Here is a 72,089-nt window from a genome sequence, read left to right as displayed (position 1 = left end):
ATTTTGAATTTGATAATGACATTGTTCTGATGTTACTTTAAAACTTCCTGTTTTAAATTCTGTTATTTCGACTGTTTGTGTGGGCTCTGTTTTAAAGAGCAAGGATTCTTGTGTGGTTGATTCGATTGAAACTTTGAACTCTAATAATGTGGTTTCTAATAAAACTAAAAATTCAAAAAATTTTAAAAAATACGTTACACCTAAATTTGTCAAAGAGGGATGCTCTAATGACAAACAAGGTGATAAGCTTAATGAAGCAAAAAGGGGTTCTCGCAGTTCTAAGCAAACTGGTCCACACAACCAGTCCAGACGAGTAGTTGCCCAAAATGATTTCTACCTAAAACGTCAAATATGTTTTAACTGTGGCACTCCTGGTCGTATTGCCATAAATTGTCCACATCGTCCATATGTCCCTTATTATGGATTTTATCAGAGGAACATGCCCTATATGCCTCATAACTCGTACAGGCAGAGATTCAGGTACAATCAGGCTAGTCCCTCTGACGATGACTGGAATCGAAACAAATGTGGCAGGTTTAGTCCTCATCAAACCAAACCTAACATGTTTCGTGAAAGGGTTAGAAAAGGTGTTTCAAGTTCAAATATAAACACTAAGTCTAAACCAAAACAGGAGGAAAGGACAAATTCGTCTTCTTCCAAACCCAAAACACCGGAGGTTACGACAATCGTTCGTACTTATAATGCCAAGTCATACAGACATAAATGGTTGCCTAAACCTCTGGCAAAAGCATCTACAAAATCTATGTTTGACGATCAAAAGGACATGTCATGGCAATCCATGACAACTGTAGATGAGTCAGGGTCACCCAGTGTAACTAAGGACTGGGTACCAAAATCTAACTAATCTCGCGCTTTGTGCAGTGACAGCTATGGAGAAATATCATCAGACCTTGGTATGTTGATAGTGGCTGTTCTAGGCACATGACAGGGGACATTACTCAACTACAAGACATTCAGACATTTAATGGTGGGTATGTGTCCTTTACGGGAGGAGAAAAGGGAAAGATCACTCAAAAGGGTACTGTAAGTAACGGTGTTCTAAAATTTGAAAATGTTAATTTTGTTCCAGAATTGAAGCATAGTTTATTGAGCCTGTCACAAATCTGTGACAAAGATTTTTCAACTCATTTCACTAAAAAGGAGTGTCTGATTTTGAAACCTGGTATAATTATACCAGAAGACTGGATTCTTGTTCGATCACAACGAAAAGATAATGTTTATGTGATCGACATGAACAAAATTATTCCTGATGAAATAACTTGTTTGTTTTCAAAAGTGTCAGAACATAACGCCATGCTATGTCATCGTCTTCTTGGTCATGAAAATTCTAAAAACCTTTATCGTCTTGCTAAAAATGGTTTGGTACGTGGTCTACCCATTAAGGATTTTCTAACTATTGAAAAATGTGTGGCTTGTGCTTTGGGTAAACATCATCGAAAATCTCACAAGCCGAAGTTGATTAATACTATTTCATCCGTTTTTCAACTGCTTCATATGGACCTTTTTAGACCAGTCCATGTTTTAAGCGTTTCTCGTAGCTCTTATTGTCTCGTTATTATTGATGATTACTCACGTTTCACTTGGGTGTTTTTCTTGTCAAATAAGAGTGAAACTGCTGATCTAATCAAGAAGTTTGTGGTGCTGATGGAGAATCAACTTAACTTGAAGCATAAAGAAATTCGTTGTGATAATGGAACAGAGTTCAAGAATGCATCATTGAATCATTTCTGTTCAGAAAATGGGGTGCTGCATCAGTACAATTCCGTAAGAACTCCACAACAAAATGGCGTAGCTGAAAGAAGAAACAGAACTCTTATCGAAGCGGCAAGGACCATGTTGTGCAATTCTAAACTGCCTCTGTTCTTCTTGCAGAAGCTATTAATACGGCCTGTTACATTCAGAATCGGGTGATATTTAACAAATCCAAGATGAAGACCCCATACGAGATTGTTTAAGGTCATAAACCCACTGTTTCACATTTCAGAGCTTTCGGGTGTTCGTGCACATTGCTGAATCTCGAGACTGATACAAAATTCGGGGCCGCAGCCGGTGAGTGTTATTTTGTTGGGTATGCGGGTAATACAGCCTACAGGGTCTACAACAAGTCAACCAAGCAGATTCTAGAGTCCTATGAAGTTCGTTGGCTGGAAGAAAATGAGATTGATGCTCGTGTCGGTCCGGACTGGTTATTTGATTATAATGAACTTTTCAAACCATTTAATGTGTTTCCAGTCCTCAACACATAACCTTCAGGTGGTCCTACTGTGAAAGCTACAAGAGATGACCCACAAGCAGTATCTCACATTTCTCCATTCCTAGATGATGATGTCACTGAATTAAGTAATGACTCACCCGCAACCAACGCTCAGCCAAAAGAAACTCCTGACACCGAAAGCTCGCCGAATTCGTCAGAAAGTGCTTCGACAATTGAGGGGGGAGAGTTACATCCGTCAGATCTTCGGGAGCAAACTTTTTCCCGATGATATTCCAAATGAATATGTCGTCAGTACCTCGTACTCTCATAGTACAGTGACATCTGGATGGAAGAATCCTCTTGTTGATGCTAATGAGAATATGTCTAACTTACAATCTACCGGTGATGTTTCTGATCAGTTAATTCTATCAAGAATTCAGAAAAATCATACAATTGAAAACATCATTGGATCTCTTGAAACGGGTGTGTCCACCAGAAGTCAGACTGGACACATAAATAGCTGTTTGTTCTCCTGTTTCATTTCTCAAATTGAGCCAAAGACGGTATAAATGGCGCTTCAAGAACCGAGTTGGGTTGATGCTATGCACGAAGAGTTGAATCATTTTGATAAGCTAAAATTTTGGAGATTGGTTAAGTTACCAAAAGGAAAGACGATACCGGGGTTATTGTTCGGAACAAGGCACGGTTGGTAGTTCGTGGTTTTCGTCAGGTTGAGGGACTAGATTACACTGAATTTTATGCCCCTGTGGCTAGACTTAAGGCCTCCTTCCGGCCTACGCATCATTCATGGGATTCACAGTGTATCAGATGGATGTCAAAACTGCTTTTCTGTATGGTGAAGTCAAAGAAGAGATCTATGTGGATCAGCCACCGGGTTTTGTCGACTCTAAGAAACTAAATCATGTTTACAGGCTAGACAAGGCACTTTATGGGTTACATCAGGCTCCTCGGGCGTGGTATGCTACTCTGACTGCACATCTTCTAGATCATGGCTACAAGCGAGGAACCATTGATCAAACCTTGTTCCGGAAAACTGTCGGAAAAGATTTGATTCTAGTCCAGATATATGTTGATGACATCATTTTTGGATCCACCAGTGCTGATTTGTGCTCAGAATTTGAAGGTGTAATAAAGAAAAGGTTTGAAATGAGCTCGTTGGGTGAAATGGCTACTTTTATGGGGCTACAGGTTCGCTAAAGCTCGGCAGGAATTTTACTACATCAAGGGAAGTATGTTGAGGATATGCTGACAAAGTTTGAACTTCAAGATTCCAAGAGTGCCAACACTCCCATGGTAGAACGGCCACTACTGTCATCTGATCCTAAAGGGAGTCCCCTAGATCAAACGTACTATCGATCGATGATCGGGTCTCTGATGTATCTCACAGCCAGTCGTCCTGACATCATGTTTGCAGTCTGCCAATGTGCTCGTTTCCAGGCTAATCCTAAACTCTCTCATTTAATTGTTGTTAAACGTATTTTTAGTTATCTAAAGGGATAACTGAAGTTAGGTATTTGGTACCCCAAACAATAAGAATTTGATCTTTATGCTTTTGCTGATAGCAATTATGGTGGAGATGACATTGACAGGAAATCCACGTCTGCTGGTTGCCAGTTCTTAGGCATTCGTGTCATTTCATGGCAGTATAAGAAACAACAGACGGTGTCTACCTCGACTGCCGAAGAAGAGTATGTTTCTGCATCTGCTTGCTGCTCTCAGGTTATCTGGATGAAAAATCAACTGCTGGATTACGGTTTGGAATTTCTTGATACTCCTGTTTTTTGTGATAATGATGCGGCCATTGCAATTGTGAAAAATCCAGTTCAACACTCTACAACCAAGCACATCGATATTAAAATTCATTTTATTCGTTACTGTTTCGATCGAAAATTGATTCACCTTGAACAAGTCCATACTGACAACAATGTGGCGGACTTATTTACAAAACCAGTTGGAACAGCGAAATTTAATGTGCTTGTGGGTTTTCTTAAAATGCTTCGTCTCGAGGAATGAGTCTTTTTGGGTATAAATTTGTGCATATTTGTTTAATTTTGCACAAATTTAGGGGGGAGAAAAATCAAAAAGTCAAAAATAGTGTGTGTGCGTTGTTTTTATTATTAAAAAATAAAAAAGTCAAAAATAGTGTGTAAATAGTGTGTATGCGTTGTTTTTATTTTTGAAAAATCAAAAAGTCAAAAATAGTGTGTGTGCGTTGTTTTTATTCTTAAATTTTGTTGGTCTCACGATTCATTTGTGTGCGTTGTTTTTATTCTTAAATTTTGTTAGTCTCACGATTCATTCTCGCTTAAAATTATGTCGATTGCTCAAGTTGGAAGGACATATACTCGTATATGGTTGGTCCGGTGCTCTACTCCTATAGTCACAGGATAGTCATTTACCTAACGGCTGAAAGCACCCTGGGCGATTATGATGTGTCTTGTGTTTCGTATTCTTTCAGTTAAAATTATGTTGGTAACTCTGAGCTAGAAGGACATGTGTTTTCATACATGTTTGGTCCGATTAACCACTTGTAGTCATACTGGATAGCCATTTACCTGAAAGCTTAAAGTGATCGGGGTGACTGAGTCCTTAACACGTGTGTTTTACGTAACTCCCTGGGAAGTGACATTACTATTCAGTTAACAGCTTTTTAGAAGCTGAAAAATATTTTCAAATGAAAATTGATCCAACCTTTGGAAAATGATAGATAAATTGTTTTTGTGTGTCTAACGGGTGAAGTTACTAAGCTTAAATGGCTCTAGAACAATCATTGATTAGTATGGTAGATTTCCTAAGGATGGGGTATTCAGGTCTCTTAGGGGATACACAGCGAAGGAAAGGATTCTTATTAGATCAGTGGCGCTTCCTAATGCATGTCATGATAGTCTGTATGTCGGGACGGAAGGCGGGCACTGATGGAATGGGTGCGACGATGCAGTCTGCTATGACTGCCCTGACTTACAATAAAAGATATTCTTTTAGTCAGATGATCTTTTACGAGATCGATCGTCAGAGGAGGGCTGTGGCGCGTGAGCGGTTTACAATGTATCCACGATTCCTACAGATGATTTTAAATCATGTGGCTCCGTCGCTACCTCAAAGACGCCCTATTCAATACGTGGAATGTGTGACGAAACGTATCTTTGCTCAGTGTCGCACTTCCAGTGCACGAAGCAAGCCTGAGCTGCGTCCCAGGCATACTCCGCTCTTTGGGTATCTTATAAACCCGGAGTATGTACCTGCGGCTGGGGATGAGTTCAGAGACCCAAGACAACAACAGGCGGCAGCACCCCAGGCTGTATCAGCTGCGCCTGCTGTATCTACTGCTGTATCTACTGCTGTATCTGCTGCTGTGCCAGCTTCTGAGATTGATCTTGATGCCATGTTCGACGGGCAAGGGTTGTTTGATATGGACCGATTTGATCCACATGGGAATACTCAAGTCTCGGGTCCACAAGCTGATTTTGATGATGTGATGGAAGAGGCCAGACAGATGATGGTGAGACATGAGAGAACGGTGGGTAAGCAGAAGAGAATTGTTGATGACGAAGATGAGGAAGTTGATGAAGAGGAGGCTGTGCAGCTGGTGCGAAAGCGCTCAAGAAGGGAAACGACAGGTATGGGTGTAGGAGCCGGAGAGACATCAAGGTTTGCACGTTTTGCTCCACCTGCCTTGTCTGGTATGTCCCTTGTTTCTACCTCTGTGCAGGTATCGAGTACAAGCGCTACGGTTGTTCCCGTAGTGGCTACATTGTCGGCTAACATTCCACAGATCACAGCCGTCCAGACGTCGGCTCCAGCAATTATGTCTCTACCACCTCCAACGCTTACTCCATCGGTGGTAGTAGCACGATTTGTTGAGTCTACGGTCACCACTACTGCAGGAGTATCGGGTACGGTACCACCTGCGGACACGCCCAGTTCTGACTCGGAACGGATAGCTTCACTAGAGCGGATTGTAGCTGAGCAGTCAAAGACTATTCAAAGCCTAGTGGAAGCAAATCAACTGCAGGCATCCCTCCTGACTGAGCACGGGAAAATAATAGATGCCTTGAAGGTGTTCTTGGCATCTCAGGGGGAGATGAGCTGTAGAGGAGATGAGTTGAGGACCAAGCGTAGAGAAGACCGAGACGATGATCCCAATGCACCGGAAGGTGCAGGTGGTGAGCTGCCAAGAACCTCACAAGCTCTTGGGGCTTCCACAGCTGAGGGGGAGTCTACCGCAGCGGCTGGTGGTGATGATGTAGTGATGGTGGAGGATGACGTGATCGATGCGCTGAAGGAACTTGATGATGACATGTTCAGCGACGAAGTATTATTTGATGAAGATGTTCTGCCAATCAGTGAGATTGAAAAGATTGGTGCAGAAATTATGGTTGAAAATGTGATAGAGGAAGGAGAGATTGTTGATGAAAATGTCGAGCACGAGATCCCTGAGGTTGAGAAAGCCGATGTGAGGGCTGAGATGGATGAGACTACTGAGTGGGAGGAGCAGCCTAGGTGGAAGGAAGGCTGTGCTCATTGGTTTATCAAGACCAAGAAGCCTGCTGTTCCAGCCATGTTCAAGAATAGCTATAACATTAAAGGCTATGCTGAGGCGAAGAAGGGAATCATCTGTTGGATTTATGATGAACAGATCAAGTTATTTGTGGTAAAACGTTATGATGGCATTCAATACTTCAAGAGAATGTTGAGATCTTTCAACACGTTGCCGGAATGCGAGGTAAAAGATTTGGGCAGATTGGGCCTGATAAACAGAAGTGACAACAATATGGCAAGAATGATTGAGAAGATTGTGTGGAAAGAAGGCGTAAAAGAAAAGAAGTTTGAACTATTAACGCCACAGAAGGGAAAGCTCGTGGAGGATACAGAGAGGGGATTGAGAGCAGATGGCAAGCCATGGATGGTGATGAAGTACAAGCCGATCCGATGCATCAAGGAGGTTCCAATGAAGAATATGCCTCAAGATGTGTTGAAGAATCTAAAATGGTGGTACGTTGATTGCCAGACTGCTGAAGCCGTGATGGAAGACGAAGATGAACAAGAAGTGTGCTGAGGGTGTATGACCCGATGCATCTTGTTAACTTATCGAAAGCTGATTTGCAAGCGTTGAACGAAAAGAAGATATTCTATATTCCTGCTTGGAAGGATGAAGCAAGGAAATATCAGCGAGTAGTCACGGTGTGTGTTAGAGAAGGAGTGCATGCATGAAGATACAGGATTACAAGACAAGAGCTGAAAGATCAAGATATGAAGCTACTGCCAAGGGGGAGTCTGTTGGTGCATAGATGTCAGTAGTTCATATGTATAAAGTCTGTAATCGAGTCTGTAATATTGTTTATGTAATTGTTTGTGTAACAGCGAAGTTGTTGACAAGTTCGCTTAGGCGAACTTGTTAACCAAGCGAAGTTGTTGACAAGTTCGCCTAGGCGAACTTGTTCAACGAGCGAAGTTATTGACAACTTCGCCTGAGTCGAAGTTGTCGTGTATTTAAGTAACCTACGGGTTACTGTTTCTGAGTTGGTTTTTCGAGAGTTTGTTTGAGAGTTAGCGATAGTGTGTGATCATTTCACGTGTCAAGTGTCTGTACTAGACGTGGTTCGAGTTATAATATAACGTGGTTTCGTTTGTATCGTGTGTTCGTGTTTTACGTATTCTACGCTCGTAACTACCTACGCAGGGATTCCGCACCTGCGCAGATAGCGATATCCCTTGTAAGATCCGTCCGGGAACCTTCACTTGCATATATTATTTGATCTAATTGACTTGTTGATACTCATCAACTATTTCACGGGTATATGAGCAAACAGGCTCAAGCTAATTGGTTTTTCGGTGGGCTCTCGAAAGCATTGATGGTTGATTGACCTGATTTTGAGGATTGTGAAGGGTCATGGATCATTAGGATAAATGATTAAAAACCTAAATTGTTTGTTTAGAGTGTTATATCGAAGTTTAATGTTTTTGTTGCAGGTTTTATGGAGGTTTCGATAATTTGGAGAAGACGACACATCTTCCAAGGAGGAACCCAAAGGGTTTTCTGACCACAGCTGTCAAAGAGTTCTCGATTGACTTTCGTTGACCGAGAACCCTTTTCACACGTTTTTGACATAGGTGTCGGGTAGAAAAGGGGGTTCTTACGAGATAAGCCACATCCAGATGTCTGCTGTCACTGCTCTGATCATGGATTGAAAATACAATTATTCAAAGTTTGTTTTCAATGAAATGATGAGCAATCAGAAAGGGAAGAAGAAAGAGATGTTCCTTATATATCCAAGATTCTTGCAGATGATCTTTGATTCTCACTACACCGATCTCGTCAAGTCTGTTGATACTTTGGATATGAAGTCAATGGGACCCAACACCTTTGGGTTAATGAAACAGTCCAGAAAAGGATCTAAGATTGTGTATCAGGGTCTCAATGCTCTGGTAAAATTCGGACGATTTGCTGAAACAGAGGTTGAGCCAATTGTAGCTTAGGTTGCTGATGAGCATGTGGCACCAACTCAACCACGTGTTGCGACCTTTGAGATCTCTGATGGTGAAAATGAAGAGACAAAACATCGTAACTTGGAGACTGCTCCGAGTGCCCAAGAGTTAGAAGATTTTGAAAGGTTTAAAGAACAACTTCAGTCAACTGCTCTGAAGCCTCCTCAGACAGCTGCTGAAAACATTGAAGAAGATATTACTGAAGATCCAGCCACCGACCTCGCTCCACGCAAACGAAGAAAGAAAGATCCGAGGCCTGGCGTGCTGGTTAGTGAAGATGAAACAATTGCAACACCAACATCTATTGCAACCACTTGCCCACAACAACAAATTCACCAACAAGAATCTCATGCTCTAGAAACCCATGTTGAGCCAAGTGCACCCACTGTTGAGACACTGATTCAAGATCGGGCGTTTGATGACTTTGTTCGTAATTTTGATTTTAAGTCAGATATTCCACACACCGGTGAGGCTAATGCACTATCATCAGGCCCAGAAAAACAAGGTCAGTCAAGTTAAAGTGTTTCTAATAAATTTGCTCAAATTCTTGCCATGCAAGAAAAATTTATGCAGAATAAAGGCAAAGGCATTGTATTAGAAGATGCTCCGGTTGACGTACAAGCTCTCCAACAGCGAGTCTTTGAGCTCGAACAAGATTCTGTTGTCAAAGATGTACATATTCAAGAATTGGAAGCAGGCAACTCTGATAAAGACACCAAGATTAAAGAACTGCAGTCTAACATGGTAGAATTAACGGCTTTGTATCTTGACCTCCAACAAAAACTGTTTCAAAAGTTTGGAGATGAGTTTAAAGGCAGTGATGATGTGGTCTCTAAAACGCCCAATGTTGATCAAGGTGGCAGCTCTACTACTCGCCCTGTAGAGAACATTGATGAGTCTGAGACGTTGAAACAATATATGGACACACCACCAATCTCCAAAGAAAAGTCCGATAGAATTCAGAAAAGGTTGCTGGTAATGAAGAACTCAAAACAAAATGTCCAATCATCAGATCATCCAAACAGATTTATCGTCACCTTTCTTAAGGGTTTCTCAGATAAATATGGTGATCGCTCGGGAGTGGTATCATGGGGCTTCGATGCTGATAAGAACATGTGGTGGGTTAAGAGGAAGTCCGGGACCACTGAGTATTATAAGAAGATGAAAGATTTTGGATCTTGGACGAAGGTGGATCTAAGTGACCTGATAAACTCTCCTTTCACCAACCCAACTATTGATAAACGTGGTACAGATTTTTGGAACTTTCTGAGAAGTCAGGTCGATAGAGGCTTCCCAAATATGACAACTGCATAATCCTTTCTAAAGAAAGAAAAGGGAGTCAGGATCCGAATTCTGGAAAAACAATGGTTAACGTTATGTGGCCGACTACGAACAATGCCACTCACATTCCCGCCCCTGAAGCGATTCCAGATAGCACTTTGGACAACTTGAGATTTTGGATGTATGATAGTGTAGCTGCCACAGTTGTTGTCAAGTTGGAGAAAGGAAAAGGGCAGAATGGATTTGTTGATCCAAGAGACTTACTAAAGTTTGGAGAAAAGGACATCAAGACCCTCAGTACATTCCAGATAATTGCTGATCCGATATTTGAAACGGCTGCTAAAGAATACACTGTTATGGTCGCTTCTATTATCAGATGCAGGTTTTGGGCCGGTGCGTTGAAAGATGCCGACATCGATTACATGGAGCATGATTAAAGACCAAGCTACAAACCAAGGTGGAGATTGTTAGGCCTAGTTTTGTATGGTTTGTACTTAGTCTATTTATGTTTGGGTTACTTTGTATGTTGGGCTTGGGCTATGAGCAATTATGTAAACCGAGATCCTGGGCTTTTAGTTAGCTATAGGGCTTGGTGTTTGGTTCCTTATATATAGAACATGCATTGTATAGGGTTTGGTTGTTCATTCACTCGTTTTGTTTGGCCGTCTACGTGTTTACTAGACGAGGTTGTAATAATGCTTAAGCACCCGACGTATATCAATAATAAGTGTGTTTTGAAGCAATTGTGTGTTACTCGTTTGTGTTTGTTTGTGTTCTTGAATCACCAAGTGTTGGTATTTCGCACCAATACTTGTTTGTTGATATCATAATTGTAGTGATCCATATTCGGGACTTACAGTTGCGAAGCAATATCTGTTTATATAAATGATTGCCACTCTAGTGCGGGTTTGAACCCCTACCGCGCCGTGAGTTGTGGAAGGGTGAGCATTAAAATCGCCAATTGCTTCGCGCCCCAAAGTAATATTATGTTTTGACTTAGCCGGCAACACCAGGAATTCAACGTCCTCAGTACGTGAATGTATTCCATCACTGAGTGTGACACGAAAAGAAATCACTCCTCGTGGATGCATCACTTCACCCCCAAAGACAGATACAGGCGCGTGAATTGGCTTAAGCCTCACCTCGTCTTCCTCGTCTAGTTGTTCAAAACACTGTTCATACGTTATGTCTGACGTACTCCCGGTATCAAAGAAAACATAATGTGAACGGTAATGACCTATTAGGGCGGTGATTATCAGCGGATTTTTGTTATATGGACCTCTCTTGACCTGCGGAAAAATTACGGGCTCACTTTTCTATTCTTCCTCATCAATTTCTTGCCTCTTGTGACCACATATTTGCCCGCCTTAAATCATGTAAACATTCAAATCTCTGACCTGCTTTTTAGGCGGGCCTTGATTGTCTTGTGCGGAAGCTTTGTTAGATCCTTGTCTTGCATTTTTGATCAAGTGTTCTAATTTTCTAGACTTGACTGCTGCTTTAATTTCGCTCCTCAAGGCCAAACACTCATCTGTGTTATGACCAATATCATCATGGAACATACAATGCTTCTTGGGGTTGAGAAATGTTCTTTTCATGATTGGCTGAGGCTTTTTGAATTTCACGTTCTCAGTGGTCAAAATTTCCGAGGGAGTCTTTGTCAATGGAGTCCAATTGTTGGTCGTCTGTGTTGAAGAACTCGCTTTGTTTTAGTTACCTATCAATGACCTTGCATCGAATTGCTTTGATGTTTTCGCAGAGGGTTGAAGCCTTGACCAAATTGATTCTTTGGCTTGTCTATTCGGTCACGGATTCTGAAATTCCAGCTTTGGCAACTGCTTTGGGCTTTCCGACCCTAATGTTTTTCAGTCCTCGCGAACAACTTTGCCGCAGTCATTATTTCATCTCATGCCTTCGGCATCCCATCTTTGCCAGTCAAGCAGCGGATCAGAGCGTTACTCCGTAGATTTTTGCGGAAGGCTCCCCTCAACATGTCTTCACTTATTCCTTCGATATTAAGACTTTCATCATTAAACCAGTAAATGAAGTCTTCAATAAACTCATTGTCGCGTCTAACAACATCCAAAATTTCGGAAGGGTCACGGGTGTGCTTCTTTTGTTGACTAAAATGTTGCGAGAATTTTGCCACCAGGTCGTCCCAACTCTTGATTTGCCCATATGACAATTTCTCAAACCTTTCGCGTGCCGCTCCAGTCAACATCAATGCAAACATGTGGCACCAGTAAAGAAGAGTCCAACCACTGACTCCTCTTACAACCACAAAGTTCAACAAGTGATCACTTGTATCCGACATTCCGTTATACTTCCATAAGGTAGTAGGGATCTTCACGTTAACAGGGAGTAGCGATGCGCGGCATGAACTTTGATTTTTCAGCAAAGGCTGCGGGATGATATGGTTTTGTGAAATCTTCTTTCGCGTCACTGTGGTACTCAGTATGGCGAACTACCGCACACGGGCGACTAGTGCCCTCTCGTCCATGAATTCTGCTATCTCCGATGAAATAAGTGACTTCACTTGGACGATACGTTGGATCATAACTTTCATATTCGACTCTATAAGAAGGCTCGCGCATGACTGTGTGAGGCGATCACGCCACCTTCTTTCAAAATCATCTTCAGAGAATCCTTCCATTCGAAGACTACCGCACATTTGACTCCTCCGAAATGTTCGAGGAGGAGATGGAGATCTCCTGGGAGTCTCATCATAAGCCAAAGTACGGATTCGCTCTTCACGAATCATGCGCTCGTATTCATCTAAAACGCTCTCTTGCTGAATGCGTAACGAGTCCTCGGGAGATTGGATTCCCCCAGATCTGGAGTTACGACGGTTAGACCTCACCGGTTCGGAATTATCGGATCCGTCTTCCAGACCCAATTCCTTACGAGCCCGGCGAGTGTCCGCCGTAAGACGTCCTAAGTCACCTTGAGTTGGGCCTCCAGGTGCTTCGACATCATTAGTATGTCTAACTATCGCCGGAGTTCCTATCGGCCCTTGGAGAGACTGACTCATTTCGTACGGAGAAACAAAAACTCTTACAATTCTAGCACAAGCATGGATGGCGCCAGTGAAGAAACACGGACTCAATCCCCTAAGGGTTTAGATCCAATGCATCCACAGGTTACGGGTCAAGTAGTTACTAACTAACGATACGAGTACGATCTCCCAAGTCCGATGATAGAAACCTGCAAAACAACCACCGTGAGCTCGTTACGAGAAGTACAAGAGCGGGAGGGGGGGGGGGTCTTCCCGTAACCACCCTCCGGTGTGAGAATACGTACAGTTTCAATGGATAGAAAGTACTCAAGTATTTAGAGTGGATAGTTGGGAGTGAATGCCTACCTCATGGAGATGGTGAAGGTATTTATATGTGAAGGATATGGAAGTATGATTGGCCTAGCTGTCCCTTTCTAGAAAATGCTCTAGTAACTGCCTTGAAACGTGTCCGCATATGACAGGGCGAGCTATATAACCCATGTGCATGGTTGTAACAACGTGGACACGTGTCTGTACATGATAGGACGAGTTAAACTTGGCCATGTACATAGTTGTAACAACCTGACCAACTGTCCTTCTTCTATTGGCTATTGCGTCTCGTGCTTTCCAAGAAAGAATCTTCGTAAATCTTATAGAAGGAAGTTAGTTAATTACAACTGTCATCTAACGTAACATTATGGTCATCTTTGCGGGTGAGAATGGTACCCTACGGATGACTTCTGAGGATGCCTGGATCCTCCCGCACATAGTTTTTAAAACTTGATATTGTTGTTCCTCTATCTTGAGTTATGTGGGTGATTTATATGTCCCGCGGGTGATATATGAGGGAATCCCCTCTTACTCGCGGGTGGTATTCGAGGGTATTTGGGTCTTTTTGATACCGTACCTCTATAATCACCTTAATTTATTGTGTTTGGAATGAAATGATATTCATTTCAATATTCACTCAAAACAAAGAAAACGTTTTTAAAAAGAAGCTAAAATTTTATTTTCCTATTCGTATCAAACAATTACATTATCATTTTATAAAAAACTGTTCCAGCCCAATAAAAGTCTAAAAAACAAATAGCCCAAAGTTCAACTGGGCTTGAATCAAACCCTTGCTGATAAAAACACATTCTATAAATAAATAATAATCACTTTACACATCCAAGAAACCCTAATTTCTTCATCGTCTTATAAATCACCCGCCGTTTTTCTAAGCCATCGAATGCTTGCTTTTCTTCTTCATCTTCTTTTGTTTTACTTATATATATGAATTTAATTCTCAAATATGGCAAATGATGAGTTTATTATTGAGTTGAATACTTGCATTTTTGTGGGTATTGTGATTTTGACTCTGAATAGGAAGATCTGATGCCTTTTTTTTCCTACTGTTCAAAACTTTTAATTAGTAGGGTTTATGTTATGGTTGTATTTATTTGGTTGCCAGTGATGACAGTTTATTGAAATGGTTGACTGATAAGCAAGATTATATGCTTGTTGGCTGTTGAAAATCATGAACTAGGACGGTCTGAGGCTAATTCGCATTATTTTTAATGATTTTTGTTATGTGGGCTGTGGATGAAGATATCATATATTTAACAGTTATCCCTGTCTGATAAATCATGAATGTATAAATTTGATCTGACTCATACCCGCATCTTTTTTTTTAGTTTTTTAATTATAGCATTTTTTTTTGAAATGTTGTTTTTGTTGTTATATTCAACTGGTTTAAATTTCCTGTATTTTCTGTATAGGTTATAAATTGATTTAAAATACATTGTGCAATAGGCAGTTTGTATTCTTTGTTTTTCTTTCTAGATGCTGTTTTGTTAGTTTCAACTCTAAATGCGATCCTTGATTTATTTGGTTTATGCAACTTTTAAATAAATGCATTGTTTATTCTTAATTTATTTGAACTGTTGAATTTAAATGTCATTTTTATATCTTGTTTCAGAGTCTTTTGTTAGATTCAAAAGAAGAATCAACTTATTACAAAATTGAGGTTTTGTTTTTGATTTGAAAGCATGTTGGTTTGTGGTTTGTTGAAAACAAGACGACTGTTGGCGATTTTCATTTATGTATATAATTTTATTTTTGGAAAATTGGTTTTAAATATTTCAAACTATCTCCTATTGTTAAATATCAATTCCAACTTTACAAAGACTAACAGATGTTAACTCCGTTAGTCTTTGTCTGACGTGGCCATCTCAGTTGGCAAAAACTTAGATTACGTGGAACGTTACGTGGCGGCAAACTAAACCCATCATCTTCAACCTATTTCCCTTTACAACTCCCAGCCACCACAACACCACCAGTCCACCACTTCTGCAACCACCGCCAGAACCCCGACCACCGCCATGCTCATCCATAGCAGCCACCACTGGAACCCACCACCTGCAACTGGCCATCTTCCGGGCATCTTCTTCAACCCCCAATTAGCCGGATTTCTGCCCTAATCTTGCCGGAGTTCACAAACCCTGATCCACCACTGGAACCCGCCACCTGCAACGACTATCTTAATTCACCCCCACCAATTCTAACGACGCCACCTCCGAATATGACCTTTCTCCGGCGATTGCGAACAAGTTCTTGTAGTCTCACCTTTCACTGCCGTCACACCCAGTTCACATATCCATCTGTCGTGGATATTTCCCCTCACCGTCGTGATGTACGCCACCGTACACTCTTTCGTCACCACTATCTCCGTTGAAAAATAATCAAGCGTGGAGCCATATAAACCCTAACCCTAAGAAAAGCAGATTATGAAGATTAATATGATTAGAGCTTGATGAGTTGATGGTAGGTGCTGGCAAGTGAAAGTGGTGTTGGAGGGCCAGTGGTGGTGGTGGAGTTACTTGAGAAGAGAAGAGAAGAGAAGAGAGAGAGATAGAGAGAGTGGTGATGGTGGTGGTAATGGTAATGGTGATTGTGTAATCTGCCACGTAAGCTCGATCTTGCCACTTATTTTCCATATAAGCACGTTTTTGACATGTATGCAAGCCACATCATCATCGGACTAACATGGTTAGTCCTACGTTAGTCGTAGACCGTTAGAAACAAATAGATATTTAGTTTGGACTGCCACCAAACAATTGTGAAGTTGGGACTGTTATTTACCAATAGGGTATAGTTGGGATTATTTAAAACCAATTTTTTTTTTTTAAATTGGATGGAATTATTGTGCTTGATTAGATATGAAAGTAATAAAACAAATAAGAAAAAAATATTAGAATCGAACAGTTGCACGTAATCGAGCAAAAGAAGAAATAGGTTTTTTGCAACTCTAACTATGTGTAAGCAATACTGATTTGCGGTTGATGAATAGAGATGATGGTTGATGATCGAGATGATGGTAGGCTGTAGACCGCCAAAACTCGATCTCTTTTGTTTTATAATCTACAAAGTTAGGATAAAATGTTTTTTAGGGGGGGTTTTGGATGTGTTTTAAAATTGTTTTTTTGCTTATTTAATTTTAAAAAAGTAAAAACAACTCTTGAAAAATTCCATTTTGAAGCTTTCTGAGAAGCTTCACCAAATATCTTTTGTTTTTCAACAAACAAATTGCAAATAAACATGTTTTAAAAGATCACTTAAACACCCTTTAGGGTGTGTTTGGGATTTTTTATTTTCCCCTTTTTATGAATTATGAATGTTTAATAAGTCATTTTTATGTTTAAAAAGTATTTGAGAATACATAAAAACTTTTACTTTTCTCTTTATCTACAAAGCTAAAAAAGGCGGTTTCAATAATTTGAGATTTGGTAATTTATCAACTTATAGGTTTGGAATTTTCATTCCACCCTTTCATTCCATCTATCTTTCTTTAACCATTACACATTTACATTAATAAGTTAAACAAAACACTTTCTAAAAAAACTTATTTTAAAAAACAACTTAATAACTTATTGGCTTTTAAGTTAATTCAAACACTTTTTTGAAAACTTCTTCTTAGAAAGTCATAAGTCATTTTCAACTTATTAAAAAAATGTCTTTTCAACTTAAATAAGAGAACACAAACACACCATTAGTATGTAGTAGGGTTGTGCAAATTAATTGTCATAATTGATAACCGATAATGTTTTAAAACCTGGACCGGACCGACCAGTTTGACTTGTTCGGCTGGTACGTCCGGCGAGTATAAAAATGAGGACTATGAATGAGAAAGAGGTGTAGAGATCAGAAGGAGTTGAAGATGGTGAAGTGATTCAGCCATATAACTTCCATAAAACTTCCATGATGAAAATAGCGAGGTGATCGGAGGCGGCCGTTATGATGCTAACTTTTATTTAGGGTTTGATACATCTTGTAGAATATATGAGTGGTGACTTTTATTATCTTTTTACTAAGTTACATTTTATACCTTCAAGGTTATATTTATATTAAACTTAACCTAAACTTGTTCTAATGTATAGTTTTGTTTTCTTGTTTCTTAACTTTTATATTTTTGACAGAACTATTATTATTATTATTATTATTATTATTATTATTATTATTATGACGTCGCTAGGTTGATGTCTGCTCCGACCTCCCGGGTCGGTCTAACCTGTGACCCGGTAAGGTGTCCGGGTCGATGGTTGGTCCGGGTCTGAAAACATTGATAATCGATGTAATCGGTGGGTTGGTTTATTGAATTTTTAAAAACTGCCAAATTACAAGATAATTTTAAATCTGTCATAATCGAACCGCCTTATTTACAAGATTCTCAACTTTATACAGTAAGATTAGAAGTTTTTGATAATTTCTAGAAAATTAAGGTAAAACACAAATGCTATCTTTTTTATTAATGTAAATTTATTTATCGTTTGTTTGAATATATATTATTACTATTATGGATTATATAACTTTCAAAACTGATTAAGTGAAACCGTTATAATGGATCGGTTATGGTTATGGTTATCTATTAACTGACGTATTGATTATGGTTATGGATTTGACCTAAAACCGACCCATGCACACTCCTAGTATGTATAATGTAAGAGTTAATGAAAAGCGTATAAACATTACCTTAACTTTGTTTCATTAATTCTCATTAATACCCAAAGACTTTTTTGTTTTTTTAGTTCAAATAAAATAAATGCAAAAAATAACCAATTTTATGTGGCATGTTTAATGAAGCTACATATCCCACCCATAATGGGTGTTGGTGTTACCATGCCATTTGAAAGCAATGCATTCTATCATTACTGACAATGTTTTGAAACCTGAATCGCATTTACTATGTCATTTGAAAGCAATGCACTCTACCATCATAGCTTAACTAATACTCCTTTGCGGGTTTGTACCATATGATGAATGATGTATGGGTAGAAGAATGTGTTTTAAGTGTTTAATTTCGTGTATGTTCTTACATATCGAACATGAGTACTTTAAGTGGTTTTATGTTTACAAGTGCTCGGAGCTTAAATGAACTAATTTGGAGCACTTAAGATGGCAAAGAATTGAGTTATGGGCAAAAAGGAAGCAATCGGGGGAAGTTTGGAAGTGATTCGTGCGCATCTAAAGTAAAACAGGCGTATCCGGGGCTAGAAAATGAGTTACGGAACCCATAATATATGAATTTTGGGTTTCTAGACAAGACATGTATGAAAATGGAATAAAAAGAACTGAAAGGCAGAGGGCTTAGACCGTGAGCTACGGGTTAGCCGTAGGCTACGAGTCCCAGGCCGTAGCTTATGGTGTGGTCTGACTGGAATTTGATTTTTGAAGGTTTTTTTTCCTATATTTAAGCCTGGTTAAACACTAATTCGATTATTCTTCATATCCTAACATCCTTGGGTGATTTTGGAGCTGTCATACACTATCCTAACACCTACCACTCAACACAATCATCCATGTTCTCATCATCTCAACTAAGAATCAAGATTTTCAATATGCTTATGCTAGGCTAAGGCTTTTGTGACCATCTCCTGGTGTAAGGTTGTGTTTGTGGTTAGACTTTTTGGTATTTTGAACCATAAAATTGGATTTGGATTTGGTTAATCATCCGGTTAGTTGAATATTTACATTTGTGTGCTTAAACAGGTTTTGGTAATTGAATGCTTAATATTGTATAAGTTAATTGGTATGAGGTCACCAACATTTAGGATTAAGTTCTTATCGTTATTGACTAGTTTATCATTAACCATAGCATTGATTATTATTCAGTTGTGCCAATTATTTCCTCATAATTGTTTACAAATCAAAGCAATAGTGCTTTAACTTAGCAAATCTTTCAAACCGCTTGACATCGTCTGTCAGTTAGTTTAATAATTAATAAGTAATGAGTCAAACTTGCACTTTCTAATAATTCCCTGAGGATTTGACACCTTAATTGTCTTTGCTAGTAAAGATATTTTATAAATGTTTTTGATTGTCCTTTCGACTTTGATCAAAATGGCACCGTTGTCGGGGAATCAACGTGTGAAGTGCTAGTTTAGTTTAAATTTTTAGTTTTGTTTTTATTATTTCTTCGTTGATTTGGTGTTAGTGTTTTTGTCTGTGCAGGTGATCTTACAGGTTAACGCAGACAAGATATTCCTGCGAGAAAGAGCCACTACAGTTTGATCTAGAAATTGAAAAAACTGCAAATCGAAACCGAACAGCTCAGAAACCCAAGTTAAATCGAAAACCAGAAGCCACAACTTTAATACCAAAAACAGAAGACATGAGTAACTGAATTAACCAAAACCCGAATGACTACCCACCCGATAACCATGAACAACCTGTTCCTCAAAACAACCTACCACCTAACCGAAACCAGAATGCTAACCGTAATAGAAACCGTGGAGGGGGTAACCGTAACCAAAAAGGACAACTGAACTTTGATGACAACCTGTCAGTCAGATCCGCTCCACTAAATCGTCAGAGGCTAGTAGAGTTCGGGGAAGAAAGACAAGGGGTTAAGCAGGCTAATATACGGGTCAAAGAATGGAACATAGGGGATGATGCGGGGTTATATTATGACGATGAGGAGGAGTTTTTGGATGTATATGTATATATATATATATATATATATATATATATATATATATAGGGGTTGGTATCAGCAACGAAATCTTCAGAATAACCAGGAACCTCGACAAAACCATTCAGAAAATCAGCAATATCAAGCACTGAGACGTCAGAATAACCGTGGACCACATCTTCCTTCTTATGAGTTTGATGATGGAGCCCCGAGGCATATATTCCACCACCCGTTAGGGGAGTTCAAAGTCACTTCATCCCACAAGTGGCTATGAACCCTCTACCAATCATTATTCCGGTTAGAGATGGAAGAACTTTTTCAGCGAGACAAGGCAGTTTAACCAAATTACCCACATTTCATGGAAAAGCCACAGAGGAACCTTATCTCCATTTGAATGACTTTAATTCAATCTGTGCAACCATATCCAGTCAAGGATTTACCACAGATGAGGTGAAACTGGTTGTTTTTTAGTTTAGTTTGAAAGATGCAGCTAAACAGTGGTTCTTGTTATTATCATCAACCAACATTTACAAATAGCGTGATCTGGTACAATGTACCAGTTTCTAGACTAATATTATACGCCACTGACAGTGGCGGATTCAGCCTTATGTTAGGATGGGCCTTGGCCCACCGTAGGTTTGTTGGTGGGTGAGCAATTTTCCACTAAAAATATGTATTTTTGTAAATATTTGAGCTAGAGACCCACCGTAATCTTGTAAGTGGGTGTATCAGTGTATGTAAAATTGGTTAATTATATGATGGCTAGGGCCGTCCAGACCGCTCGACGCTCGAACTCGCTCGCCGCTCGCTCGAAAATTGCTCAGAAAATGCTCGCTCGTTTTTCGCTCGATTGAAAACGAGCCGCTCTGCTCGGTTCGGTTTGTAAGCGATCCAAGCAACGAGCAAGGGTATGCTCGGTTCGGCTCGGCTCGAATATTTTTAATTTATTTTATATATAATTATATATAAACAAATATATAAATATATAGACAAAACACATAAATATAAGCTTACAATTATTTTTACCCCTTAAAATTTTTCATATTCCGTTAATTTTATAGTTTTTTATTTGTTCAATTCAAGTTTTTAGAAAACTAAAAGTTTGTTTACATGATTATTATATCTCACTCTAAACTTATTTATAATAAAAAATTACAATATATTACATGTTTATTTAAAAACTACTAATTTATTTATAAAACATATTATTTACAACATTTAAATTTATTTCTTAATTTTTTGAAGTGAAAAATAAATAAATAATGCTTGAAATCGCTCGATGTTCGATCGAAAAATGCTCGATTCGATTTTTGCTTGTTTCGGTTTTCGCTCGGTTCGAATTTTAACCGCTCGGTTCGGTTCGGTTGTAAACGAGCCAAGCAACGAGCAACCCTTCGCTCGGCTCAGCTCGGCTCGTGAACAGCCCTAATGATGGCCCACAATGGATTAAAGTTAGTAATGTTTTTTAACTCTCTTTGTTATATCAAATAGTATTTGAATCTTACCAAGAATAGAACATTACCTTTTCTAAACATTCATGCACCTCCTATTACACTTTACTTTATTATATGATAACTGTTTTTTTAATATGTTACTTATTTACTTGTTTCTTTAAAGTTTAAATTTATTATAGTTGCATTCATTTTTATTTATTAGGAAGTATGAAAAAATATCAAAAAGATTATTTTCACGCGAAAATCTGTCAACTTTTTTACCCGACCCATTTTAACAACCTCATATTGTGCCCCTCGTACGAAAAGTTCTGTATCCGCCACTGGCCACAGAGAACCACAGACACTCAAAATGCCATTTGGAATTTTCAGCAACATACATGTGAGACCTTTTATGCGTTGTTCCATAGATTTAAGTTGTTGAGGACATGCCCTCATCATGGAATTGGCTTATGGGAGTTGATTAAGGAATTTCATGACAGTATCTCTACCGAAGATGCCCGTGATCTCCCGGCTACTACTAATTGTTGATACACGAAACGTCTTTAGCTTTTCGTCTTGTTAGTGGTCAGTTTGATAGTAGTGGTAACAAACTGGTTTTGCGAAGAACATATACGTTATTGGTTACTTTTCACCGTAGAAGTTGATGGTTGCATGTATGGATGTATAAGTTTTCATGGGATATACGCTGCATGCATGTACATATACGTTGGTGAGATGTGATAGACATATAAGGCTATTGGTGTGTGTGTGTGGTGGACATATAAGTTTATCTCCACATATACGCTGCATGATAAAGCATATTAACTGACATGCACAACTACTATTCTTCACGTATTGATTGAAACTTTAATGTTCACGTATAAGTGTTGGTAATGCATGGTGTTGACTTATGCGGCTACTATTAGCCGCGTACAGATCGGCAATCAGGGAGCGCCGGGTTATACGGCTATGGACTTATACGGCTGAATGCATATGTTGATCTTATACGCTAACTGTTGTTATTGTTACTTTATAAATAGGTTGTTAGGTTTGTTAGGCTTTTGGATATTATTCTGTTATTGTTGTATTGCTGATCCATTAAGTCCCGTGTACATTAACCTTCATATCTTGTATCGTGTGACTACTATCAATAAAATTTGGGCTTAAACGAGTATATCTATCGTGTTTTTCATCTTGTGTTGAGTTCCCCTCAATACATTAAAGAGTTGAATCAGTTTTGTCGCAACATGGCGTCAATCCGTATCATGAACTTTTAATTGGTATCAGAGCCGCGTGGTTCCGATTCTACTCGAGAAACTCGATATTTGTGATTCATTCCGATTCGTTGTTAACCCAAGCTTGATAGTGTCATGTCAATGGAGGTTGACGAGTATAAGTCTTACATGTATCTTCACATGAGATATTTCAATAGTCTATTATCCATATATAAGTAAGTACAAGTCGTATTCGTTATTTCGTTCCACATACTTATATGAATAGGACATATACGTATACGCTGTCCTTACCTACATATTGATGATTTAACGATACGTGTTGAAGATAAAAACTTGAAATTCGAAGATCGGAATGCGGTAGTAGTGCGACTGAATATTTTTGTTTTGAATGACCAAGTTAAAACCGTTGTTATTGAAGGTTCAAAAATGTAAAGTGTTTAAACAAACAAGACGAAGCAAAATCCGAGGGGGAGTCTGTTGATACACGAAACCTCTTTAGCATTTCGTCTTGTTAGTGGTCGGTTTGATAGTAGTGGTAACAAACGGGTTTTGCGAAGAACATATACGTTATTGGTTACTGTTCACCGTATAAGTTGATCGTGCATCCATGAACGTATAAGTTTGCATGGGATATACGCTGCATGCATGTACATATACGTTGGTGACATGTGATGGACATATAAGGCTATTGGTGTGTGTGTGGTGGACGTATAAGTTTACTATTCTCCACATATACGCTGCATGATAAAGCATATTAATTAACATGCACAGCTACAATTCTTTACGTATTGATTGAAACTTTAATGTTCACGTATATGTGTTTGTAATGCATGGTGTTGACTTATGCGGCTACTATTAGTCGCATATAGATTGGCAATCAAATCAGGGAGCGCATATGTTGGGTTATACGGCTATGGACTTATACGGCTGAATGCATATGTTGATCTTATACGCTAACTGTTGTTATTGTTACTCTATAAGTAGGTTGTTAGGTTTGTTAGTTTGTTAGGCTTTTGGATCTTATTCTGTTATTGTTGTATTTGTTGATCCATTAAGTCTCGCGTACGTTAACTTTCATATCTTGTATCGTGTGACTACTATCTATAAACTTTGGGCTTAAACGAGTATATCTATCCTGTTTTTCATCTTGTGTTAATTTCCGCTCAATACATTAAATAATTGAATCTGTTTTGTTGTAACATGATGTCGATCCGTATCATGAACTTTTACTAATGGATCTTTCCTAACAAATGAAGAGAATGTGGATTGAAGACATTTGGAAAGACATGCAACGAATTCTAAGAGACAAGCTCAGTCAAACATAGTGGTAAATAGGGCAGTTGTGAAAGCGGTAGGCACTAAAGGGTCGGATGATATAATGGAGAGATTGGAAAGAAAGATGGACAAGTTGTTGGTTGAGGGTATGAAAGAAAAGGGTAACTCTGGAAGAATATACCCGGTTTGTGAACAGTGTGGGAGTTAGGGCATGATGTGTCAAGTTGTGGGGCAGCATATGATGAAGAATTGGTGAATTATGTACAGGGTGAACTGAGATACAACAACATGAACTCAAACACTTACCACTCTGGTCTCAGAAATCACCCAAACTTCAGTTATGGAAATCCAAACACCCAATAGAACCCAAAATTTAATGGCAGTTCTCGTAAAACATGATACTAGTCGAATCAAAGGCAGTATGGGAATGGCTCAGGTAAAAATCAGAACGGGTATAACCAAGGAGATTCTAGGGGTAACAAAGGGGAATCAATCAAGGATGTCAAGGATTTCTTGAAACAAATGAAGGGAAATCAAGAGGCTCAAAATAAAAGTGTGAATAAGAGATTAGAGCTCCAAGAAAAAGCTGACGCCACAAGGGATAAACAGGTGAGTCAGCTCGATGAAGAGGTGGCGAGTTTGAAAAGAAATTCATTTAAGCTACCGAGTGATACTTTGAAGAACCCTAGCCATCAGGGTAGTAGTTCATCAAATGGCAAAAATGCAAATGTCAGTGCCATCACCATTGAAGATGATGTGGTGAATGACACAAATGAAGAATTTGAAATGGGGGCACCATGAAATCAAACTGAAGCCAAACTGTTGGTAACAGACCGATTTGGTTTGATTCGGTTTTAATTTCAACAGTTTGATTTTGGTTTGCAATGGTGAAAAACCGTTACAAACGGTTTGGCTCACGATTTGACATAAAAACCGTTAAAACTAGACTGTAAGCATCCCTGCTTTTTGCATTCAATTACCTTTAAAACAAGTCAATACATTTTGTATTAATGCAGATGAGGAACTTAAAACAATATTTGTATAACGTTAATACTAGCTCACTTTAAAAACTCTGGCAACTTCATGCACGGTACAAAGTTGGCGGAAGTATGGATTGTTGGGTTTCTATGGAAATTTTAAACTTAGTTAACCATTTAACTAGTCATTAATTAAGGCGGAAGCGTGATCATCACAAACTTAAACATATGTATCCATATGTATATATAATTATATTACAAGTTTATATGATATGTGTTCATGAACAACCTAGTTTATTCATGTTATAAGATTACCAATAATCTATATATTAGAAACCCGAGGCAAGGATCAAGTAATACGGAAAAACTAAACTATCAAAGCTAGTAAAACTTACATTCTTAAACCTTTAAGAGATGTAGTTGATGGTTGAAGAAGATGATGATGTTGATGCTAGACTTTCAAAGGGAAAATCCTCAAACGAAAAATACCCCGAGCCTCCAACACACACCGAGCTATGTTAGGGAGCTTGAACACGAAAAACCGAGACCCGAGTCTCCTTTTTGATCTTGGCCGTAAGCAAGAACCAAGAAAAGAAAGAAAGAAGAGTGGTTGTTATGTTACTTGAAAGTCTTTTGTTCCTTGAAAGAATATCTCATATCTTTCAAACTTAATCAAATCTTGGTCATATCATGTGTTAGCCTTTTTGGTCAAGTGAAGTTTACTCAACCTCCACCATACCCATGACAAGATTTTGACCAAAACTTTGGGGTGTGGGGCCCACCCAAAACCGGCCCCAAATAAAATTATTATTATTTTTTTTTTTTTATTATTTATTTATTTTATACTTTATAAAATATATAAACACCCCATCTTTTATAAACCATTTTACAAAAGAACATATAGTTAAATAATCATTCCAATAATAATTATTTGAATAAATAAATTAACCAATTAATTTATTTAACACTTTCAAGTAAGTATTCAGAAACCCGATTTTCTGAATGTATCGTGTTCTGTATTTGTCTCATAGATCTTATCTTAACAAATACATAATTGGTGTGTGTCTAACTCGTTATTGGGTATGACCCGACTTGGATCAAACACAATTAGTCACATTAACCTAATTATGTGTCTCGGGCATATGGTATTCCAACAATCTCCCACTTGCACGTGACTCATAAGAAGTTAATGCTAATGGTGAATACCGCCTAACAACAGGTCACCACCCCTAGTGTGTTTGACTAAGTGCCATTCAATAACATCATCCCCTTCAAGTCCATACTTGATATGATATAGGTAAGTCTTATCATTATATCCCTTTGTTACTAGATGTCCTGTCAAATCGAAGAGACACAGAGTGATCATTCTCTTAATGATTTAACTTAACAGGCCTTAGACATCTAAACTCTCAACACATAAGAGGAACAAATTCCATCTTGACTGCATACATCCTCGTTGACATCTCATATGATATCTGAGCTCTTTCTTACACGTCATCGTGTTACTGAAATAACAAAGAAGAGAGTCAAGATATCAGACTTGATGAAAAACCAGATCCAATATGCATCTCAGGTCAAAGGACACAATGATACTCGCCTTTACTCAAGGATTACTTATGATCAGTTGCACTAACTCCATGCAGTGATCCTTGAGAGCGGATCATGTCCAATATTTGTATCCCACAAATATCTATGAACCTTGGTAGCAAACCTATGCCCTATATTCATCACATGAATATCAACCAATCCGGGTTCATAATAGTCTTAACTTCATACTTGTTCCCACAAGTATGATCGACTACGGACGTTTAGAACAACATAAGTCATTCATGGATTAAACATGCAAATATAGAACATAACTCATTGAATAATTAAAACATAATTAATTTTCATGAGATACCCATTACATTCGTTCTTATACAAACACTAAATACAGATTAAATCCACTCACTAGAATACCGAAGTCCTAATGCACAAACATGACCCTCATGCTTTGGCCTATCTAGGAGCTTCGTGAGTGGGTCCGCAATATTTTGATCGGTATGAACTTTATGAATACATATCTTTCTCTTTTCAACTTCATCCCTTATGTAGTTGAATCTGCGCTCAATGTGCCTCGTTTTCTGATGAGCACGAGGCTCCTTGATCTGTGCAATAGCACCCTCATTGTCACAGAATATCTCTAGGGGCTCCTGAATGGTAGAGATAATCCCTAGATCCATGATGAACTTTTTCATCCATGCAGCCTCTTGGGCTGCCATTGAAGCGGCGATGTACTCAGATTCTGTAGTGGATAACGCGACAACATCCTGCTTCGAACTCTTCCAAGAGACAGCGCCTCCATTCAAAATGAAGACATATCCCGATTGTGACCGAGAATCATCTCGGTCAGTTTGGAAACTCGCATCCACGTAACCCTTTACGACGAGTTCCTCCTCACCAGACCCATATATTAAAAACATATCCTTAGTCCTTCTAAGATATTTTAATATATTCTTGACAGCCATCCAATGACTGTCACCTGGGTTGTGCTGGTATCTACTCGTTATGCTTAAAGCATACGAGACGTCCGGTCTGGTGCACATCATTGCATACATAATAGATCCTATTGCCGAAGCATAAGGAACATGCTTCATCCTATCCTGCTCTTCCTTAGAGCTAGGACTTTGGGATGAGCTTAACACGGTTCCTCTAGGAATAGGTACCAAACCTTTCTTAGAGTTTTCCATCCTGAACCTTTTCAGGATTTTATCAATGTACGCACTTTGATTGAGTCCGATCAATTTCCTTTGTCTATCCCTATAGACCTTTATTCCCAAGATATATGTCGCTTCTCCAAGATCCTTAATTGAGAAACGACTACTTAACCACGCTTTAACGTTTTCCATACTTGGTATATCATTTCCAAATAAAAGTATATCATCGACATACAAAATAAGGAACATGATTATACTCCCACTAGCCCATTTATACACACACGCCTCATCACCGTTTTGGACGAAACCAAACGCTTTGATTTCTTCATTAAAACGATGATTCCACATCCGTGATGTTTGTTTCAACCCGTAGATTGATTTCCTTAACTTACATACTTTATCAGGATTAGATGGATCGACAAAACCTTCAGGCTGAACCATATGGACATCTTCCTCAAGATATCCATTAAGAAAAGCGGTCTTGACATCCATTTGCCATATCTCATAATCAAAATGAGCTGCAATGGCAAATAATATCCTGATCGACTTAAGCATCGCGACCGGCGAGAAGGTTTCATCATAATCAATCCCTTGAGTTTGCGTGAAACCTTTTGCTACAAGTCGTGCTTTGTAAGTATCTAAATTTCCATGCATATCGGTCTTCTTCTTGAAGACCCACTTACATCCAACCAGTTTGGAGTTAAGTGGTCGATCAACCAATTCCCAAACTTGGTTATCGTGCATGGATTGCATCTCGGCGCTCATGGCTTCAAGCCACTTGTCACAATCAGGTTGTGACATAGCATCTTTGTAGGAGATCGGTTCATCCGAATCGACCAAGTAGCAATCATCCACGAGAAATCCATATTTCTTGGGAGGTCGACTAATCCTACTAGATCTGCGAGCAACGTGTGTATGATCAACCATTTGATCACCTTCAACATCCTCGTGTTGAAAACTAGTATCGACCAACTGTGTATCATCCAGTGATTCTTGAACCTCTTCAAGTTCCACTCTCTTTTCACTAGGTCCTTCCATAAGGAACTTAGTTTCTAAGAAGTATCCTTTGCGTGAAACAAACACCTTTTGTTCACTAGGATCATAGAATATATATCCTATATTATCCTTTGGGTATCCTATGAAGATACACCTGATGGATCGAGCCTCAAGCTTATTTGGGGTGTCACGTTTAACATAAACTATGCATCCCCATACCCTTAAATATGAAAATGATGGAACCTTTCCATGCCACACTTCATAGGGTATTCGATCCACCTTTTTGGTCGGGGCCATATTCAAAATACGAGCCGCTGTAAGTAGCGCATATCCCCAAAATGATGGTGGTAGTGAGCTTCTTGCCATCATTGATCGAACCATGTCCAACAGTGTTCGATTCCTCCTCTCGGATACTCCGTTATGTTGAGGAGTACCAGGAGGAGTGAGCTGTGAAATAATTCCACAATCTCTAAGATGACTTTGAAAAGCATCACTTAGGTATTCGCCTCCTCTATCGGAGCGGAGTACCTTGATTGTTCGGTCGAGCTGATTTTGTACTTCATTTTGAAATTCCTTGAACATTTCAAAGGCTTCATGTTTGTGTTTCATTAGATACACATACCCATATCGACTAAAATCGTCGGTAAAGGTAATGAAGTACCTTTCACTATTCCTACTAGTGGGCTTGAGAGGTCCGCATACATCCGTATGTATGATACCTAACAAGTCCTTAGCCCTTTCATTTGTACCTTTAAAAGGTTCTTTGGTCATCTTGCCTTGAATACAAGATTCACACTCATCAAACGAACCTAACTCATTTGTTTTCAAAAGACCATTCTTTTGGAGAGTATTTACACGATTCTTGTTTATGTGTCCAAGACGACAATGCCAAATGTAGGAATCACTCAAATCCTTTTTGAGTCTTTTAGTGGAAGTTTGATATAATGAGCTATTTAAGGTATTGTCATGAACCAATTCATAAATACCGTTGTTTGGTACAGCTTTAAAATAAAAGATACCATTAGATGATACATGCATTTCTGATTTTACAAATTTAAAGTCAAAGTTACATTGTGTAAGAAGGTGCACAGAAATAATGTTCCTAGTCAAACTAGGAGCATACAAAACATTTCTCAAAACAACTTCCAAACCACTTGGAAGCGATAAAGTGAAGTCTCCTCTAGCGACCACGTGCACCCTTGCACCGTTGCCCATGAAAAGACTCACTTCGCCCTTCTTTAAGTCTTCATTCCTTTTGAACCCCTGCAACCAATTGCAAATGTGAGTTCCACATCCGGTATCCAATACCCATGTGTTAGAAGAAATAAGATTTAGCTCAATATTAATCATAAAGACATTACCCGAGGCATGCCCCGCATTCCTCTTGTCTCTTAGCTCCTTTAGGTAGACCGGGCAATTGCGTTTCCAATGTCCGGTCTCCCCACAACCAAAACAAGGATCATCCTTATGACCCCTCGGTTCCACAACCTTTTGTTTCTTTGCCACAACCGGTGATTTGCCCTTACCTTTAAGATGCATAGGAGGACCCTTTCTTTTTGCTACCTTAGCCTTAGGATTGGGTTGAGATCGATTCTTGGATCTTCCTTCATTGATCGCAAACACGGGTAAAACCCTTTTACCCATGCTCGCCTCGGCTGTTTTAAGCATTGAGTGAAGTTCTCCAATGTTTTTGTCCCACCCGTTCATGTTATAATTTAACACGAAAGTGTCGAACCTTTTCGACAAAGAGTTAAGGATCAAATCTGTTGCTAACTCTTTTGAGATGGGACAATTGAGCTTGGCGAGGCGATCAATGTAACTTTTCATCTTAAGTACATAAGTTGAAACTGGTTGATTATCATCCATTCTACATGCATGCAAGGCTCGAACCGTTTCGAACCTTTCAACCCTCGACTGCTTAAGGAACATTTCCTTAAGTTGAGTAATCATGTCGTACGCATTATGGTTTTCGAAATCCTTTTGGATTTCGGGAACCATAGTCGCCAACATGAGGCATGACACTTGAATGGAATCTTCCGTGTGTTGGACCCAATTCATATATTCGACCTCACTTCCCTCTTCCGGTTCATTAGGGATAGGTGTTTCCAAAACATGATATAATTTTTCTTGTTTTAGAACAATCCTTAAATTTCGGAACCAATCCGAAAAGTTATTGTGGTTAAGACGGTCTTTAGCGAGAATAGATCGGAGAGATACGTTTTGGACGTTAGGGATTATGTTGTCGTCGACGTGTGCGGCCATCTGCAGAATTTTAATTAAGTTCATTTTAGTGTTTTACCCTTTTTAATTATTAATACCCTTTTAGATATACCAAATATAATTAATAATTAAAATCTAGAATCCAACGATAAACCCGACTCCGGTTAGGTGACCTTTTTCCCATTGTCGGTTTATCAAGGTAGTTATTCATAACAATTGCAAACCCTTTTGCAACTTCTAGAGTTTATGGGACCGGTTCGAAATCATATTTCGTGTCGGCATGTTTATCCCATCAACACCTATTAGACCCCATGCTTGGGTGACCCTCTTCACATGGTTCTAATTTAAGTCGTCCTACTTGTATCAACTTGTAATATTAACATATAAACGGTTAGGTGACCTTTTTCCCATTTATATGCCAATATTACCTCAACATATTAATTTACTCTACGCGGTTAGGTAACCTTTTTCCCACTAAGAGCTTACTAATATGTTAAGCGTTAATACAAAAGGATGGTGTTTAACCTTTTATCCTTAATTTTAAAAGGGATTTTTAGTTTTAATAATTCTAGTTATAAAACTTTAAATCATGTTCTAACATGCATTTAGTAACATGATTATTTTGGAACCATTTTCAAAATTCTAATTTATAATAAAACCATTTTATTATGGGCGTGAGACGGCTAGTTAATAAATCCATTTTATTAAACTACGTGTCACGTAATTACCGATAATTATTAGAACCCGTTTTATGCTTTGTTAATTAATTCTATGTGACGAAGTTGATATCCTAATATCTAACAACCACACAATCAAACAATCAATTAACAAGCATACACAATTATACTAGACACGAGCCACTAAGTTAGACCACACTTGTTAGCCGAAACAAGTGTGTGTCTTAGGTCCAATCCTAAGGGACACATGACACATGGATGTTGTAGCTCCCACTCGATCCCGCATCCAAATGCTTCGAGCATCTTCTTCAACCCCGTTGTGATCCATTGGGCTTGAACTTGGGCCTTAGCTTCCATAAGCTTCCATTTGGGCTCATTGGGTGGGCTTAGGTCCATTTGGGCTTGAATCCCTTTAATGGGCTTGTGAGACCCATTATCACCATACCCGGCCCAATAAGGCCCAAACTTCCAATTTTGCAATCTTCTTTAAATTTACATAACAAATGTCCTAATACATTTTTCTATAAAATAAAGATATTACAAATAAACTATTTATTACACACCCATATGAATAAATAATTACAAAATTGACCCTAATTAATTATTACAAACCGAAACTTTGAATAATTAATAACAATCACAACAAACATCCATTTGGTCTACGGCTCGGTCTAGTTTTAACAAACATAACCCGTTATGTCTTAGGAACCCGTTCCAAAACCCCTTGACCTTATCGGGCCTAGCCCAACCCATTTGGGCTTGACCCAATAACTTGATTATGGGCTTCGGCCCACATGTGCAAAACACATGGGCTTCGGCCCAATAAAAGTCTAATGGGCTTCGGCCCATTTAACCAAAATGGGCTTCGGCCCATTTAACTTTCTTCCCTCCTTTATTTTTCTTCTCGGTTAACCCATTAACCTAATGAAGTGGGCTTCGGCCCAATCACATCCGAATTGGGCTTCGGCCCATGAACTCGGTTTTATATTTTTTTTTTTTTTTTTTTGAACAAAGCCAAAAATAATAACAAGATTAAATACAAAAAAATCATGCATGTTTATTTTTGTATAAAATCTTTCAAAGGGAAAAATATAAAACCGAAAACCCGAAGCTTAGTTTCCCGTATCCCGGCTCTTGATGCCATTTGTTGGGTTTCTATGGAAATTTTAAACTTAGTTAACCATTTAACTAGTCATTAATTAAGGCGGAAGCGTGATCATCACAAACTTAAACATATGTATCCATATGTATATATAATTATATTACAAGTTTATATGATATGTGTTCATGAACAACCTAGTTTATTCATGTTATAAGATTACCAATAATCTATATATTAGAAACCCGAGGCAAGGATCAAGTAATACGGAAAAACTAAACTATCAAAGCTAGTAAAACTTACATTCTTAAACCTTTAAGAGATGTAGTTGATGGTTGAAGAAGATGATGATGTTGATGCTAGACTTTCAAAGGGAAAATCCTCAAACGAAAAATACCCCGAGCCTCCAACACACACCGAGCTATGTTAGGGAGCTTGAACACGAAAAACCGAGACCCGAGTCTCCTTTTTGATCTTGGCCGTAAGCAAGAACCAAGAAAAGAAAGAAAGAAGAGTGGTTGTTATGTTACTTGAAAGTCTTTTGTTCCTTGAAAGAATATCTCATATCTTTCAAACTTAATCAAATCTTGGTCATATCATGTGTTAGCCTTTTTGGTCAAGTGAAGTTTACTCAACCTCCACCATACCCATGACAAGATTTTGACCAAAACTTTGGGGTGTGGGGCCCACCCAAAACCGGCCCCAAATAAAATTATTATTATTTTTTTTTTTTTATTATTTATTTATTTTATACTTTATAAAATATATAAACACCCCATCTTTTATAAACCATTTTACAAAAGAACATATAGTTAAATAATCATTCCAATAATAATTATTTGAATAAATAAATTAACCAATTAATTTATTTAACACTTTCAAGTAAGTATTCAGAAACCCGATTTTCTGAATGTATCGTGTTCTGTATTTGTCTCATAGATCTTATCTTAACAAATACATAATTGGTGTGTGTCTAACTCGTTATTGGGTATGACCCGACTTGGATCAAACACAATTAGTCACATTAACCTAATTATGTGTCTCGGGCATATGGTATTCCAACATGGATGACCCTAAACATAAGGCACCAATAACCATTTATATTGCTTGAATCATTTAAGTTAGTTAATTAAGCAACCATGTATAATGATAGATTGCTAGTAACTGCAACAGATCAAGTGGTTAACCAATCATTTTCAAAGAAAACATAACCTACCAAAAATCATTACAAGAAATAATCTTTCTCCCCTCAACATTGGAGATCAATTTGATTTTAGAATGGCAACAAACACAAACCCTAATATTTTTCTTAACAATAATCAGTTTCCCAATAGGCAAACATATAAGCGCATATGCTATAGCCATCCTCTCACTATGCCTATGAAGAATCTTCACCTTCATATCATCATCTAAATCAATTGGGACCGTCTCGATATAAGAACATATCCATTTTCAATTATCTTTCCCAACAATTCATCAAGTTTCAAGTCGATTTCTTTCTTATGTGGATGACACGAATATTCAGCTCCAAAAACATGAACTTTATTATCAACATCAACCCAACTATAACTAGGTAATTTCTTCAGATTTTCATTTTTCATCATACTTTTAACACTCCTTACATCTTCCCATAATTGTTCTTTTGCTTAAATATTGGAAAGTAACACGTGGGCCCCACTATTTTCCGGGTCAATTTTGGCTAGACTTTCGGCTGCAAGTTTTCCCATTTCTTTCTCACCATGTTTTGTACGTGTTGCAAGAAACGAACACCAAGCACACACGTTTGGCTCAAAGGGCATTTTGGTAATAAAGATTTCGGCTTCTTCATGCCTACCTGCTCGGCCAAATAAGCCAATAACACAAGATTAATGTTCTGATCTCGTTTTTATAACAAAAACGTTTTCCATCGAATTAAAGTAACTTAAACCTTCTGTTACTAACCCCTGAATGGCTGCACATAATTAAAATATTGATAAACTTTACCGCGTTTGGTTTCAAGTTTTGAATCACCATCTGATTGAACAAGCCTATTGCTTTGTGACCTAGACCATGATGATACAAAAGGATCTTGATCAAGATTGTATTTTAACACTAGTGCATGAAATTGAGATCCTTGTTCAAGTAAAGCTTGATTATCACACGCCTTAATTAAGCTAGAAAACGTGAACTCATTAGGTTCAATTCTTTGGCTTTTCAACTTGACAAAAAACAGTCAACCCCTTCTCGATTGATCAGATTCAACGTACCCGTTGATGCGGTGCGTGCGGTGTGGTAAAATATAATGGACGGGAGATTTCGCTTTTGCACAAGATCGTGTTTTGAATTTATAAAAGTGATTTCTACTAAGACTAAACACACAAAAAATAGGCAAGTGTACCTATCGTATATGTAGAATAGTATTGGTAAGAACCAAGTATCGATCCATGGACACAAATGTTTCTAATAGTGAATCTTCGTTTTAGTTCAATCGGAGGGTTTTAATTATTTTGGGGTTGATTTTTAACTTTTTATAAAATAGAAATACTTAAATATATAATATATAGGTGACGAGTAGAGAAATTCTAAATGAGTAATTCAATTATATTAAGGTTACCATATAAGATCAAGAATCCACTCCATTCTTCCTTGATGATTATTAAGTACACATGTGACAAACTTGCACTGATAATATATGATAGAATAGCCTCTCATTTCTAAGTGAACATATCCTATGACATAAAAGAAAGTAGCATGCGTATTTTCAATTTCATCCTTGGTAATCTCAAACTATCCCACGAGAATGTCAATTTAAATAGGCAAGTAGTTTGGTAAATTAGAAATATTAGGATTGACTTCGATTTCTCAAATACCAATTCTAACAACTTTGGGTGATTGTAGTTAACTCACACAACCTCCCATTGGTTGATTTAATTAGGTTATAATTACACATTCCATTAACATATGATTTCTTTACCTAGCATGATAACCTAAGCAATCGTGTTAACAATGTTATTTCAGAATTATCATAACTAGAGAAATAAATCATAACTTATATCTAATCATTTCTAAGTACAATATATGGATCCATGTTTTTATCTTGAAAAAGTTATCAAGGTATTCTTTTTACCATTTCTAGTCTCCAAGAACATGAGTGAATCATGATTGATTATTAGTCATCAACTTTGATGTATTTGTTAGTACACGGTTTTGTGTCTCGAGTCTTTGTATTTATCGTATATGTATTTATCTTTTATTTAATGTAATAATTAATAAGTTATTAAAGTAGTTCGTTAAGAAAGTCATCTAGTTCGTTAAGGATGTTTAACGAACTAGACTTAAGTTATGTTCCCTCCTGATTCGTTAAGGATGTTTAACGAATCAGAGGGTGATTCGTTAAGTTATTTCGTTAAATGTAGTGTAACGAAGTCGGTGTCTAGTTCGTTATGGAATGTTAACGAACTAGACACGTCTTATATATATAGTGTTTCATACACTGTTTAATTTAAGTTTTGAGATTTAATTTTAACGAAACTCTGTCCAGATTTACTCTCAATCTTCCTTAACATATTCAACCTTAATATATTACATAAACACACACACACACACACACACACACACACACACACACATATACAATTAATACTAATAGTAATACATAACATATAGATCGATTATGAGCATCATGAACTAGATCCGTATAATTGGTTAAGTTTATCCTAGATCTGAGATCTGTTCGAGAGGTATTCACAAGTGGTATCAAAGCTTTCTGTTGCTCGATTGCTCTTAATTTGATAGATAATTTGGTATTTAAGGACTGTTAATTGTTATTTCGGTATTATTGAATGTTCAGTTTGAATTTGGATCAAATTAAGAGTGGATTTGATTGAGGAATGGATTGATTGAGTTTGGATTTGTGTATGTTAAGGTATTGGGAAGGTAGTGTGGATTAGGATTGATAATTGGTTGTGTTTGTGTGGATTATGGTTTGGATATGGTTTTGGCCGAAACAGAGGATAGTTTGGTTCAAATTGGATTCGAGATAAGGTTAATTGGATTACGTGAGGTGTTGATTTGGATTTGCGATAATGTTCCGAGTGTTTTGATAGGTTATACGGATGATTTGGTGTAGTATTGATTAAGTATTACGAATTTGGGTTTTAGTTTGGTGTTCTTCGTTTTTTCAGATATCTGGAAAATTCAGATGAAGATTTGAAGATCTTCATGTGCATTTGAAGATTCATTAATTTCTGGCTAATTCGTTAACACTGTTCACTAATTCGTTATTCTGGTTCGCTATACTTTCTCATTTGTGTCTTTCAGTTCGTGAGACACGTGTCTTAATTCGTTAACTTTAATTCCAACAACTTTTGCCACGTGGCAATAGTTGTCAGAGTTTGTTACAACCGTTGTAACAACCTGATTCGCTATAGTTGATTTGTTATCGACTGTAGCTAGTTCGTTACTCTAATTCGTCACCTAATTCGTTAATAGTCTCTTAGTGATTCGTTACAGAAACTCAACAGTTCGTGATTTTAATTCTCTAAGTTTATACTTAGTGATTCGCTATAGAGAACTACCTGATTCGTTAACATATTTGGTCAATCTAATTCGTTTATTTTGACTTAATTCGTTGACCAGATTCGTTAAACTTCCAGATTCGTTAACATATCAGATTCATTAAGTCTTTTCCCGATTCGTTACCTGGACAATTTTCAATTCGTCAATTGTGATTCGTTAACCACTCTTTACAGTTCATTAATTCCACTGTTCACAGTTCGTTTAAATATTTTTAACCTTTAATCCTTGAAGTTTGAAAATATTGTCTTTAACAACATGGCTGGTATGTATGCTTTGGCGTCTCAAAATATGTTAATGCAACAAATGCTGCAACTAGATACCGAGATAGGTTCACATTCAAAATGTCCACGATTAATGAAATTTAGCGATTATGCTAAATGGGAACCCCGTTTTCGTGCTTATTTGGGTTCTGTTCACCCTGACTGCTCATATTTCTTGGATGAGGTTTACACTATTCCTATGATTGGAGATGAGACTATCGGTTACACACTTTAAGCTATCTCTCAATACTCACAAGAAGAAAAGAAAGCCTTGGAGATTGAGACAAAAGCCTACTCAACTCTTTCAATGGCTTTACCCGAAAACATCTTTCACCAAGTGGGTAGCATGAAAATTTGTCCTTCACTATTCCAACATATTCGTATGAGGAGTATGGGTGACACTGCTGAAAGCAAGAAAGTCTTGCTAAAGTTTCAATTTAGAAACTTTAATTTATTGAAGGGTGAGACTGTTGAGGAGATGACGACAAGGTTCAATCATTTGATAGCTGAGATGGATAAAATGAAGCTGGAAACTTCTGAGATTGATAAGATTGATACTATTAAGAGTGCACTACCGAGTTCTTATTCTACATTTTTGATGGTTCTGAAAGAGAACAATTACTTCAACAATGAAGACTTGACTGCATCCGAATTCATGCAAAAGATTGAAGCAAGAAAGTACGATCTCAAATGTCAAAAGTCTTCCAATGAGAGTCAAGATCCTGCTTTTTACGGTGGTAGCATGCCTTTAAGTTCAACCATTTCAACAATCACTGCATTTCTTACACAAAATGCAAGTGAGAATGCAACAACCATCTATAGTGATCCAAGAGCATGTTTCTACACTGCTGGTAATTCTGGATCACCTGGTGCTTCTGTTGGATCTGGAATTTCATCTACTACAAATCACTTCTCTCCACCACCAACTGTAAACATGAAAGAAGCTGAACAAAACTTTGCTTTTCTGACAGCCTTCATGTCTTCCTATGAGAATTTTGTGAGTAGTAAGATAGCCATAAGTGATTTGACTGATGAAGACTATGATCAGATTGATCCGGATGACTTAGAGATTATGAACTTGAAGTGGAATATGGCAATGATTGTCCGTAAAGTTAAAAGGTTTATGCAAAGGACTGGCAAAGATCTTCCCGCTTTAAACAAGAAGTTGGGATTTGATAAACTGAAAGTCAAATGTTATAATTGCCAGGAATTTGTGCATTTTGCAAAAGAATGTGATAAGCCGAAAAAGGAGTATACTGTCCTCGTGGTCAAAACCAAAGTTCTTCTACACCATGAGGTAATGATGCTGAAAAGAAACAGTCTACTTCTGGGTCACAAGCAATGTGATGGGACTGATTGGTCACAACGATTACTGTATAATGACAATAAAGCCAATTTGGTCATGTTCAAGACAAATGATGTATTTCAAGATGCAAGCGGAAGTGAGTTATCGTCTGATAATGACACTGAATCAGACTCTGATGATTCATGTGTTAATATTCCAACCACGTTTGCTTGCATGGCTAAGATCAATGAGGTTAGTCATTCTATCTCTGCTACTTCATCTGTTAAAGTAACTTGTGTTGAATGTGAGACTAACAAACCTAAGTTAGAGTCTTTAAAGACTCATAATGATAATTTAGTGAGAGAAATTGCTTCATTAAAGGATACTTATCGACAATCTCTTGAATCTCAAATGAGATCTCGAGAGAAGATTGAAGCTTTGTCGACAAGTAACCATGATCTCAAGGCTGAGTTACCTGTGAAAATGACAATTAATGATCAAAAGTTTCAAGAAATTCTGAAACATCGTTCAAAGATAACCAAGCTTGAGAATGAGGTTCTTGAGTTAAAGAACAAGTTGGGAAAATTCAGAAATTCTTCCTTTTTGCTAAACGAAATAACTGAAGTATCTGGTAAGCAAAAAGATTCAAAGAAAGGTATAGGTTTTGTTGAAATTCCACCATCTTTTCACAATAATTATAAAGTAAATCCTTTTTCTAAAAGAGAAGAAGATGTGGTTGTGAAAGAACCTATGATTTCTGAAAATCTAAACCAGTTAAACCTGAAATTGTTAAAGCCCAACCTGCAACTCAAAAACCTCATGTAGAAAGAAACAAAGTCTTTGTTGAAAATGTTGACAAAGTGATTATTGAGGATGTGTTTGAACATGAGGTTGTACACAAAAACAAGAGCATTCCAAGTTCTAATCACATTCTTTGTGAACCTCATGAATTTGAGGAAGTTGTGTACGGTTCACACACAACTCATGTGAGAAAAGAAAACCAAGTTAAGGTTAAACCGGTGAAGGCTAAGAAACCAGAAAAGCCTAAAATTTCTGATGAGGAATTGATGCGTTTCATCAATCTCACTGCTTCTAAGCCATCATCTGCTCGTGTTTTTAAGTTAAAGGGAATGAACACGATGTTCACTGAAAAAGACATTCCGATTAGTATTATCAAACCGGAGCTGATCGAAAGTGTCTTTTACAATGAAACTGACAAGCTACAAGATCTTGAACGTTAATATGCTTGTGCCAAAACATCAAACTCATCAGACCCATTGGTTAGAGCTAAACATGTATTAAAAAATGCTAAGAAAGTTCAGTTTATGAAATCCACTGGAACGGACACAATGCAAAGTTTTTCAAAATGCTCTAATCTTGACTTTTATCTGAAAAAGAAGTCTGTATCGTCTGATGATTTGGCCAAGAGTTTCACTAAAAACGTGAGTCATCAACCTTCTATTGCATATGTTTTTGCCAAACCTCAACATGACCGTGTGGACATGCGAATTTGCTTTTTGTGTGGACAACAAGGTCATGTGGTGTGACATTCATGGCAAAACGAGGTATACTATATTCTTTACGTAACAAGTAAACGATAAATCGGTTAGTTCGTAGTGCTTAAACGAGTAACCGACCGATACTAATTATGACCCGTATACATACTGAGGGGTCATATACGAGTTATACATATGTTATGGAGGCTAACATATTGATATTTAGGCCCCGGTACGTTTAAAACTCTTTAAACGAAAAAGGTTTCGTTTATCGATACGCTATAAGCTTAAACGCAATCGTTAATATCAAAACAAGCATTGTAGCATCCGTTAAGCCGAAAAAGATTTATAAAACACTTATATGACATGTTCTAAGCAATCCGTGAAAATATTTTGGAATTTTACAACGAGTCTGTACGTTTTTCTTATTTTACAAAAATAAGCTGAAAAACACTCGTTTTTACGCTATTTCTCACACCCGAATTAATTTTCTTGCGAAAAACCGAACCCGAACTAAATTTGAAGTGGGCTTTTCATGTTTGGGCTTGTATAATAAGTGTAATGGGCCAAAACAGCCCATTAAGGGGCTTCCAAGAGTTCCGATCGGAATCTGCCCACCAAACATCACCTTATTGTTTATAAACATAACTTCATTCTTAAGTAATTGTTATTCATTTTAACATACAAACTTTTGAGGTCCAGCTCTGCTCTATCAACCTTCCTTCAAAAACTCTAGGTATTTTAATTACTTCATCATTTTTAACTTGATTTCATTAACTATAATTAACATATAAACATGTTTTAGTTAGTTTTAAACATGTTTAACCATCCAAAAACCCTAAAAATCAAGTAAAACAATTTTTTGATGTTAAACATGATTACAAACCAGGAACATATACTTTTTTTGGTCAAAAACGCGGATTAGAACATGAATACAACGTTTTTACGGTTAGAAAGTTCGGTTTGAACCCAAAACCGAAACCCTAATTATCAAGGCTGTTTCATGGATGATTTATGCTTGGTTTGATGTTATATGATATGTAGATATACTGAGTTTGCAACCCGAGACCCGGAAAGTCGTTTAAGCTAGCAAAATTCATCAAAAACCGACAAGGTAAACCCGTAACACTCGTTTAGGGGCTGTTTAGTATTAGGTTGTGACGTGCTTATTGTTAGCTTGTGAAAACTTGCAGGGACATTGGGGATCATATAAATGAGTCCATGTTCAAATTTGGTAATAGTTCGATAAACGGAGAATATTTGGTGAATTTATTCCCGTTTATGAGCGTTTATTTGGGAAAAATAGCTAAACATATTGAAAAATTATGAAACTTGGTTTTGGAGTTTAATATGTGATGTTAAGATCACTGGTAAAGTTTGGGAATCATTGGAAATGTCTAAGTGTGGTTTGTGCGATCATGGCTTAACCGAATTTTAACAGCCGAAAAACGCACAAAAAGGCATTTTGTCAAAAGATTTAGGTTCTGGAAATTTGTAGGGGCTATGTAATGACATTGAGGCCATTGGTAAAAATTATCAGATTTTTCGGAGGTCGTTTGATATAAACGGGCCATTTATTACACGATTATAACCTATTAAATGAATTTTTATAAATAAATAAATAATCATAAAATTTCTGAAAATATTTTTATAAAATTCTCCATGTCTTAATGTATTTTTACAAAAATTTACATAATTTATATATAAGTACATATTTAGTTATGATTAATCAAAGAATTAAATTATAATTGTTTTAACGAAACCGGCAGTTTTGTGTTTAACGGACTGACTGGTATGTCAAAATGTCAAAAGTGGTCAAAGATCATATTTTTGAATGATATTGATAAAAACGAACTTTTTACGAGAATTCCGGTCAATTCGGGTGGATTGTGCGCGTTTTGTATAATCAAACCCGTGTGAAAACGGAAACGAGCCCTGCAATCAAACCAGACACCGAAACTTTAAAATTCTTTCATAAATCAAATTATTTTATCAATCAATATATTTACTTAAGTTTTATGTGATCTTACCTAATCCCGAAACGTATAAACGATCAACTGAGCTAGGCTCGGAAAACGGTGAAACTGAACCAAATCCAGTTTTAAACATTTCATAGTATACAACGTCACAATCTAAGACTATGGTCATGTTCTGGGCTTAACGGCTATACCCAGATTATCTATACAGCCCGACTTAGCTTGAACACTGTACTAGTATTAACGATACGATACCGTTTATAGGAATCAGGCTATAAACGAGACATCTGACTATTTGATACGTGATTTCTGTGCGAACTACGATAAGGTGAGTTTCACGACCCCCACTTTCTAAACTGTTTTACGAACTTTTGGGGTGAAAAGCATGTTTACATAAACTGATATACTTGAAAACGTGTGATGATGTGGATTATCTAAGTACTAACACTTGACAAGTCCCCACAAACACAAGTGATTAACTTCGTGCCGGTGACGTGTGGATAGTACTATCGGTTTGACAAACCCAACTGACAGAGCCGGAGGGGTATGCCGGAACATATGTAAACCCAGTTGCACATTGTCATTATACTTTTACATACTGCTATGTGGTGTTAGACATAGTACATACTTGGGGCTAAGTGGCTGTTAAATGCCAACGGGAGTGCATGGGCAGTGGAGGCCATGTGTTTTAGCTCGTTTCGGTTTCACTTGTGGCTTAGTATAATGCATCATACACAGACATATATACATACACACTGTAAACTTTACGAAATCGTGAACTGATTTCATTGATACTCGTGAAACTTGAAACTCACCAACTAGACGTAGTTGACCCGTTTTAACATGCTTTTCAGGTAAAGCAAAAGTGGAATGATTTGCTTACATGCTTGGTGTTAGGAAGAAAGTTGAATAGGTGTGAATAGACGCTGATATAATACTGTATAAGAAGCTCGTAAACCGGTTATGTGTTTTTCTCATCTAGTTTGTAAACTTAGTACCAACCCATGTATTATGATGTAAATTAGTTTATGAATTTCTTTATAAACAATGTTGTTGATACCAGTGTTATCTGTTACATTCCCGTATTACGCTTCCGCAACTACCTAGTCGGGGTGTGACAGAAGTTGGTATCAGAGCCATTGGTTATAAAGAATTAGGATGTCCCTTAGGATACCCTAAGATAACCGTAGGCTCGATTAACTCTGGGAATAAAATAATATTAAATAATATACACGAATGATTCTCGTGATGAACGCGAATGGACAAGTGGGTTATTATGGTCCGGAACGTAATAACAGACTTGTTTGTACGAGGAAATTCGAGAAGAAGTCGATAAACAATCGAATAGGTAAAAACAGCAACATATGTGTATAAAATATAATAATAGATAAATATTTGTGTATATAAACGATTATTTGTGCTTATGTGTATAAATACCTGCACGTATCTTACTATGATTAATATAGAAGGATATTATTCTTATCACTAACAATTGTACAGGAATATGTCAAGATCTACTGATCGTTTACCTAATACCCTACCAACAGAGCCTGAGGAGGAGGAAGAGGATCCGGAAGAAGAAACTGAGGAGGAGCCAGAGAAAATAGAATAAGGTGCAGATGCGGTAATTCCACGTGAGGTACCCGCAGATCAACCCGACTTATCGGGTTACCGTTGTGACACCTATCCCCCTAGGGAATCCCCTAGGAATGTTACAGGACAGGGAGCTACTAGTGCTTATCGTTCACCTGTTAGAGCACCCAGATCCCCTACTCCACCTGTACAGCATACACTAGTACCCCCACCCACTATTAGAAACCGTCAAACCGCTCGCATTTCAGTGCGTCCACCTGAGCACACTTCTCTCCCACCTCGATCTACGTACCATAGGGGAGAAACATCACGTGTCCAGGTCACTGAGATACCTATTCCTACTTGGGGTTTACCCGCCCCGATACCCGAGCCACCTCGTCATTCTGATTCAGCATGGTTTGGTTTAGCAACTGATCAGCTTTTAGACCACTCACATTCTATAAATAACTTAAACCTGCATAGACATGATATGCAAGATCACATGCGATACATGCAGCAAGAAATCAGAATTGTGCAAAGATCCAGTGCTCACAGCCACGGGCGTCAGGATCGAGCGATGATACTACTGGGGGTATGCTTAACGGTTAATGCGGCCCTAGTGGCTGCTGTTGTTTGGTTGTGGCTCCATGTTGCAAAGAATGGATAGGACATAGTAATCTAGCCTTATGTATATAGTCTTTTGATATCCCAAGCAGCATTTTGTTATAGCGTGTTGGACTGACTTGGGAGTTGTTTGTGGTTTAGTACTATTTCAAGCACTGGCCCTTATCGGGTTAAGTCTACATGTCACTTAGTGACAAATTTTGATACGCATATACAAGCGCTGGCCTATACCAGGTTAAGCCTATGCGCTAATTTTGGATGCATATGTACAGTAATGATTATAATTAATACAAACGTGTTTTCTTTGGCATAGTTATGTGTTGTGAAAGTGTAATATCGTAAAGTTGTGTTGATCATAGTGAAACGATATTGATTATTATATAATTGATTATTCTATAGAATGGCCCCGAGGAAAGCAAACCCTTTGTCTGAGGCGGAAGTGGCCGCAATGATTGCTCGTCAACTACAAGCAGTGATACCAACAATTGTAACACAAGTCACTGCAAGCATACGTGCTAACAATACTGTTAATCAACCTACGAGCACCACCCCGGCCACTGTTAATACACCTCCGCTGGACACTAATGTAGCCCGGGGTGTTACTACCCCGGTGAATACTGATAATGTTATAAATAATAATAACACTCTCCCAACTATGAATGTCACTGGGAACCCAGAACCTGTTGTGCACCCTGATAATATCCCGAACCCTGTACCGGTTGTTAACACAACTAACAATAATAATAACCGAGAGCCCCCGCGTCAGGAGTACTCATACAAACAATTTACATCATGTAAACCGATTGAGTTTAAGGGTATTGAAGGACCTAGCGGACTGGTCAAATGGATAGAAAAGACCGAATCAGTAATTAATATCAGTGAGTGTCCACCGAATCGCGTGGTCAAATATGCTACCAGTATGTTTCTAGACCAAGCGCTGATGTGGTGGAACACGGTAGTCCAAATAAGGGGACAGGATGTTATTAATCGTATGTTATGGACTGAATTAAAAACCCTCATGCTAGAGCATTTTTGTCCTAAAAGTGAGATTCAGAGATTGGAACACGAGTTATGGAATCTGGAAATGAAAGGAGCGGACCATGTAGGATACACGAATCATTTTAACGAACTGTCCCGCTTAGTTCCATGGTTAGTTACACCGGAAGCGAAACGAATTGAACGTTATATCTGGGGACTGACCCCTGCTGTGAAAAGTATAGTGAATTCAGTTGCCCACCCGACATTAGAAAGTGCTGTATCTCAAACGGGTGTCGTTACTTTTGATCTGATGAGAAGTGGAGTGATAAGGATGCCAGGTGAAACAACAAGTTTAAAACGAACTGATTATGGGACAAGAATGCAAGGAAACCCTCAAAATAAGCGGACTCGTCTGAATACTCGAAGTTATGCCATGACTAGTTCTAATGTAAAACAAGAGACCTATAAAGGGACGTTACCGAAGTGCAGAAGATGTAACTTTCATCATGTGGGTGATTGCAAACCGATCGTTTGTCAAAAGTGTGGAAGAACGGGACACTATACCCCCAACTGTAGAACCCCCACCAACACTGTTAACCGTCCACCGCAATCAACTCAACTCCCTCGACCTCAACCAACCCGCCCACAACTCAACCAACAAACCCCACCTACCACGAACCTCCGTGCCTGCTATGAATGTGGCAGTACGGAACACTTTCGGAGATACTGCCCCAATTTGAACCCGGTGCAGTGAGAAGGCAGAACCAAGCACAAGCATCAACCTCCAACGCAGCTAAGGGACGCGCGTTTGTATTAGGACCGGGTGAAGCGCGTCATGATCCGAATGTGGTGACAGGTACATTCTTAGTTTCGGGTCAGTATGCTTCAGTTTTGTTTGATACGGGTGCCGATAGAAGTTTCATATCTGTTAACTTCTTACCTTTAGAAAATATGCCGGTTAGTGAACTAACAAAACCATATACTATAGAACTCGCTAACGGTAAGTCTATACTTGTTAACCGAATAGTCCGAGACTGTTCCCTTATCCTAAACGACCACCCATTCCTTATTGATTTACTTCCAGTAGAATTGGGAAGTTTCGATGTTATAGTCGGTATGGACTGGCTATCTAAGTATAAAGCTGAAATTGTCTGTAAGGATAAGACCGTTAGGATACCTCTTTCGAATGATGAAGCTATGATTGTTCAAGGTGAGAAATCTGGTACGGTACTGCCTCTCATATCTCACTTATGGCATTGAGATATTTACGCCAAGGTTGTACTTTATACTTGGCGAGCGTAACAGTTAAGGAACCCGAGGAAAAACGAATGGAAGACATCCCAGTGGTACACGAGTATTCAGATGTATTCCCCGATGAGTTGCCTGGTTTACCACCGACCCGACAAGTAGAATTCCGTATTGACTTGATACCAGGAGCAGCACCCATTGCTAAGGCACCTTATAGACTTGCGCCTTCTGAAATGCAAGAACTGTCCAACCAGTTACAAGAATTACTAGACAGGGGTTCTATTCGCCCTAGTTACTCACCGTGGGGAGCACCAGTGTTGTTTGTAAAGAAGAAAGATGGGAGTTTTCGAATGTGTATTGATTACCGGGAATTGAATAAAGTGACTATAAAGAATAGATACCCCTTACCTCGAATTGATGACTTGTTTGATCAACTCCAAGGTGCGAAATATTTTTCAAAAATTGATCTTAGATCTGGTTATCATCAAGTAAGAATTCAGGAAGAAGACATACCAAAAACAGCTTTCCGAACTCGGTATGGTCACTATGAATTTTTGGTTATGCCGTTTGGGTTGACAAATGCACCCGCAGTGTTTATGGACCTCATGAACCGAGTTTGCAAACCTTACCTTGACAAGTTTGTGATAGTGTTTATCGATGACATTTTGATATATTCGAGAAGTAAGGAGGAACATGAACAACATTTGCGGGAAATCTTAAAATTATTGAGGCAAGAGAAGTTATACGCAAAGTTGTCCAAATGTGAGTTTTGGCTACAAGAAGTACAGTTTTTGGGAAACATTGTGAACCATCAAGGAATCCAAGTAGACCCAAGTAAAATTGAGGCCATTAAGAATTGGCAAGTGCCTAAGTCAGCAAGAGAAATTCGTCAATTCTTAGGACTAGCCGGGTATTATAGAAGATTCATTGAAAACTTTTCAAGTATTGCACAACCTCTAACCCTCCTAACTCAAAAAGACCGAGCATATGAATAGGGAGAAGAACAAGAAATGGCCTTCCAAACGTTAAAACAGAAGTTATGTGAGGCTCCAATATTAAGCCTTCCAGATGGAACAGATGAATTGGTGGTCTACTGTGACGCATCTTGTAAAGGTTTAGGATGCGTACTGATGCAAAGAAAGAAAGTAATAGCATATGCTTCCCGACAATTAAAAGTACATGAAAAGAACTATACGACCCATGATTTGGAATTGGGAGCGGTTATCTTTGCATTGAAGATTTGGAGACATTACTTGTATGGCACTAAATGTACCATCTATACTGATCACAAAAGCCTACAACACATATTCGATCAGAAAGAGCTAAACATGAGAAAAAGGAGATGGGTAGAACTGTTAAATGATTATGATTGTGAGATTAAATACCATCCGGGTAAAGCCAACGTAGTTGCTGATGCTTTAAGCCGAAAAGACAGAATCAGACCATTAAGGGTACGAGCACTCGGAATGATTGTTCAAAGTAGCCTAACCGAACAAGTTCGCGTTGCACAAGATGAGGCCTTGAAGGCAGACCAGCTAGAAAAAGAAGAACTACATGGAAATGAAAAGAATTTTGAGAAGAAAATTGATGAAGTATATTATTACAAAAACCGGGTCTGGATTCCAACACTTCATAAACTCCGAAAGCTGATTCTTGATGAAGCACACAAATCCAAATATTCTATTCATCCAGGTACTGATAAGATGTATAAGGATGTTAAAGAATTTTACTGGTGGCCTGGTATGAAAAAGGATATAGCCGTGTATGTAAGTAAATGTGCAACATGTGCAAGGGTAAAGGCGGAATATCAAAAACCTTCGGGAATGTTACAACAACCCGAAATCCCACAATGGAAATGGGAACAAATTACCATGGACTTTGTGACACACCTTCCTAAAACTTCTCGAGGACACAACGCAATTTGGGTAATTGTGGACCGATTAACCAAATCCGCACACTTTATTCCCATCCGTAACAACTACACTACCGAAAAACTTGCTCAAATTTACATCGATGAAATAGTATCTCGACACGGAGTACCTCTTTCGATTATTTCCGATCGAGACAGTCACTTTACTTCACATTTCTGGCAAGCAGTACAAGAAGCCTTAGGAACCCGAATCGACCTAAGTACAGCTTACCATCCCCAAACTGATGGTCAATCCGAACGAACCATCCAAACCTTAGAAGATTTACTTCGTGCTTGTGTACTGGACTTCAAAGGGAATTGGGATCAACACCTCCCGCTCATTGAATTCTCTTACAATAACAGTTATCACAGTAGTATACAAGCAGCACCTTATGAAGCTCTATACGGGCGAAAATGTAGATCACCACTATGTTGGACAGAAGTGGGTGATATTCAAATTTCAAGATCCGATTTAATTCAGGAAACCACCGATAAGATTCACCAGATTAAGCAAAAATTGAAAGCTGCCCGTGACCGACAAAAGAGTTATGCCGATATTCGCAGAAAACCGTTATCTTTTGAAATAGGTGATAAGGTATTTTTAAAAGTATCGCCATGGAAAGGTGTTATAAGGTTTGGAAAGACTGGTAAACTAGCCCCGAGATACATCGGACCTTTTGAGATTGTCGCAAAAATTGGTCCCGTAGTTTACCGATTAAAACTACCCTAAGAACTGAGCACTATTCACGACGTGTTTCATATATCGAATCTGAAAAAGTGTTTGACTGATGAAACGACAATAGTACCACTGGAAGATGTTCAGATCAACGAATAACTCAACTTCGTAGAGGAACCGGTAGAAATTGTAGACGGGAAAACCAAACAGTTACGACACAACAAAATTTCATTAGTAAAAGTTCGGTGGAATTCAAAACAAGGACCCGAATATACTTGGGAACGAAAGGACGAATTCCGAAAGAAATACCCACACCTGTTCCCTAGAAAACCGATGACACATTAAATTTCGGGGACGAAATTTCTTAACGGGGGGAGAATGTGACATTCATGGCAAAACGAGGTATACTATATTCTTTACGTAACAAGTAAACGATAAATCGGTTAGTTCGTAGTGCTTAAACGAGTAACCGACCGATACTAATTATGACCCGTATACATACTGAGGGGTCATATACGAGTTATATATATGTTATGGAGGCTAACATATTGATATTTAGGCCCCGGTACGTTTAAAACTCTTTAAACGAAAAAGGTTTCGTTTATCGATACGCTATAAGCTTAAACGCAATCGTTAATATCAAAACAAGCATTGTAGCATCCGTTAAGCCGAAAAAGATTTATAAAACACTTATATGACATGTTCTAAGCAATCCGTGAAAATATTTTGGAATTTTACAACGAGTCTGTACGTTTTTCTTATTTTACAAAAATAAGCTGAAAAACACTCGTTTTTACGCTATTTCTCACACCCGAATTAATTTTCTTGCGAAAAACCGAACCCGAACTAAATTTGAAGTGGGCTTTTCATGTTTGGGCTTGTATAATAAGAGTAATGGGCCAAAACAGCCCATTAAGGGGCTTCCAAGAGTTCCGATCGGAATCTGCCCACCAAACATCACCTTATTGTTTATAAACATAACTTCATTCTTAAGTAATTGTTATTCATTTTAACATACAAACTTTTGAGGTCCAGCTCTGCTCTATCAACCTTCCTTCAAAAACTCTAGGTATTTTAATTACTTCATCATTTTTAACTTGATTTCATTAACTATAATTAACATATAAACATGTTTTAGTTAGTTTTAAACATGTTTAACCATCCAAAAACCCTAAAAATCAAGTAAAACCATGTTTTGATGTTAAACATGTTTACAAACCAGGAACATATACTTTTTTGGTCAAAACGCGGATTAGAACATGAATACAACGTTTTTACGGTTAGAAAGTTCGGTTTGAACCCAAAACCGAAACCCTAATTATCAAGGCTGTTTCATGGATGATTTATGCTTGGTTTGATGTTATATGATATGTAGATATACTGAGTTTGCAACCCGAGACCCGGAAAGTCGTTTAAGCTAGCAAAATTCATCAAAAACCGACAAGGTAAACCCGTAACACTCGTTTAGGGGCTGTTTAGTATTAGGTTGTGACGTGCTTGTTGTTAGCTTGTGAAAACTTGCAGGGACATTGGGGATCATATAAATGAGTCCCTGTTCAAATTTGGTAATAGTTCGATAAACGGAGAATATTTGGTGAATTTATTCCCGTTTATGAGCGTTTATTTGGGAAAAATAGCTAAACATATTGAAAAATTATGAAACTTGGTTTTGGAGTTTAATATGTGATGGTAAGATCACTGGTAAAGTTTGGGAATCATTGGAAATGTCTAAGTATGGTTTGTGCGATCATGGCTTAACCGAATTTTAACAGCCGAAAAACGCACAAAAAGGCATTTTGTCAAAAGAGTTAGGTTCTGGAAATTTGGAGGGGCTATGTAATGACATTGAGGCCATTGGTAAAAATTATCGGATTTTTCGGAGGTCGTTTGATATAAACGGGCCATTTATTACACGATTATAACCTATTAAATGAATTTTTATAAATAAATAAATAATCATAAAATTTCTGAAAATATTTTTATAAAATTCTCCATGTCTTAATGTATTTTTACAAAAATTTACATAATTTATATATAAGTACATATTTAGTTATGATTAATCAAAGAATTAAATTATAATTGTTTTAACGAAACCGGCAGTTTTGTGTTTAACGGACTGACTGGTATGTCAAAATGTCAAAAGTGGTCAAAGATCATATTTTTGAATGATATTGATAAAAACGAACTTTTTACGAGAATTCCGGTCAATTCGGGTGGATTGTGCGCGTTTTGTATAATCAAACCCGTGTGAAAACGGAAACGAGCCCTGCAATCAAACCAGACACCGAAACTTTAAAATTCTTTCATAAATCAAATTATTTTATCAATCAATATATTTACTTAAGTTTTATATGATCTTACCTAATCCCGAAACGTATAAACGATCAACTGAGCTAGGCTCGGAAAACGGTGAAACTGAACAAAATCCAGTTTTAAACATTTCATAGTATACAACGTCACAATCTAAGACTATGGTCATGTTCTGGGCTTAACGGCTATACCCAGATTATCTATACAGCCCGACTTAGCTTGAACACTGTACTAGTATTAACGATACGATACCGTTTATAGGAATCAGGCTATAAACGAGACATCTGACTATTTGATACGTGATTTCTGTGCGAACTACGATAAGGTGAGTTTCACGACCCCCACTTTCTAAACTGTTTTACGAACTTTTGGGGTGAAAAGCATGTTTACATAAACTGATATACTTGAAAACGTGTGATGATGTGGATTATCTAAGTACTAACACTTGACAAGTCCCCACAAACACAAGTGATTAACTTCGTGCCGGTGACGTGTGGATAGTACTATCGGTTTGACAAACCCAACTAACAGAGCCGGAGGGGTATGCCGGAACATATGTAAACCCAGTTGCACATTGTCATTATACTTTTACATACTGCTATGTGGTGTTAGACATAGTACATACTTGGGGCTAAGTGGCTGTTAAATGCCAACGGGAGTGCATGGGCAGTGGAGGCCATGTGTTTTAGCTCGTTTCGGTTTCACTTGTGGCTTAGTATAATGCATCATACACAGACATATATACATACACACTGTAAACTTTACGAAATCGTGAACTGATTTCATTGATACTCGTGAAACTTGAAACTCACCAACTAGACGTAGTTGACCCGTTTTAACATGCTTTTCAGGTAAAGCAAAAGTGGAATGATTTGCTTACATGCTTGGTCTTAGGAAGAAAGTTGAATAGCTGTGAATAGACGCTGATATAATACTGTATAAGAAGCTCGTAAACCGGTTATGTGTTTTTCTCATCTAGTTTGTAAACTTAGTACCAACCCATGTATTATGATGTAAATTAGTTTATGAATTTCTTTATAAACAATGTTGTTGATACCAGTGTTATCTGTTACATTCCCGTATTACGCTTCCGCAACTACCTAGTCGGGGTGTGACATGTGGTGAGAAACTGTGGTCAGCAGAATTCTCAAAATCTTCATCCATTTGTCAAGGACCAATCAAAACCGGTTCCTGTCGTGTGATGATGATACTCACCTCATGTTTTCAAATGTGAATCCCCGTAAGGTAATTCATGTAAATGAAACACATGGTCAAGTGAAACCAAAGTTTGTGCCAACTGAGCCTATATGCAAGAATGTGAACTCAAATGTAGTTCAAGCTGCTTATCTAAGACGAAAGTCTAAGAAGCCGGTAACTTATTCTCAAGTTGCTGAACAACAGTTGAATTCTGTTCCAGTTAATATTCCAAGAGAAACTCAAAAGGTGCCCAAGACTGAGGCCTGGGCTGCCTTTTCGAACTAATCACTTTTAGTTTGTGTGTAGGGTACATCCAAGACCGTGTCTGGTGAAAACTGGATAATAGATAGTGGATGTTCTCGTCATGTCACTGGAAATTTCGACCTCTTAACAAATGTGAGAAATATTCAAGGGGGTTATGTGGCGTTTGCTGGGAATTCTGGGGGCATGATAACACAGGAAGGTGAGGTTTCAAATGGTCACATTACATTTGAAAAAGTCAATTACTGTGACAAGGTGGACCATAATTTATTGAGTGTGTCGCAAATCTGTGACAAGAAGTACACCACTGTATTTACTGATAAAGAGTGTCTGATTTTGAAACTGGGATATGTGATTCCCGAGGACATGGTTGTCATGCGATCACCTCGATCAAATGATATTTATGTCTTAAATATGAGTTCTAATGTATCAACATCTATCGAAACATGTTTTGTCTCAAAAGCAACCGAGAAAGATTCTATTCTATGGCATCGTAGAATGGGTCACATACATGTTCGTAAGATGAATTATTTAATGACGAATGATTTAGTTGAGGACGTTTCTTTGAAGAACTTTAAATTATCTATCACTGTGTTGCGTGTAAGAAGGGCAAGCAGAAGAAAAAGTCACATCCATCTAAGTTATTGAATTCCATTGATACTCCTCGTGAACGACTTCATATGGATCTTTTTGGTCCTGTGAATCATGCGAGCATTTCTGGAAATTGGTATTGTCTCGTTATTACCGATGATTATTCAAGATACTCATGGGTATTATTTATGAGTTCAAAGGATCAAACACCTGTTCTGGTACAAAACCTAATCACTAAGATCGAATCAATATACAAACAAAAGGTGAGGAGAATTCGAAGTGATAATCGTACTGAATTTAAGAACACTGTATTGGATTTCTTTTGCATTCAAAAAGGAATTCACCGAGAATACAGTGCACCCTATGTACCACAGCAGAACGGTGTTGCTGAAAGGAAGAATAGAACTTTGATTGAAGCCGCAAGAACTATGCTTGCTGATTCTAAGCTTCCTGTCCAATTCTGGAATGTGGCGGTGAATACAGCTTGTTATACGCTTAATTGGGTTCTAACTATGAAACAACTCAAAAAGACAAGTTATGAGCTATTAAACAATCAAAAGCCTAACTTAAAGTACTTGGAACCGTTTGGGTGCCCTTGTACGATGTTGAAGAAGGATGTGGGTAAGTTTGAAGAAAAAACCATTGAAGGATATTTCTTGGGGTATGCATCTCCAAAGAAAAGGATATTTAATGTCACTTCTGGTTGTGTTAAGGAATGCTATCATGTGGACTGTCAAAAGTACACCAAATCTCCTCAAGGGAAAGGTCCCGACTAGATGTTTGATTATGATGGCCTATTTAATTCATTTACTCCATCAACTGAGAACTTAGATGAAGACCTGGTTTGAGCATACTTTGAAGATCATTTGGCAATTCCAATATTTTCAAGTTTTAATAATGTTGAAGCTCCACCCGTTGCTCCAACTGAAGATCCATGTGATGCGTCTCCAGCTACTTTTGATACTGTATCTACTTCTTCTGATGACAATCAAGCTGATGATCTGGTTATTGAACTTGACAGTGATGTTTCATCTCATGAACTTGGTGAACATTACACTAATTTATTTAACAATGTTGTTGTTCCTGAGAATCCCACTCTTCGGATTCATAATTATCATCCACAGGAAAACATCATTGGAGAACTTGATGTGGCGTCCAAACACGTCATCAAGTTGCTTCGTCAAGTGAGAAAAACGTATTGTGTGCTTATGTAGATTTACACTCTTATGGAATTGTCAATGTTGCTATATTTACTTGCTTTCTATCCCAAGTTGAGCCAACGACGCATCGTATGGCACTTCAAGATCCTTCTTGGGTAGAAGCCATGCAAGAAGAATTACAACAATTTGCACGTTTGGGTGTTTGGGATTTAATCGACAAACCCGCTAGAGTCAAGAAAGCTATTCCGACTAAGTGGGTATTTAAATGTAAGAAAGACGATCGAGGGGTGATCGTAAGGAACAAGGCACGATTAGTGGTGCAAGGTTTTCATCAATGAGAGGGTATTGATCACACTGAAGTGTATGCGCCAGTTTCAAGATTGGAGTCTATTAGAATCTTTCTGGCGTATGCTGCCTATAAGAATATTAAGGTCTATAAAATGGATGTTAAAGGTGCTGTTCTCAATGGTGAACTACACGAGGAAGTGTTCATTTTACAGTCTCCTGGGTTTGAAGATCCTGGTTATCCGGACCGAGTTTACCTATTAAATAAGGCTCTATGGTCTACATCAAGCCCCGAGAGGTTGGTATGTCACACTCGCTGACCATCTGACTGATAACGGCTTCAAGCGAGGGACTGCCGACTGCACTTTATTTCATAAGACTGTTGGTGATGATCTTCTCCTTGTTCAGATTTATGTCGACGATATTATTTTTGGATCTACAAATGACACGTTATGTAAGGAGTTCGAGAAGTCAATGCAAACAAAGTTCGAAATGAGCTCGATGGGAGAGATGAATTTCTTTCTAGGGTTGCAAGTTCACTAGTCTGCGAAAGGAATCTTTATTCACCAGACCAAATATATGAACGATGTCTTGAGCCGATTCAAGATATCTGCCGGAAAAATCCCTTCAACTCCTCTCCCCATGGGTCACAATTTATCACCAGATGAATTGGAGGATACAGTTGATCCTACCCTCTATCGTGCTATGGTCGGATCGCTAATGTATCTAACGGCTTCTCGCCCCGACATTATGTTTGCTGTTTGTCTTTGTGCTAGGTTTCAAGCAAGTCCACGAGTGACACATCTAGCCGCGGTCAAGCGAATTTTTCAGTATCTGAGGGGAAATCTAGACATCGGGTTATGGTACCCCAAGGACGATAACTTTGAGCTTACTGCCTTTTCAGACTCGGACTATGGAGGTTGCAAGATCAACTTCAAATCAACCACGGCAGGGTGTCAATTCTTAGGAAACCGGCTTGTTTCCAGGCAGTGTAAGAAGCAGACGACGGTCTCTACTTCAACCGCTGAAGCAGAATATGTTGCAGCCTCGAGTTGCTGTTCCTAGGTTTTGTGAATTCAACAACATATACGCGACTACGGTTTGAAGTTTCTTACTACTCCTATTTTGATTGATAACTCTGCCGCCCTAAGTATAACAAAGAATCCCGTACAACATTCTAAAACAAAACATATCGAAATTCGATACCATTTCATACGGGATTGCTTTGAAAAGAAATTAATCGACCTTGAGAAAGTACATACTGATTTTCAGAAAGCCGATCTATTTACCAAAGCTTTTGACAAACCTCGATTTCATTTTTTGCTTGGTTTAAATGGATTGAAAATCCATGCTGATATCCTGAAACAAGGATAACTATCTTTCTTTTTCGTTTATTTTTATTTGTTTTATTTTTAAAATTTATTTTGTTTTGGGTTTTAGTGGGTTAAAAATAGAAAATACAAAAATATTGTGCTTTTTTGTTTGTATAGATAAAACCCCAAAAACATTAAAAAATTCATTTGAAAATTTTTAAAATTCCAAAAATATTGTGTTTTCATATTTTTTTTAATGTTTTTCTTTAAAATATCTTAAAAAAACAAAAGCATTATAAAACTTTGAAAAAGACAAAAAGATTGTATTTTCTGTTTGTACAGAAAAATCCGAAAATCCAAAAATATTGTGAAGTTTTTATGTTTATAAGAAAATCGAAAAGACAAAAAGATTGTGTTTTAAGTATGTATAGAGAAAAACCAATTTTTTTTTTGCATACGTTCGCTGAAAAGTATGTCAATTACTCAAATTTGAAGGACATGTACTTGTATATGTTTGGTCATGATATTTACTTGTAAATGTTCGGGATAGCCATTCACCTGATAATGGAAAGTAGTTGAGGTGTTCGTTATTCATTTTAGTTTATTTTCTCGCTGAAAATTATGTCGGTTATTTAAGTTTGTGAAGCATGCTTGCATGTCTTGGTCCTATTATTCACTTGTTGAATTGATAGGTTAGCCATTTATTTATAGAATTAATGTGACTGGGGTGATTCAATTTATTTTGTTTTATGCTTCTCAAAATTTTTGAGTTTTTGAAGCAAAAAGAGAAAATTATAGTACATTGATTGTTTTGACCCCAAATACAATAAGAAATACGCTTAAAAGACTGAGTGCTTAATTGCATTGGTGCATTGGTAGGTCTTAAACAAACTGTTAGAGTAAAGAAAGTGATCTAAACCTAAAAAAATGCCAAATTGAAAGAGGTGTTAGTCTCTAGAAAAAATCTCGGTGAGGATGGCAGAAATGTAATAACCTGTCATACTCAAGCCTTATACTTGTTTGATCACCCAAAAATAAAATAAAGCAAATAACAAGCGTTGAGGTTCTGGACACCGTGAGTCTTTATGCGGCTTAATCATCTGGGTATTCATATGCATGAATATTTCATTCGCTTTTAGAGAAAACCCAGAGTCATTAAACTTGATCATTGTTGTACCTCGTACAATCCAAATTACTGACTTGATCAAAATCCGCTGTTAGTCATACATTTGATCCTCCCTTGCGTGCGTCTCAATACCATTAAGAAACGGACCCCAGGGGATACAGTGTATGTAAGCCGACAGATGGACTCGTTCATACTCACTCATAGTAAAGGAAACTCAATGCATTGCTCATAATTCTTTATGAAATTCAAATTTTGATCAGCAATATAATGGTTTAAGTCAAGTTGGGGTGATATGGCAAAAATCAAATTAAGCTTGAACCGAGATTAGAGGCTGATATTTTCAGATATTCTATGCTTTAATTGAACCGTTAATCATATCACAAAAACACTTGAAGGTTTGTTTTAGATTTAGGTAGACAACAATACCAATGACCGACTTAACGCCAGTCACAATATCGCTGAAATATAAAACTGTGATGGAAGGGCAATCTAGTCAATATGATTCTCTGCTCAAACTCGCAAAAAATCCAAAAATATGTACTTCTTTTGAAAAACCATACAAAAACGCAAAATATTTTCCATTCTATGTTTTTCTTTTCGGATATCTCTTTTGTAAATATTATTTTTACGTCAAAAATCTCAAAATATCAAAAAAAAATTACTCTTCAAGTTTACATATTATTTATTTTTTAAGTTAAGTGCTTCAAAGCGTAAAACACGTTAAGGTATTCAACCATCGAGATATGGGTTCGTCGGTGATTTTTTGTTTAAGTTAATTGATTTTATTTGAGTAATATTTAATTTAATTGATTTATTTAAGTTAAAATTAAATAAAATAATTAGTTATCTGTGATTCGTTAAATAATAACGATTTAAGACAATTAATAGCGAATTGAGTTCCAATTCGTTAATCTTATTTTGCTTCCACACTCTGTAACGAATGACTTTTAGTTCGTTAAAATTTTCTAATGAATCACACTCTAATTGGTTAAAACCACGTGTTAACTTAGGATAACGAATCGACTGATTCGTTATTTCAAAATTCAAACAAATATGACGATTCGTACACTGAGAACTGTGCAGTGTCAGATATATATAGGGATTCGTGAAACGATTCGTTTCACACTATTCATTTTCTTCTTCCTTGAATACTGTTACTCTGCTCAAAATTTCAAGAATCTTCGACCTTCGAATTTCAGTGTTTTGCTTGTATTTTTGTGATCCTAAGGTATAGACGATCATACCTTCGTGATTTTCGTCAATTTTTCCACTGGTTTGATAGGTTGATTATATGATTTTGTCACCGAGTTTTGAAAGGTTTTATAAACCAGTATTTACTCGATTTATACCAAATTTTGGCCCACCATATTGATACCATTGTAATTGTAACGTGATTCCGAGATCCTTTGTGATCGTTGATTTGGCTTTATGTTGCAGATTAGAGTTGTATCAATTTCCGATTACATGTTTGACTTTTCTGGTTCATGGTAATTTTGACCTTGACCAATTGAGTCAAATATTAAGCCTGATTGGCCATTCGTTATGCTTGTAACATCGTGAAAATTTCGAAGTTCAAAATGTAAACTTTCCAAAGTTAAGGGACCAAAGTTGCCAAATTTCCAAACCTTAGGGTTTAAAACGAAAATCTGATATCTTGTCCTATCGCGCTACGCGACGGGGCAAAAGAACAAGCCATCCCGTATCGCGATGGGGCTTGGTCAAAGCTTCTAGAAGAGGTCAACAGCGATACGCGATTGCTGTTGAGCCTACGTCATCGCGTACCGCGATGACGTGGCCTGACACGTGTGACACATTTTCACCACGTGTCCACACGTGGCACACCGTCTGCCACGTGTCCCGACACGTGGCAACACGTGGCACATCGTCAGCCACGTGTTAACACGTGGCACACCGTCTGCCACGTGGTGACACGTGGCAGATCTACGCAGTGACTGCGCAAGGCTACGTCGCGCTACGCGACGGGTGCCAAGGAGCCAATCGCATACCGCGATGGGATCCCAGATTTTCCCTATAAATAGCAAGTCCGGGATCTCATTCAAGGCACACAAAAACCAGCTTTCATATCTCTCTCTAACATCTCTCTACATTCCGACAATCATATTAACAATCCGCCTCGATAAACGTGCCATAATCCCTCGATTTGGGTGCCCGATTCCTCGATTTCCTTGTCAATGTTTCCTCGAAGTGCGTGCCACCCTGCACCCACATTCGACCAAGAAAGGTGTTTGTTCTCGAAAATCGTGCCATCAATTTTCGAAGAGTGGTGCTATCGTTGAAGTGCCAAAAGTCGATCGAGAAAGTGAAGCGGCGTCGAAGTGCTGCTCAAAGTTCTTAGGGTTTCCGAAACGCCAACACGTGGCCGCGATAACGTGGCCTGACACGTGTGACACATTTTCACCACGTGTCCACACGTGGCACACCGTCTGCCACGTGTCCGACATGTGGCAACACGTGGCACATCGTCAGCCACGTGTTAACACGTGGCACACCGTCTGCCACGTGGTGACACGTGGCAGATCTACGCAGTGACTGCGCAAGGCTACGTCGCGCTACGCGACGGGTGCTAAGGAGCCAATCGCGTACCGCGATGGGATCCCAGATATTTCCTATAAATAGCAAGTCCGGGATCTCATTCAAGGCACACAAAAACCAGCTTTCATATCTCTCTCTAACATCTCTCTACATTCCCACAATCATATTAACAATCCGCCTCGATAAACGTGCCATAATCCCTCTATTTGCGTGCCCGATTCCTCGATTTCCGTGTCAATGTTTCCTCGAAGTGCGTGCCACCCTCCACCCACATTCGACCAAGAAAGGTGTGTTGTTCTCGAAAAGCGTGCCATCAATTGTCGAAGAGTGGTGCTATCGTTGAAGTGCCAAAAGTCGATCGAGAAAGTGAAGCGGCGTCGAAGTGCTGCTCAAAGTTCTTAGGGTTTCCGAAACGCCAACAAGGTTAGGCATAACGACATAATGAATGTAATATAATATTAAAGGCCTAAGCTTTAAGTCGAGGTTATACACGATACCTCGATAAAAGAAATATAAACATAACAAAGAAAAGAATAAAAGAATGAATTGTAAATAAGTATATATGTGTGTAAGTATATATGTATATTCTTTATTATGAAAGTATTATTTAAGTAATAATGAGTATTCTTAAATAATAAAAGAAAAGAATACGTTTCTTGGAGATGAAGAAACATCGGGTTTTATTTAAACGAAAGATTTATAATTTACTTTTAAACTAAAGGTTTTCAAGTAAAAGAAATACATGAACTAAAGGTTCATTGAGGTTGAGATATAAAATAAGACTAAAGGTCTTAAGCCGGATTGTATATCTGACTAACAAATGTTTATACTCGTACTATAGGTGCGAGATAAAAAGGGAAAGACCCTCGGACGGTGAGTGAAGCCGATCCCAAAGAGAAAAGGTGAATACGCCCCAAACTTTTAAACTTGTTTTCAAAAGAGTCAAACATGTTCTATAAAAATGTTTACAAGGGACTACGTGTCCCTAAAACCATTATAAATAAAAGTATTAACCTAGCCCTCAGGCTGTGGTATATGTGTGTCTGGATACTTACATAGGTGGTACTACGCGATGGGCACATCGCACCACCCTGATCGTAGAACGCTTTCCCGCGGGAAGTACGATCTTTGTGTATATTTACGGGTACTTAACTAAGTCGAACGCTGCGGTGTTTTCTGAGGTGACCTAGAGTAGAGACTTGAATTTATAAATGTGTTATTTAAGTTTGTTATTCCTAAGCCACGTTGGGCCGAGGCATGCGTAGTCTCAAGGGGTAATAAAGTAAAAGAAAATATTTTTGCGTCTGCGTGTTCACCAGCATTCGTTGCTGACGTATTTTATTTACATTTTGCAGGTGAACAAGATTAGCGCTTGGATTATCGAATTGCTATTTATTTATCCGATGGCTCGGATTTTCTTTTGTATAAACTTAAATATATAATGGTGGTTTTGTAATGATAAAACAAGTAATACTTTTATAACTTAAACGGGTATTTTATAATCCCGTCTTTTGTAACATTTACAACTTAAATCCACAAGTTTTATAAGACTTCCGCTAATATAACGTAACTCTGATTTATTTACACTTGTGGTACCAACGTTAAGGGCCACACTCCTAGGCCGTTTTTTGGTGTGTGACAAGCGTTGGTATCAGAGCAATCGATCTTAGCGAATTGGGTATCATAAAACAAGACCAAAGCTTCGATCCAAGTATAGGAAATAATTGTTTATGTGTTTTAGGGATAATATAGGATGGTAACCTTTTCTTTCCCTCCACATTCTAAACCACCTATAATGTATATGTTATTTAAAAGTTGTATGGAAAACTATGTACGCAAAGCCAAGGAAGCAGGAATCGCTGAACCTTATCCCGAGGATAACATGAGTGATGGATACTATGAAGCTTATTTTGACCAAGATGTGAAACACGATTTGACCAAACCTGTGTACTACCCCGGAAGTAGACACTATCCAATAGACGTTCCCGATAGTCCACCAAGACAAGGGATTGAACCACCAAGACACTAGAGCTATCATCCACCGACCATACCTATGTATCAACCCACTGAGGTACCGACGTACCACCCCTCGGAAATTCCCACCTACCAACCACCACAAGTGCCACAGTACTACCCAACCGGATACCTACCAAACCCACATCCGTCCTATGCCTTCCTTTCAAATCGACCAATAAAGGAAGAACCAAGATCCCCATCATCTGATTGGATGCAATGCCACTCTCATCCACGAAGGTGGCTTACTGGAAGCTCCACCATGAACGAAGTCAACTCGCAACCCAACAATGGTGAAGGGCCGTCCCGCAAGCCCAAGATGAGGGTAATGATGCCCTACGAAAGTTTCAAAATGCCTTCAATGGTGAATGAAACTACACAACCCATGGAGGAAGATGAACCGAAAGAAGAAGAGCCCGAAGAAGAAGAGGACCCCGAAGAAGAGGAGGATACTGAGGAAGAGAATGAGGAAGAACCGAAAGAAGAGCATCCCGATAATCCCAATGAAATATCAATGGATGGATCACTCACTTCCCAAAACCCAAGCTAAGGTTCCGTCAATCCGTATGTTCAATATCTGGAGCAACTCAGGAACCAAGCTTCCCACCATTCCAAGGAGAAATTCCCTCGATTTAAGAGCAAGCTGATGAGATCCGAGAACAAAACATGGCTGCTAAGACTTTCTTCTACCTTGCATCCGACATGAATGAGGTCCCGTATCCTGAACCGAGGAATCACTACAAGATGGTGACATTGGGATACCGTGACCCACCTCCACAATATGGATACCCTAACAAGGTCCCGCAATCGTATGAAGAACATTTGGATCGCTCTTTGCACGAAACCGACGATTGGAGGAAGAAGGTAGCCGAGGAAGGAAAGAAAAAGATGAAGATGGGAGAGAAGCTTCTTCATAAGTGTAACAAGCTGACAAGGGTGGTGAGGAAGTTCTTGAAAGATTGAAGATGGTGGCATATGAAGTTGTGTGTGTAATATAAACATGTATGATATGTGTGATATATGTAACAAGAACGTTGAAACATTCTTAAGAATAAAGATAGGATAATATATATATATATATATATATATATATATATATATATATCAATTGATTGATATATATATGTTTGAATGTGTGAAATAAATATATATATATCCTTTGTGATATATATATATAGGAATGTATAATAAAATATTATGTTTAATAGAAGGAAGTTGTTTGAATTTCAGATATAAATCGAAAAGAAAAGAAATATGTCTGAACAAAGTAATAACAATGAGAATGCTCGAAAAGAGCAAGAAATAAGAAAAAAAAAGGGGAAAGACCCCGTGGGTAATCAAGAAGAGGAAATTCCCGAAAAAACATGACTAAAATACAAAAGATGATTAAGGATGCGGTGAGAGAAGAGTCCATGGCTAGGTCTCAATCACAAAATTCGAAACACTCTCGTTCGGTCAATCCTTCCCGAAAATCTGTTTCTAAACCTAGTTCTAGACCTTCACATAGGGAATAAAGTGTTAATGAGTCTAACGCCGATGGAGGAATTAGGCAAGAGTTCAAGAAACTCAAAATTTGTGGGTGTTCATTCAAAGATTTTAAATACTATGGACCGAAAGAGTTCCAGGGTGACAAGGGAGCCATCACAATTGTAAGGTGGCTTGAGGAAATGGAGACGATCGTGATAACAAGCAAATGTACCAATGAGGAGAAGATTTAATATTCTGCGCTCATGTTTAAAGGAGAAGCGCTTGAGTGGTGGAACACGATGTTGATGAGTAAAGGGAGAGAGGCGATGTATAATCTAAGTTGGGATGAGTTCAAGGATTTGTTGATGGGAAAATTTTATCCCATGCATGAAACTAACCAAATCCAAACCAAGTTTCTGAATCTTAAGGTCATAGGGACAAACCTTCGCGAATACAACACAAAGTTTCACGAATATTGCCGACTAGTTCCCCAGCTAGTGAATCCAGAATCTAGCAAGGTTACAAGGTACATTTGGGGACTGTCGCGGAAAATCCGTGACATGGTAAGGGCACACTTACCACAAATCGCCGACTCTGCGATGGAGTTAGCTGGTTATTTGATGGGCGGCATGGTCCGCAACAAGGAGGAGGATAAGAAGGTTGTGTCAACTAATGACCAGAGAAGGACTGGAGGAAACAATCGATTCAAAGGCAAAGGCGTAAATCAAAGCCGATTCAATTCAAACGCCACGCCGTGCAAGACATATAGAAGATATCACAAGGGTCGATGCAATTTCGCTTCGTCCTCAAAAGTGTGTGAAAATTGTCAACGACCGGGTCATGATGCTGCTGACTATTGGAAGAAAAAAATGACTTGCTTCAACTGCAAGGAGATGGGGCACTTGAGTTTTGAATGCCCAAAGAACAAACCCACGACTGGTGGTGCGGGTGGAAGTGGCAAGGATAAGAAAGGAAACGCGCGAGTCTTCTTACTCGACACAAAGAAAGCCACTGACATGCCGGAAACCATTACCGGTACGTTTCTAGTCAACGACACCTATGCTAGAGTTTTATTTGGTTCGGGTGCCAATTTAAGTTTTATAGATTATAAATTTTTTAGTCTATTAAACAAACCTTTAACAAAGCTAGATAAAACTCTTAGCGTCGAGACTGCTAGTGGCGAAATTGTTAAGATCTTCGATGTAACGCCCTGAAATTCGATTGGTAAACTAGGATCGTGAAATCATCGGAAACTATAGACTTTGGGATTCTGGACGATAAGTTCGGAACCCATATCATTGGAAAAATCTGCTTTTATCATTTAAAATGTTTATTTTATAAAACGACATTTACGCCTGAAAAATATTAATTTTTATGCTTTCAAAAAAAATTAAATGTTCTTATTTAAAAAGATTTCAAATAATTATTCGGAAACTGGTTTTATAAAAGTTTTGCTGAAAAAGTTTTAGTTTGTTTAAAAACTTATGAACTCGACTAGTCTTGACCCGTCGGTAGCCTAAACCCGAACCCGAGTCACCCGAGTATTTAAGCGGAAAATCAAGTATTCTTACACCATCTCTTTCATTTCCACCAACACTTCCCACCCAAACACTCTCATTCTAGAGAGAGAAACTAGAGAGAGAAAGTCTTCAAACTTCAAATCCGAGTCCACAAATCTGTTTGTTGTTATTCTTGGTAAGATCTTCTTGAAAATCATCCATTTTCATAACCATTTTCGGCCTCAAATCGAGCAAAAACACCCACTTTCGTTTCTAGAGTTTTCGGGTCAAAAACCGTCTTGTTTTGGTGTCAAAATGCAGGCTTTTGTGTTTAAAATCACTAGGAATCGATAGCCCTTTCAATCCCGAGCATTTCCATGTCAAAAACTTCGATTTTGGGTCAAAAATCTGGAAAATCTGAAAAACCCGTAGGTTTCTCCGTCGCCCAGCTTGAAGGAGTCGAATCAGACTCATTCGATCGAACCAGTCGATCGAATCAGTCCAGTCGATCGAATCAGTCCAGTCGATCGAATCAGTCCAGTCGATCGAATCAGTCCAGTCGATCGAATAGGAAAGCAACCGAATGGTCTCCAACTCATTCGACCGAATGAGTTTCGTATTCGATCGAACGAGTGTCTATTCGATCGAACAAGTTCCATGTTCGACCGAACGAGTTTTTCCAACTGGTTCGACCAAATGTGTTTCTAGTTCGATCGAGCGTGCCACAGATTCGATCGAATGTGTGTCTATTCGATCGAACGTGTTCCTATTCGATCGAATCAAGCCAGAACCAAGCTGTTTCGTCGTTAAAACCCAGTTTTTGCTCGAGGCCGCGTAAGCTCGTTTTCTTAGACTTATAGCACGTTGTTAACCTTATATATATGTTCAACTCTAGGCTAAGGAGATCTATTGTAGCACCATCCTAACCCGAGATCAAGGTGAGTTCATAGCCCCTATTTAAGCTTTTCAAAACTATGGGGTGGAAACATGGTAACTTTACACGCTTGGATAAAATCATTTATGCATTTATGCAAACACTCTTTAAACTATAAACTTTTGGATTTCTACACACGTGCGGAAATCCACAAGCTCTTTAAGAATCTATAAACTTTGGAAATCTATGAACATGGGAAAACCCATCAACTTATGGAGATCTAAGAACATTGGAAATCAATGAGTATGGGAAATTCTATGAACATTGACATCATGGGAATGGGAATCATATTCATATCATCATAGTCATTGTGTCAGCATGGAAATCTAGAGATCAAAGCATCATGAGTTGAATTGGACGCGAGAGTCTATTCTACTCTCGGTAGAACTCGCGACCATGAGTGGCATTCTATTCTCGGTGGCACTCGTAACTCATGGGATTTCATACTAGTCTCGGTGAAATCCATAACTCTTGAGGACCTATACTAGTCTCGGTAGGGACCAAGGGAACCCAGGATTCTTTGGGGAGTCTATCCTACTCTCGGTGGAACCTAGCTGAGTCCTGGATGACAAGAACGAGGTAGTCTTGGTTTAAGTCTTGCGTGGGGTCAATCAAGTCTTGTGTGATCATTGAGTTCCATCATCATTCATCATCATCATCATTTATTCACCATCATCTTGGATACTAGTAAACAGTGGGATCTTGGTGTTGGTTTATCTAGTAAACTTAGCATGCTCAAATCTATATGTCCTTATTTATGCTTAACTGCTATGTGCTACATGTACCGTTGGGAGACCACAAATCTTTGAGTAATCTTATCACAAACGACTCTAATGGAAGAATAATAAGCCCGCTGAGAGTCCAGGAGAACATTTCATGTTTTACTTTGTTAGGACATGAAATGTCATATATATGTCCCCAGTTCTATCAGGGTAGGTCGGCGTGAGACTAAAGATAGTGAAACCTAGTTAACGTATTGTAAATGTCAAACGAAAACTGGTTCGATCGAACAAAAGGTTGATTCGATCGAACCAGGCTCATTCGATCGAACAAAGCTTCACTCGATCGAATGAGAGACTCATCCGATCGAATGAGTCTTCGATATATAAACGTTACTTAGGGATTTTCAGAGAAGAGTACACATAACACACATACACAGCCGACCTGTTCCCCGGAAATCCTCTCTGCCCGTCAACCCCTTCGGTCCTTTCCTCCGCACCTGGTCGTCATATCATCCTAGGAATTGCTACCGTTTGTGTCGTTGATTACCACCGAGTCGCCGTGTTAGTAGGATTCCGCACTCTAACACGTTGCCCCCGAGAATCGTTGGGAAACCGTCTCCCGATCGGTCCTAACAAAGTGGCATCAGAGCCTTTGGTTCTTGATTCTCGGTAGATTCGTGGTAAAAATCGCGTTTTTAGAGTCAAATTCGTTATTCTTACGTAAAATTTCCGGTAAAATCTTGGTTTTTGGTCTTGTGTTCATCGGTTTTGTGTCAAAAACAGTTAATATTGTCATATTTTGGTTTTTGATCAAAGGATTTCGTGTTAAAATTCGGGTTTTCGTCAAGAACGTTCTTCGCGTTCTTCGTGTTCTTCGAGTTTTTGGTTGTTTTGATCCGTTTTTGGGTTGGAATTAAGTTGTGTTTATGTTATAAGTTTAAAAATAGTCATAAAGTGGTCCTCGATCGTCAAGATTTCTTGTTTTTGTTTCAAAATCCGAATTTTCGTCAAAATCTTCTAATTTTGGAAAATCCAGATTTCTCGATCGAATCAGTCTATTTTTGGAACCCATTCGATCGAATAGCCCTCCTATTCGATCGAACAAGTTTAAACGTTGACCGAACCAGCTTTTCCCGCCTCAACATACGCTCCCTTCGTTCGATCGAATAAGTCCCAATCATTCGATCGAACCAGTACCCAACCGATCGACTTAGTCACCCATTTGATCAACCCATTCGATCAGTGTCAAATTCGATTGTCATAACCCATCCGATCGACTAAGTCAACATCAGAACCGAACCAAGACCCCATTCGATCGAACTAGTTCCCAATCGATCGAACAAGATACACAACCCGTTTCGTTCGAACCAGATACTTATCCGACCGAACCTAACACCCTATTCGATCGAAAAAGTTCCCATTCGATCGAATCAGCCTCATAACACCAGAACCTTAACCCAAACAGACATTCGATCGAGTCAGCTCACACCCGATCGAATAGACCACTCATCCGATCGAATACAACACATTCGATCAGCAGACTGTTTTTTCAACACTTAGCAAATTTTAAGTGTTTTTCAGTCTTCTCGGAGTTAAGCAAACATGTCTTCAAGTACAAGCACAACCAAGAGGATCCAGTCAATCCTCGAAAGTGACTCGGAATCGGGAAGCTATAACAAGCCTCCTAAGCTAATGGCGTTAAACGAGTTCAACACTTGGAAGACTAGATTCCAGATTCACATAACCGGTGTGAATCCTGGATTATGGGAAGCTGTTCAAACAGCTTGGGTTCATCCGACCAACGACGATGGTGAAGCTTTAAGCTATTTCAGGCTGTCTGATGAACAGAAGACAGCATTTGAAGCTGAAAAGAAGGCTTTCTCACTACTATCACAAGCCCTTTCCAGCGATTTGTTTCACCAGTTCAACCAATTCACTACAGCGTCAACACTATGGAACGCCTTGGTTGAAAGATGTGATGGGTCGGATTCACTGAGAGATATTCATGCTAGGGAACTAAAGCGTGAATTCGATTTGTTTGGTCCGGAATCAGGAGAAGATATCGAGTCACTGCTGTCGAGATTTTATCATCTCATGTCTGAGCTCAAGGCCTACAACGTTAGAACTACTGGCACTGAGAAAGTGAGATGTCTGGCACAAGGTCTCCCACCCAGTTGGAGCACCTTTCTAACGGTGATGAGAAGAAGTCACCAACTCGAAACAATTCTTCTCTCTGATTTCATTAAAGAGATCAGACAAGAGGATGCTGAACTGAGAGCCTCCTCAAGAAAGCCAAGATCAACACCTGACAAATCGTTATACATGTCAAAATCTCCGTTGTCAGATGTAAATGATCATGCACCGATCAAGACTGCTTTCGTCTCCTCAGTGTCGAATTCAAAGGGGACTGAAACAAGATCGTCTGTTCCACCACCGTCAACTCCCGGTAATGCAAGTACAAACTCCGGAACCAAGCCCATGGAAAAAGCAACGTTAAATACAGAGGGCTTGGGAGCTGTAACTGTTGAGGTTGCCAAAGAACACATGGCAACTCTGGGTACGATTATAGAGTCATACAGTTTGATGGTAGCTGGAAAGTTGGGAAATAGTCATCTGGACAGCGATGACTACGAACAATTGGATGAAGACGACATGGAACGCATAGATATTATGTGGGCACTTGGCAGTGCGTTCCGAAGGGCCAAGAAATGGACAAAGAAAACCGGTCAGGCCCTCACTATCAACAACAAATCCAAGTTCGGCTTTGACAAAAACAAAGTCAAATGTTACAACTGTGGTGAACTTGGTCACTTCGCCAAGGAGTGTTCGAAGCCCAGACGGGAAGGTCATCAATACCCTTTCCGAACCACTTCTTCAACATCCACTCCTACTGCTGCTGCTGCAAATGTCAATCTTGAGAGACAACAGGTCCCTCAAAACCCAACAGCAACAAACAACATCAACAATGAAACTGCTCTTGCAGTTCAAGGAGATGAGGGTGAAACTTGGAACTTCAACATAAATATGGCTGATCTAGATGGAGACTCAGATTCTGGGTCTGTGGTTTCCTCGAAAAACGAAGCATATATAGTCGAGGAACCAGCTACTGAAGTTCAAGTAGTAGATGCAGAGGCTGAAGTGGTAGTTACGGAGATGAAAGAGGATCATGAGAACGAGTCAAACACTCCTCAAACATCTCAAAGTTCAACAATTCACAAGGAGACTGCTAAGGATGAAGAAGTCAAAGAAGCAGAAATTAAAGTAACTTCTCCATCGTTTTTGGGTAGAGCGGGGAAACTATGCTCCGCGTTCATGGCAGACACTTCAAGTAATGCCAAGGTAAGTTCTAACCCTTCAACTCCTAAATCTGTAAATGTTAAATGTTTAAAATGTGAGTTGTATGAACAAGAAATTCAATCTCTAAAAGAGAGAATTGAAGATCTCGAGGCTTACAAACAAGCAGCCTCAAGATCTTTAATGGAACTGACTGACGCGCTTGCACAGAATAAGGCTTGGAAGCAGAAAGAGTCTGCTTTTAAAGAAAAGATTGATGGCCTTAAGCGTCAGAACAAGGAACTTGAAATATGTGTTCTTAATCAACAAGATTCTATCAATTTTCACATAAATAAGAATAATGTTTTGAAAAAAGAATTGGAAAACTTGAAAGCTGATTTTGAATCATTAAATTTCAAATTAAAAAGTTACTCAAATTCATCTTATTTATTAGAACACATCATTCCCGAGTTCCGAGGCAAAAAGGAAAAAGGAGTGGGATACAACAATGTCCCACCCCCGATCCTGAATCAATTTGCAAGCACACCAGGAGCTGTGCCGGATGATGAATCAAATGATTATATACCCGAGGACACAAACCAAATTTCTAAGTCTAAGGGTAAAGAAGTCATTGACCCGGCTCCTGTGTCCAAACAAAATGCTGTTGCCACAGACTTAGGTTCCACAACTAAGTCGGGCCCACCACCATCTAAGTCAAAGGCAACAACAACAAGAAGTTCTCAGAAGAAAAAGTTTATTCCTAAATCTGAGAAAGTCTATGTGGAACATAGTACCCAGTTTGTAAAGGAGGGTAACGTTAATGAAAAACATAATTTCCCAAAACACCCTCCTAGACAAACTCCACCCCAAAATGTCAAATCCAGGGGGTACTATGATAACAGACAAAACCAGAGTTATTTCTCTCCACCAAGTCAAAGGGGGAGAAACTACTGTTTTTCGTGTGGAGAGGTAGGGCATATAGCAAGATTTTGCTATAAGTACACGGATCCTAAGCAGTACATATCGACTCCGGATCCGAGGTATGTCAAGTCACCTCCTAGGAGGAGACCGACCATTGACATTCAAGGTCAAGAACGGTTTCACACACCGAGGTCGGTTTCTCCTCGGAAACCTCAGCCAACCTCACCACACCAATTCTCAAACCCATCAGTTTCAAAGGTTTCCACTTCGACAAGTGAAACCCAGTCTTCAACCAGCTATCTCAAACATGTTGAGAAGAAGACTGACTTTTGGAAACCAAAGAAAACTAACACTGTTGATAACAACGTCAAATCTGAAAACAGTGTTAATGAGGGTAAATGGATTGAATTGTTCATTCGTGATGAAGATGGAAAACCCAAGACCTTAAGGGCTTGGGTTTCCAATGATATTTAAACCTTTTGTCTTTGTGTGCAGGTTGCTCGATATGATCCAAGATTCAACATGTGGATCATAGACTCAGGAGCTTCCAGGCACATGACTGGAAACATGAATCTTCTTTCAAATGTCAGACAAATAAAAGGAGGTGCAGTTTCCTTTGCAGGAAATCAAGGAGGTTTTATCACGGCCCAAGGAATTGTGTCTAATGGGCGAGTTTCGTTTGAGAAAGTTAATTTCATCAAAGAGTTGGAGAACAACCTGTTGTCCATAAGTCAAATCTGCGACAAAGGTTTCAAAGTAATGTTTGATGAACGAGACTGCCACATCTTGTCTAAGGACGTCAACTTTCCTGAAGACAAAGTTCTAATGTCAGCCGCACGCCAGAGTGATCTCTACATTCTGGATATGGCTAAGGCAGGGTCATCATCTCCAACTGCAACATGTTTTGTGTCCAAGGCATCCGAACGTGATACTGTCATTTGGCATAAACGGATGGGACACATAAACGTCAGGAACATGAACAAGCTGGTGCACAATAGAATGGTTGAGGGAGTCAATCTAAGAAGTTTTCATCTCCCTGATTCATGCGTTCAGTGTAAAGCCGGAAAACAACGAAAAAGGTCCCACAAGTCTAAGAGTTTCCACTCCATTGATATGCCGTTGGAACTTCTACATATGGATCTTTTTGGCCCAATCAGCGTCAAAAGTATTGCTGGGCACTCATACTGTCTAGTGGTCACTGATGAATATTCAAGATTCTCATGGGTGTTTTTCCTAAAAGCGAAGTCTGAAACTTTTGGGTGTATTAGTCTGCTAGTCACGACTCTTGAGTCGCAATACAAGCTGAAGGTTCGAAGAATTCGGTCAGA

General features: G+C 38.5%; 2 non-coding genes and 1 pseudogene across 2 annotated transcripts; 2 read left to right on the top strand and 1 right to left on the bottom strand.

Annotated features, from left to right (window-relative positions):
* The first annotated feature begins 14,308 nt into the window (after nucleotides 1–14,308).
* LOC143634724 (small nucleolar RNA snoR64a) lies at nucleotides 14,309–14,379 on the top strand. Its single transcript, XR_013153911.1, has one exon. It is a non-coding gene; the product is annotated as a small nucleolar RNA snoR64a (small nucleolar RNA).
* Nucleotides 14,380–14,446: 67 nt separating this feature from the next.
* On the top strand, nucleotides 14,447–14,539 carry LOC143634725 (small nucleolar RNA snoR20a). Its single transcript, XR_013153912.1, has one exon. It is a non-coding gene; the product is annotated as a small nucleolar RNA snoR20a (small nucleolar RNA).
* A 19,228-nt stretch (nucleotides 14,540–33,767) lies between these two features.
* On the bottom strand, nucleotides 33,768–62,148 carry LOC143634709 (putative pentatricopeptide repeat-containing protein At1g68930; annotated as a pseudogene).
* Nucleotides 62,149–72,089: the final 9,941 nt, after the last annotated feature.

The sequence above is a fragment of the Bidens hawaiensis genome, unplaced genomic scaffold, assembly GCF_021521415.1.
Source record: "Bidens hawaiensis isolate Kalapana, Puna unplaced genomic scaffold, B.hawaiensis_p1.1 tig00007223_1, whole genome shotgun sequence".
Lineage (NCBI taxonomy): Eukaryota > Viridiplantae > Streptophyta > Magnoliopsida > Asterales > Asteraceae > Bidens > Bidens hawaiensis.
This window is presented reverse-complemented; position numbering and strand designations above follow the sequence as displayed.